General features: G+C 42.5%; 2 protein-coding genes across 2 annotated transcripts; one reads left to right on the top strand and one right to left on the bottom strand.

The window, feature by feature from the left end:
• The first annotated feature begins 5380 nt into the window (after positions 1-5380).
• Positions 5381-24637, top strand: PCYOX1 (prenylcysteine oxidase 1). The gene is made up of 6 exons (XM_043917514.1): positions 5381-5568; positions 6672-6878; positions 7931-8105; positions 20231-20442; positions 20772-20924; positions 21365-24637. Exons 1-6 carry the CDS (start codon positions 5448-5450, stop codon positions 22021-22023), a joined length of 1527 nt encoding a protein of 508 aa, XP_043773449.1. The 5' UTR covers positions 5381-5447; the 3' UTR covers positions 22024-24637.
• Positions 24638-25165: 528 nt separating this feature from the next.
• SNRPG (small nuclear ribonucleoprotein polypeptide G) lies at positions 25166-40843 on the bottom strand. Its single transcript, XM_043917515.1, has 4 exons — positions 40706-40843; positions 37846-37868; positions 37012-37136; positions 25166-25353 (listed from the first exon to the last, which is right to left on the bottom strand). Exons 1-4 carry the CDS (start codon positions 40735-40737, stop codon positions 25303-25305), a joined length of 231 nt encoding a protein of 76 aa, XP_043773450.1. The 5' UTR covers positions 40738-40843; the 3' UTR covers positions 25166-25302.
• Between the last annotated feature and the right edge of the window lie 20105 nt (positions 40844-60948).

Below are 60948 nucleotides of genomic sequence, written 5' to 3'. Positions count from 1 at the left end.
TTCAAGATGATCATATGATTTTTATTCTTCAATTTGTTAACATGGTGTGTCATATAGATTAATTTTTGAATACTGAGCCATCCTTGCATCCCTGGGATAAATTCTACTTGATCATGCTGTATGATATTTTTAATGTAATTGTTGAATTCAGTTTGGTCATAATTTCTTGAGCATTTTTGCCTCTGTGTTCCTAAGTGATATCACCTTATACTTTTTTTGGTGTGGTATCTTTGTCGGTGTTTTGTTTTCAGAGTGATACTGGCCTTGAAATGTATTTGTAGGCACTCCTTCCTCTGCAATTTTTAGAGTAGTTTTTTAAAAATTTAAAAATTTTTAAAAATTTAAGTGTTAACTGTTCTCTAAATGTTTGGTAGAATTCATCTGTGAAGTTACCTGGTCCTGGACTTTTATTTGTTGGGAATTTTTCTATTACTGTTTCAGTTTCATTACTGATAATTGGTTTGTGTGTATTTTCTTTTTTTCATATTTTCTATTTCCTCCTGATTCAGTCTTGGGATATTACACATTCCTAGGAATTTGTCAGTTTCTTCTAGGTTGCCATTTAACTGGCATATAATTGATCCTAGTACTTAGTCTCTTATGAGGGCTTCCCAGGTGGCACTAGGGGTAAAGAACCTGCCTGCCAGTGTAGGAGACATAAGAGATGTGGGTTCAATCCCTAGGTGGAGACTATCCCCTAGAGGAGGGCATGGCAACTGACTCCAGTATTCTTGCCTGGAGAGTCATACGGGCAGAGGAGCCTGGTGGCCTACAGTCCATGGTGTCACAAAGAGTTGGACACAACTGAAGCGATTTAGAACTTAGACATTCTCTTATGATCCTTTGTATTTGTATGGTATTAGTTGTATCTTCTTTTTTTTTCATTTCTGACTTTATTTATTTGGTCCCTCTCTCTTTTTTTTTCTTGATGAGTCTGGCTAAAGATTTGTCAATTTTGGTTTTTCTTTTCAATGAACCAGATGTTAGTTTCACTAGTATTTTCTTTTTTTTTTTTAGTTTCTACTTAGTTCTCCTCTGAGTTTATAATTCTTTCCTTCTACTAACCTTAGATTTATTTGTTCTTTTATTAGTTTTCTTAGGTGTAAGTATAGGTTGTTTATTAGAGATTTTTCTTGTTTCTTGCGGTAGGCTTCTATTGCTATGTAATTATCTCTTACAACTACTTTTTTGCATCCCATAGCGTTTGAGTCATTGCTTTTTTGTTTTTTCATGTGTCTTCAGGTATTTTTTGATTTCCTCTTTGATTTCTGTAGAGATCCATTGGTTGTTCAGTAGCGTATTATTTTGCTTCCATGTGTTTGTATTGTATTTTCTTCACATTTCCCCCTTGTAGTTGATTTCTATTCTCATAGTGTTGTAGTTGGTAAAGATGTTTGATATGATTTCAAAGTTATAAACTTTTATTTTATGGCCTATTATGTGATCTATCCTGGAGAGTGATGCAAGTGCACTGGAATGTGTATTCTGCTGTTCCGAATACAATTTTCTTTATATAATTATAAAATCCAATTGTTTACCATGTTGGTTAAGACCAGTATTTCCATACTGATTTTCTGACTGGAGATCTGTCCATTGATGTGAGTGTGGTGTTAAATTCCCCCCAATTTTTGGACATTCCCTGGTAGCTCAGTGGTAAAGAATCCACCTGCCAATGCAGAGACACTGGTTCTGTCCCTGGTCTGCGAGCATCCCACATGCTGCAGAGCAACTGGGCCTGTGCGCCACAACTGCTGAGCGCATGCTCTAGAGCCCAAGAGTCCCTCCACAGCAACGGAAGTGACCGCAGTGAGCAGCTCACACCGCCGCCAGAAAGTAGCTCTCACTCGCAGCAACTAGAGAAAAGCCCGTGCAGCAATGAAGACTCAACACAGCCAAAAATAGATAGAACAAATAAATAAAGTTATTTTTAAAAATTCCCCCTAATTTTTGTGTTCCAGTGAGTTTCTCCCTTATGTCTGCTAGTATTTATGCCTGTTCCTCCTCCCTACCCCCCAATCCTGGCCCTCAAGCAATGTTGCAGTAAGCATCCTGGTACATATATCCTTATGACTGATTCTTTAATTTCTTTTGAATAGATTTCCAAACATGGGCTTTATGAATTAAGTGTTATCTCTATGTGTATCTTAATAAATAATTGTTTTTTTTTAAATAATTGTTTTTAAAAAGTTTTGTCACTCACACTCCAACCAACATAGTTAGTACCTGACATCTATATCTATTCTGCCTTGTTTTTTTTTACATTTAGATGTTATTTTTATTAATTTTTCCTAATGTGGTTGATGAAAACTGGTTTCTCCTTATTTGCAGTTGCATTCTTCTAAACTACTACTGGAGTTGAACATCATGTCTTTTTTGACCAATGACACTTGCTTTCTCTTTTTTGATTTACTTAACTATGTACTTAGTCTGTATTTGTGATATAAACTACCATTTTGTCTGTCATTTTAGAGGCAAATATTAATTCTCATGTATTTTTTTTAATTTTTAAAATTCTATTTCTTGCCATCTGAAAATCTTTATGTTTTATGTAATCAAACATATTTATCTTTTCTCATATTGCCTCTGAATTTCCGTATCTTACCTAAGGCATTAACTATCATTTAGACTATTTAGAATAAGAAAGAAATGAGATGTGTGAAAGTAAAAACTTATGAAAATGAATTTCTTAGAGTTAATTTCAATGAAGAAAAAAGCCTGGAGATGTGGTAGTATTATCAATTTGAGTGTTGTCAAGGACAAACAAAGCCATACACTAGTTATATTTTTACTGTCATCAGTAATATACTATTTCACTGGGGAGAAGTGCAGTGTGAATACAAACTCAGACACTTATCAGTATTTAAATTTTAATCAATAGTATACTGTTGCAATAGGGGAAAGTCCAGTGTGAACTGTAGAAATCAACTTTGATTTGTACATAGGTGATCTCATGTTTTAAAAGGAGAATGAAGGAATGGAAGTTGGGGAATTAGCAGGGGCCTAGTGGAGTCAGGTGGAGAAGGAAATGGCAACCCACTCCAGTGTTCTTGCTGGGAGAATCCCAGGGACAGCGGAGCCTGGTGGGCTGCTGTCTATGGGGTCACATAGAGTCGGACACGACTGAAGTGACTTAGCAGCAGCAGCAGCAGTGGAGTTAGGGAAATGAAAGATTATAAAAATTGAGAAGCAGCCATTAGGCAAGTGAAATCACTCTGCTTTCGTTAACTGTTCCTTATCAAATTTAGTTTCCTGTCCTTCCGCTAAGATTAGAAAATAGGGGCTCTCTATCTTCATTTGTTACCTGGAACCAATACTAAATTTTTTTAGCAGCCTTGAATTTTTCTCAAATAGGCACTTTAAGGGAAGCCAGGCTCATTCCAAGGATGTGGCTTTGAGCTCCTATAAACTATGTTAGTCTTCATATGCTAAAGTTGAGGTGCTGTTGAGAAGAGGTCTCAGAGGAACCTGGCTAAAGAGAATTTGGTCAAGGAATCTTAGGCTCCAGCTTCCTAAGGTGGACTGTTTTCTTGAATACTTCTTTGAATAAAGATTTCTAGTATTACTTTATATTATACTTCATGTACATGGTAACATTTTCCATAAATGACATGAAAATATCTTTTTAAGTTTTAGTGACAGAATTCTTTTGAAAGGGTAAGTGGGCAGAATGAGAAAGCCTTCAATCGATCTCCACTGTCTCTTCACTAAGGGTTCTTTCAGCACAATCTTTCCTAGGACACCTGTGTCAAGGTCACTGACATGGTAAATTCTAATCAACCAGCTTATATTTATTGAAGGCCTTTTAGGCTAAAGGTACTTAGGTGTTGTGGGCATAATGTAGTTTGGAAAAAGTAGAAGACATAATTTAGCTCTTTCTTTATAATTTTTAGAAAAAGGAGACTTAATCTTATTTTTATGTTCTTACAAAGAAGTGTTTATTTCTTGTGTGACTTGCATCTTGTTCCATTAACACCTCCATTTCCCCTGTTTGTACTGTGTTCCACTGGCTGTTCCACAAACACACCAGAAACACACACAAAAAAACACTTGCCTAGAAAGGTCTTTCTTTCCCTAGCTCACTCTCACTTACTGCAAGTATTAGTCACTCAGTTGTTTCTGACATTTTGTGACCCCGTGGACTGTAGCCCGCCAGGCTCCTCTGTCCATAGAATTCTCCAGGCAAGAATACTGGAGTGGGTAGCCATTTACTTTTGCTCAAATGCCATTCTGCTCAATGAAGCCTGATCTGACCACTGTTTTTAAAATTACAAGCCATTCCCCATTTCTCTTTCCCCACACTACATTATTTGCATGTTTATTCTAGTTGTCATCGGCCTCCTTCCACTAGAATGTCTGTGTCATTATAATTAATATTTTTTAAAAACACTATTTTGTTCACTGGTTTTTCTCAAGTACCTGGAACACTGCCTGCCACTTGGAAGGAACTCAGTAAATGTCCAATAAATGAATCCTTTTTTTTTTTTGTAGTGGATTTTCTACTTCCTTTCTCCAAGTTTAACCTTTCTTTTTATCCAATTTGTTTTCCTTCCATCCATACTATTCTTCATGGTCATGTACTAGTTATTTTTTCTTTTCCTTTTTTTTTTTTGGCTGGGAGGGGTATTTTAATTACAGAAATGGAATCATATAATACCCATCACTCAGCAGCTTTTCTCACCTAGGACACTATAAATCCTACAGTCTTTTTAATGCTTGCATTAAATGTTAAATTAAATGTTCTATTATAATATGAGGTCAGTACATTATTTTTACTCATGTCTGTCACGCGATGTTTCCACTCCTTTCACTTTGAACTATCCTATCCCTGGCTCCCCCGTTTTTCCTTTTAAGATCCCCTGGAGAAGGGAATGGCAATACACTCCGGTATTCTTGCCTGCAGAATCCCATGGACAGAGGAGCCTGGCAGGCTACAGCCCACGCGGTCGCAGAGAGTCGGACACGACTGAGAGACTGTCACTCTCACTGGCAGTACCAGTTACGCATTCATCCCATACCCAGCAGTTCCGAACCTAGCAATCACTCAGTAAAGTATTTCTTGCACCCCTGGTCTGTTTTTGGCAGCGATTAGCTGTGACCATTGTTTGAGCGAGAGCGATTGTAGGGACAGAAGAGGGCACAGCTGAAGAAATTAAAAGCTGGGGTGAGCCTCCTCTGGGGCCTTTGGTATCTCCCTGAAGCAGGGTGAGTTTCCGGGGGTGGGGCAGGACCGGCTTGGGGTACCCAGACCATCCGGTTGGGAACTCCAGGAGGGAAGTGTATCCCTGGGGTGTCAGGGGCCTGCGCTGAAGAGTGGGGGTAGGGTGGGAGCGGACCTGGGCGGGGCTTGGAGGGGTGAGGCCAGCCAGGGGGCCGGGCGGACGGAGCGCGCAGACTCAAATGCGGGTGGCAGCCCGGCGCTCCAGTCCGACCGCAGCGGTTGGAGAGCCATGGAACCCGTAGCTTCTGGCCTCGAGTGTTCGACTCTGCGGCTGTGGCTGGGGCTGTTGCTGCTATGCAGCTGGTGGTACCCTGGGAGCGCCGAGCCGCGGGCCCCGCCGGAGAAGATCGGTAGGCGAGGAAGAGGCGGCGCGCTGCGGGCGTGGCGAGAGCGAGCCCCGCGCCGGGCGGTCGCTGCCAGCTGCTGCAGGCCGGGCGCCCGCGACGCCCGCTGGGTCGCGCGGAACCAGCCCGCTGCGAATGTGGCGCTCTTCCCGGTTCGCGCCTCCGAACCGCTTGTAGTGCCCCCAGGGAACGCCCTTTCTCGGGCGTGGAGACATGCCCACTTGAGGAATGGGCAGTGGAGGTGGGGGCGACCCGGACCAGTCCGCGGGCGGGCGCCCGGCGTCCCTGCAGCCCCTGTCTCAGGGGCCTGGGGCCGCGGCCTTCGTTTGCTGCACTTGTTCGGAGGCCGGTCCTCTGGCCGCTCGGAGCTACTGGCCAGTCCCGCTCTGCAGATGAGAGGCGCACGCCGGCGCAGCACGCCGAGCCGCGCGAACAGGCTGACGGCGCTGACCGCGTGTGCTTCCCGCGATGGGCTGGGGGCTACCCCTCCCCCTCCCCCGTCTGCTTTGTTGAAGTTGGCCGGCTTGCAGAGGCCCCTGGCTTGCACAAGTACTTTACCTAGGACGACTGCCCAGCGGAAACAGTCACTCTTTTAGTTTGATTCGTTTTGGTGGTTTGCTCCCTGTTTATTTTGTTTTGCTTTTTTTTGTTGTTTATTTTTATTTCTTTTTAACCCGTTTTCTTTGGGATCATTAAGCTATTTACATAAACGAGACAGAACAAATCTAGGCAAAAATGGCGGCCACTTTATTTAAAATGCGTGCTGGAAAGGCCCAACCTCCTCTCTTCCCTTGCATTGGCACAAAGGAGCTTGTGCGGGCCACTTGGGGCCTCCGCAACGAACTGAGAGGCTTGGGGCATCTGGCTGGGGGAAAAATAAAAAATAACAATCTGCTACTACTGTTGTCTGGGGGCAATGTCTGTCCAGATTTGGAGTTCTTTCTGTCTTCCCTGCAACTGTCCCATGCCTCCCCCTCCCCAGGCTTCCCTAAATTGTCGATAACTGCTTTAGGTAATGTCGGTTGTTGATTTACAGCCTTTCAAAAACGAAACATGCGAAGCTGGTAAGAGAAAAAACCCTGTTCCTTTTTTTTTTTCCCCCACCATAGCGGTTATTGGAGCTGGAATTGGTGGCACTTCAGCAGCCTATTATCTGCGGCAGAAATTTGGGAAGGATGTGAAGATTCACGTTTTTGAAAAAGGAAAGGTGGGAGGCCGTCTGGCCACCTTGAATGTGGAGGGGCAAGAATTTGAGTCAGGAGGTTCTGTCATCCATCCTTTAAATCTGCACATGAAACGTTTTGTCAAGGATCTGGGTATGTAATTTGGTCTGAAAGCAAAGTAGACTTCAAAGTGCATGGATATTGTTATCAGATAGGGAACTGAAACTTTTCTGCCTTATTAATTGTCTTTTACAGTGAAGCTGGTAAAACTGCTTTCCTCACTTTCCTGCTAGCAATTGGCACTGCCTTAGGAGCTGCTCTGCTGTAATGGGACACTACATTATCTGTATCTTCAGTTATCTGGAATTACAGCCATGGGGCGTGGGTTGGGGATGGTTGCTGTTGTTGATTCTTTTTTTTTTTTTTCTGTTGTTGATTCTTAAATGTTCTGGGTTTGTGTTAAAGAATCAAAGAATAGTTTGAGTTAGCAAAACCTAGCATGCTCATTTTACAGCCGGGGAAATGAGGCCCAGAGAGTTGAGGTGTCTGACTTAAGGACACTCACAGCTGTAGGGGCAAACATGTTCCTGGAACTTGGGACATCTGGCTGCTTCGCTACCAGCAGAGGCATTGGACAGGTTGTGGGGGAAGCCTGGGGGGCCTCTGCAGGCTCCCTCCTCAGGGAATGTTGTGTAATTTTGGCCTCCTTCCAGTTATGAGAAGTATTGAATTAACGCAGAATAGGATTTGCACAGGAATGGAAATCCTATTTTCCTTAGCTGCTTTCCACATTTCCTGTGGATGCTTCCAGGGCCTCTTCACTCCACAAGGGCAAGTGTGTGCCAGGAGCAATTTATGCTGCAAAAGTCATGTCTGACATTTCTGATTTTAAGATGAATTCAGCTGTCCTTTGGCTTTTTCTTTTGCCTTTTTTAGTCTTTTGAGACTAAATATAGCCAGTTTCTAATTTTGATATAGCTGCATGATCATCCAACCCATCTTTAAGGGAATCTGCTTTTGGACAGTGTGATGTCTAGAGTATCACACACTGTTCTAAAGATAGAGCTCTGTTAACATGCCTTCTGAGAACTGGGGGAAGCCCAGATGCACTCATTTCAGAGTGTCCCCCATAGCTTCAGATTACCTGCTCTCGTTTGATCAGTACAGAAACCATTGACTTAGTTCCCCTTTCTTTGTTTTTGCAGGTCTCTCTGCTGTTCAGAGCCCTAGTGGCCTAGTGGGGGTGTATAATGGAGAGACCCTGGTATATGAGGAGAGCAGCTGGTTTATAATTAACATGATTAAACTAATTTGGCACTATGGATTTCAGTCCCTCCGAATGCACATGTGGGTAGAGGATGTATTAGACAAGTTTATGAGGTAATTTTTTCTCTTCCATTTAACTTAAGACCTTTTATTAAATAACCTGTAGGAATTACAGTTTTGGGAACAGTTCTCTACCTAACCACAAAGCCTATTTGTAAGGTCGTTAGGAAAAATGTTTTGTATATTATATGCAGGGCTTTTATCCACTTGGAATGTGAAGGGGTCATTTATTTTTGCTTCTGAAAACATACTTTGCAAATGCTTGTTTAATGTTGTCAGACACTTTTACATGCTCTACACATACTAACTCCTTGAAGTCTTACGACAGCTCTCTGGGGTAGGTGCTGTTACTAGCTTTGTAGGTTACTGGAAGGTGGAGGCATAGAGAGGTTTTAGGGTATGCAAGTCCACCTGCCTAGTAACTGGTGGAGCTGGAGTTCTTACCCAGGCCGTCTGGCTCCAGAGTCCTCCCTTTTAATCTCTGAACTGTTTTAGTGTTGTGTGTAGATGGATGAGGTGATACGTACAAGAGCTTGTAGAAAACTTAAATGAGCTTTATTTAACTGTGACATGATGTTTCAGTGAGCCGGCAGCCTGAAATAGCATATCAGTTCTGTGCCCCAAGAACTTAAATTAAGGTATTATCTTCCCACACTGTCCTGCATAGTGAGAATATAGGTGCCTCTTTTCCTTCTCTTTGTTTTTCTGTGTTTTCAAAAAGTTCTTTACATATGAATATGCATTGCTTTGGTAATTAAGAAAAATAACATAAAATAACCACCAGTCTAGAGCTTTCCCTGGTGGACTAGTGGTTAAGACTCCACACTTCCAATGCAGGGGGCGCACATTTGACCCCTGGTTGGGGAACTAGGATGCCACATGCTATACGGCTCAGCCAAGAGAACATTAAAAACCATTCTGACTTTGAAAACTATAACTTATTTGTTAAAAAATCTTTTTATTTTGTATTGGGGTATAGTCGTTTAACAATGTTGCGATAGTTTCAGGTAGACAGTGAAGGGACTCAACTGTACATTTATGATAGAACCTATTTTTTTTTTAAGGTTGTTGGCATGTGCTAATTTTTATGCTGGTTTACAGTTTTAGATCTTGGAGAAATTCATCTTGTAAGAGTTGAATAGGATAAATATATTCTAGTTTCTGCAACTTGTAGTGTTGGAGATTTCTTTCTTTTTAAGCATCATTCTGAGGTCAATTCCTTGAACATCTTTCCAGCTACTGGAAAGGTCAGCTATAGTGCAGGTTGTTCTAAAGTAGGCATTCATTCGTTTATTCATTCATGAAATATTGAGTGCTTAGTATGTGCCAGGCAGTATTCTGGGTCTTGAAGATGTAGAACCTAGAACATACCCCTGCCCTTAAAGAATATATATTCTAGTAGAGAGACAAGCAGTTCACTAGGAAAATGTATAGAATTTGTGTAGAGCCAGTCACTTTTTAAAGAAAGGTGGCATGTTGCTGCATCCTCAACAGGAAAATCAAGTTCACATGGCATGCGATACAGCCTCGCCTTTGTGAATCAGTTTTCTTGACATGTAGAGAATTGCCCTTTGAGAAATTAAGAAATCACTTTTGAAGTGAATTTAGTGTATTACAGAACTGTGAAAAAGGCCCAAGGAAGGGATACATAGATTATACTATTTTTTTAAAATGTGAGGGGTGGAATAAGGGGGTGGGAGGGAGGTTCAAAAGGGAGGGGATATATGTGTATATACTTACAGCTGATTTACATTGTTGTACAGCAGAAACCAACACAACATTGTAAACCAGCTATCCTCTGAATTACAAAAAAGTTATTTTATTGAAGTATAGTGATTAACAATATTGTGTTAATTTCTGCTGCAAAGTGGTTTATTAATACATATATACATTATTTTCTAATATTCTTTTTCACTATGATTTATCACAAGGTTTTGCATATAGTGGGCTTTCCTGGTGGCTTAAATAGTAGAGAATCTATCTTCCTGGGTTGGGAAGATCCCCTGGAGAAGGGAATGACAACCCACTCTAGTATTCTTGCTTGGAGAATCCCATGGACAGAGGAGCCTGGCAGGCTACAGTCCATGGGGTCACAAAGAGTCAGACACAACTGAGTGACTAAGCATATACACATACATTGCATATAGTTCTCTGTATATTATATTTTATATTATATTATATATATAATTATATATTTTTGATTTTAGAACACAATTCCCAAACATGGAATTATGCCCCCCGGCCCTGCCATGTATCTTTGATACTTGATTATAGAGTGCTGACCGTTATGTTGTTTAAAGGGCCACACATTACTGTTCCTTTCAATAAGAACATGCAGATCTTATTTTAATAATTTTATCATATCCATCATACCCTGTTGGATAAAGGGCAAGTATTGGGCCATCATGTTCCAGTTGCTAAATAGTGAAATACTGCTGGTCTTATGAAATAGCTTCTGCTTGCATGTTTTCTCTTCCCCAGGAATCTCTTTCCTTGCCCTCAGCAGGGAGTCTTGACTCAGTTCCAGGGCTATAATCAGTCTACTTTCTGTTTAATGCTGTTGTTGTTGTTCAGTCACTAAGTCATTTCCGACTACTTGCAACCCCATGAACTGCTGCATGCCAGGCTTCCCTGTCCTTCACTATTACCCAGAGTTTGCTCAGACTCATGTCTGTTGAGTCAGTGATGCCACTGAACCATCTCATCCTCTGTTGCCCCTTTTCCTGTTGACCTCAATCCAGTTGTTAAATACTTGTCGTATCACCTATGTCACAAAAACCAGGATTAGGAGCCACAGAGGTTGCCAAAGAGCAGTCAGGAACAGTGAATTCCCTTACATTTCACTAGGGGATTTTTAATTTTATCTACTGTTTTCAACTCCACAGTTTGTTTTTCTCTGTTATTTCTTTCTCTTTATTAGCAGTCTATGTTTGTTCTAATCTACATTTCTTTCTTTGTGGCCAAGATGTGTGGCATGCAGGACCCAACCAGGGCTCGAACTTCTGTCCCCTACATTGGGAACACGGAGTATTAACCACTGGACCACCAGGGAAGTCCCTAATCTATGTTGTTTTCATACATGCTTTAGTTCTTTAGATATGGCTTCCTTTACTTCTTTGAGCATATTTATAGTAGCTGATTTAAAGTCTTTGTCTGGCAGGTCCAATGTCTGGGTTTTCTTAGGGAGGATTTCTGTTGATTTTTGTTGTAAACTGGACATTTAAAATAATATTGACTAGTAACTCTGGACATCAGAAATCCGCTCACCCCGGGGTTTGTTACTGTTGCTGTTTGTTTGTTAGTGACTCTGGAACTAATTCTGTGAAGTCGGTATTCTTTGTCATGTTTGGCTACTCAAGTGTGTGTGTGTGAGGATTGCTTGCAGTACTCTGGCAGGTTTTGTAGCTCTAGCCTTTCCTTCTGGCTTGCTCAGAGCCTTAAGGTCAGCTGAAGGTGACAGATGAGGGCCTTCTCAGGTCTTTCCTGGGCATGTGACTGTCTTGTACATGGGCATGGCCTTCTAAGTCCCTAGAAACGAATTGGGGTTTTTCATTTCCCAGTATTTCTTTTTAAAATCTTCTGATAAGCCTCTTGCTAGCCCCACTTGGTGTCACAGCCTCAGGCAACAAAAGTTTTTTGACAGATGTGCTCAGGATGGGCTCTTTGTATACAGTGAGGTAAAAAAAGACAAGCCCTAATCTAAAAAGAAAAGGTTTCCCAGTGGTAAAGAATCCTCCTGCCAATGGAGGAGACACAGGTTCGATCCCTGGTTCAGAAAGATTCCCTGGAGAAGGAAATGGCAACCCATTCCAGTGTTCTTGCTGGAATAACCCCATGGACAGGAGAGCCTGACGGATTATAGTACATAGGGTCACAGAGAGTTGGACATGACTGAGCACACACACATAAACAGTCTAAAAAATAGAGCAAACTAGTGACTATGACAAAAAAGCAGCAGACTCACAGATACAGAGAACAAGTACAGATACAGAAAACAAACTAGTGGTTACCAGTGGTGAGGGGGGAAAGACGATGTTGGGGTGGGGGCATAGAAAGTATAAAGTATTGGGTGTGAGATAGGCTCCAGGATGTATTGTGCAACATGGGGAATGTAGCCAGTATTTCGTAATTGTACGTGGAGCTGTCCAGTTGCTCAGTCATGTGCAACTCTTTGCGACCCATGGACTGCAGCACGCTAGGCTTCCCTATCCTTCACTATCTCCTGGAGTTTGCTCAAACTCATGTCCATTGAGTCAATGATGCCACCCAGCCATCTCATCCTCTGTCGTCCGCTTCTCCTCCTGCCTTCAATCTTTCCAGCATCATGGTCTTTTCCATTGAATCAGCTCTTCGCATCAGGTGGCCAAAGTATTTGAGCTTCAGCCTCAGCATCAATCCTTCCATTGAATACTCTGGGTTGATTTCCTTTAGAATTGACTGGTTTGATCTCTTTGTAGTCCAAGGGACTCTCAGGAGTCTTCTCCAGCACCACAGTTCGAAAGCATCAGTTCTTCGACACTCAGTCTTCTCTATGGTCCAACCCTCACATAAGTACATGACTACCAGAAAAACCATAGCTTTGACTATGTGGACCTTTGTCCTCGAAGTGGTGTCTCTGCTTTTTAATATGCTAAGTTTGTCATAGCTTTTCTTCCAAGGAGTGAGTGTGTTGTAGTTTCATGGCTGCAGTCACCATCTGCAGTGATTTTGGAGCCCAAATAATAGTCTCTCACTGTTTCCATTGTTTCCCCATCGATTTGCCATGAAGTGATAGGACCGGATGCCATGATCTTAGTTTTTTGAATATTGAGTTTTAGGCCAGCTTTTTCACTCTCCTCTTTCACCTTCCTCTAGAGGCTCTTTAGTTCCTCTTCACTTTCTGCCATTAGGGTGGTGTCATCTGCATATCTGAGGTTACTGATATTTCTCCTGGCACTCTTGATTCCAGCTTTAACTTCATCAAGCCCAGCGTTTCACATGATGTACTGTGTATATAAGTTAAATAAACAGGGTGACAGTTACAGCCTTGATGTACTCCTTTCCCAAATTTGTAAATGGAGTATATCCTTTAAAATTTTTAATAAAAAAGAACAAACCCTGAGGATAGAGCTTTGAGTGGACTGCCAGATAAGGCAAATAGTGGCACTTCTCTGACAATGGGAATTTGGGGATGCTCTAAACATGTCTTATCACCTCTGTGGCTGCCAGCTTGCTGGTTTCACAGGTATTGTGGTTGGAAGGCTGCTGATTTTGAAGGCTACCTTGTTGCTAGCAAGATGGGAATGAGATTAGGGAAAGTTCAAATACCACAGGGCTCATTTGTTCTTATAGTCAGCCGTCTAATATTCCTGGGATTTTAGCAAGTCTTTGGTTTATTTCCAGAGTTCCAAAAAAGTTGATGTTGACAGTGGTTGCCAGTGTTCTCATTGCTTTTATGTAGGGGCAGATTTTTCTAAGGTCCTTACTCCAGTTTAAAAGTCCTTCATCCCATCTCCTCTACTTTTTTCTGTCTGGGCCTCCTCCTGCTCTGCTGGATCTCTCTGCTTCAGCTGTAGAGTTGCAACTCTGCCAGCTCCAGGTGTTTTCAATCTTTTGGTTTACTTTTCTCCTTGATAAAAGAACCTGTCTGACAGTGCAGGAGATGTAAGAGACACAGGTTCAATCCCTGGGCCAGGAAGATCCCCTGGAGTAGGGCAGAGGAACCCACTGCCTGGAGAATCCCACCAACAGAGGAACCTGAAAGATTACAGTCCATAGGATCCCAAAGAGTCAGATACAACTGAAGCAATTTAGCACAAACTGTTATGTAAGTTGCTTATGTTTATTTTGTTGCCTGTTGTCCCATCTAAAACAAAAGCTCTGTTATGGCAGCGATATTTTTTTTTCCTGTGTTGTATTGACCTCTGTATCTCAGCATCTAGAACAGTGTCTGGCTCAAACTGATGCTCCATAAATATTTGTTGCATGAATAAATGAATGAATGAGTGAATAAATGGTTAAGGGTTATACAGATTTTTAAAGAGAAAAAAATAGTTTCTGCTAATCAGATTGCTTTTATAAACTACTAGTTACTTACACCTTGCTTTTTACTAAATATGTACTGTAATGCACTTACAGTGCTCATTGTTTAATTGGTATATAGTGTCTCCGTGAGGCCTTTGCTTAGGAGGCTTACTTGAGTGTGGTTGGCTCAGGCAGGAGGAGGCAAGGAGTAATTTTTTATAACATCATATATGTGTGTGTGCACTTAGTCACTCAGTTGTGTATGACTTTTTGTGGCCCTATGGACTGTAGCCTGCCAGGCTTCTCTGTCCATGGAACTTTCCAGGCAAGAATACTGAAGCGGGTTGCCATTTCTTAGTCCAGGGGATCTTTCCAACCCAGGGATTGAACCATTGTCTCTTGTGTTTCCTGCATTGGCAGGCGGGTTCTTTACCACTAGCGCCACCTGGGAATCCGTAACATCATATATAACTTACTTAATTGGCTACTGTTTTGTCATGCTGACCATTAGCAAAGATCACTCTTTGTTTTATGAGGTATTTAGTTTATTACTTTTCTGAAGAACTCAGTGTTTTCATCCTACTTTTTCCAACTTTCTAGGCACTACAGGCCAAATGATATGGTTGCAAGGAATTATTTTAATTTCTCAGTTTTGGCACTGAGAATTTTCCCACAAAAATTTATTCAGTATTTTATGTACTACACTGTTGTTGCTAGTGTTGACACTTTGCAACCCCATGGACTGTAGCCTGCCAGGCTCCTCTGTCCATAGGATTTCCCAGGCAGGAATACTGGAGTGGGTTGCCATTTCCTTCTCCAGGGGATCTACCTGACCCAGGGATAGAACCCAGCTCTCCTGCATTGGCAAGCAGATTCTTTACCTCTGAGCCACCAGGGAAGCCCATTAGTACTCTGTTAGAGAGTAGGTAATGTTGAAATGTGTATGACATTACCTCTGCTCTTTAAAAAAGTTTACAGTTTATTTTGAGAGAAGAAAGTTGATGTAAAAACTCTTCTCCTGTGGCCACTAATAGAGATCGTTCCTTGGCATTTATTTCTTCCTTTACTTCATAGACTTAGCTATGTGTATACCGGAGTTGCTGTCCCTAATTGTAAGTTCCTTGAGAGAAAGGAACCATGACTTCCTCATTTTTGTATCCTCACTTGCAGCCAAAATAATATATATTGAATTATTGCATGAACTGATTTATGTGGACATTCTTTCAAGTTCATAAAGTATAGAGAAATGTCAGGTGATATTTCCTAAGAATTAGTTATAGTTAATTTTAGTACAAAGTAGTATTTAATATACTACTATAAATAGTACAAAGTAGTATTTAAGTGCTAAACATGAGTGCTAAGTTTTACGGGACTTTTGGAGATGATGGTACCACTGTGGACTGGGATTCTGGGGAGGACTTTGCAAAGGGAGGACTCTGGTGGTCCAGTAGTTAAGAATCTGCCTGCCAGCGCAGGGGACACAAGTTCGATCCCTGGTCCGGGAAGATCCCACATGCAGCAGAGCAACGAAGCTTGTACGCTGCAACTGCTAAAGCCCGTGCACTCTATAGAGTCCATGCTCCATGACAGGAGAAGCCTGCGCACCACACTGAAGAGTAGCTCCTGCTCACCTCAACCAGAGAAAGCCCATGCGTAGCAATGAAGACCCAGTGCAGCCAAAAACAAATTTAAAATAAAGACTTTGTAAAGTGGGTGGGATTTAAGCTCTGAAGGATGTGTAGTTAACTGTTCTATGATTACGGATGGGAAGTGTATTCCAGGTGGAGGGAAGAGCTAGTGAAAATGTTTAGGAGCAATACCCAGAGCATATTTAGAGAGGACTGAATGGGTCAGCTGTGTTCAGGTGTGAGGTATGAGTGTGTGTGTGTGTGTGTGTGTGTGTGGTAGAGGGCAGAGGGGGAATAGTGATTCTTAGCCTTCTACTTGCCATGTCACTTTTAGACAAGTTCTTTAACCTCTCCTTTGTTTCTTTATTTGCAATTGGCTCAAAGGAGTTGATGAGTTTGGCTCTTAAAAATTTGTGATTTTTTAAAATGTCAGAACTTTAGTAAGTAGTAGTAATAGGTAAGATGTTTTTGAATACGTGGGTGGTTGACAAGAAGTGTATTTTAGTGCTTCTGGGAGATTCATAAATATTTCAAAGAAGAGAAACTAGACGGATTTCCCTGGCAGTCCAGTGGTTAAGACACTGCACCCCCAATGCAGGGGGGCATGGGTTTGATCCCTGGTCGGGGAACTAATACCTGCTGTGCAGTGGGACCAAAAACTAAAATGTCAAACAAGTAAAAAATAATAGTTTACCCAAGCGTATCCAACAGATTAACCTTCTAACACATAACAAATATAAAAAAATTATATAAAAAAGAGAAACTAGAGGCAGATAAATCAGTTATTCATGTTAGTAGTTTGAATATAAAGCTTCATTTAAGATCAGGGAGATGAGAAATAACAGGAGAGATGTTAGGAAGATTGATAAGCTTCCCTTCTTAAGTGGGTGAAGCAGAAAGGAGAAATGAAATGTTCTTTGTGTTTGATCTTTGTTAATTTGATTAATATGTGTCTTGGGGTGTTTCGCCTTGGGTTTATCCTGTTTGGGACTCTCTGGGTTTCTTGGACTTGGGTGGCTATTTCCTTCCCCATTTTAGGGAAGTTTTCAGCTATTATCTCCTCGAGTATCTTCTCATGGCCTTTCTTTTTGTCTTCTTCTTCTGGGACTCCTATGACTCGAATGTTGGGGCGTTTCACATTGTCCCAGAGGTCCCTGAGGTTGTCCTCATTTCTTTTGATTCTTTTTTCTTTTTTCCTCTCTGCTTCATTTACTTCCACCATTTTATCTTCTACCTCACTTATCCTATCTTCTGTCTCCGTTATTCTACTGTTGGTTCCCTCCAGAGTGTTTTTGATCTCATTTATTGCATTATTCATTTTTAATTGACTCTTTATTTCTTCTAGGTCCTTATTAAACATTTGTCTTTGTCTCCAGGCTATTTATCTGTAACTCCATTTTGTTTTCAAGATTTTGGATCATTTTTATTATCATTATTCTAAATTCTTTCTCAGGTAGATTCCCTATCTCTTCCTCTTTTGTTTGACTTGGTGGGCATTTTTCATGTTCCTTTACCTGTTGGGTATTTCTCTGCCTTTTCATCCTGTTTAGATTGCTGTGTCTGGAGTGGGCTTCTGTATTCTGGTGGTCTGTGGTTCCTTTTTAATGTGGAGGTTTCACCCAGTGGGTGGGGTTGGACGATTGGCTTGTCAAGGTTTCCTGGTTAGCGAAGCTTGCGTCAGTGTTCTGGTGCGTGGAACTGGATTTCTTCTCTCTGGAGTGCAATGGGGTGTCCAGTAATGAGCTTTGAGATGGGTCTATGTGTTAGGTGTGACTTTGGGCAGCCTGTATGTTGACACTCAGGGCTGTGTTCCTGCGTTGCTGGAGAATTTGCATGGTATGTCTTGCTCTGGAACTTAATGGCTCTTGGGTGGTGGTTGGTTTCAGTGTAGGTATGGAGGCTTTTGGATGGTCTCTTATTACTTAATGTTCCGTGTAGTCAGGAGTTTTCTGGTGTTCTCAGGTTTTGGGCTTGTCTCCTGCCTCTGGGTTTCAGTCTTATTCTTCCAGTAGTCTCAAGACTTCTCCAACTATACAGCACTGATAATAGAACTTCTAGGTTAATGGTGAAAAGATTCTCCACTGTGAGGGACACCCAGGGAGGTTCACAGAGTTACATGAAGAAGAGGAGAGGGAGGAGGGAGATAGAGATGAGCAGGAGGAGAAAAGGGGGACTCAAGAGGAGAGAGACAGATCTATGCAGTTCTCTGTTCCCAAAGTGTTCTCTGTAGCCCAGACACCCACAGAGATTCACAGAATTGGATTGGGAAGAGAAGAGGAAAGGAGGAAATAGAGGTGTTCTGAGGTAGAAAACAGAGAGTCAAGATTGGGAGAGAATAATCAACACACTCCTGAATAAAAATGGGAACTGAATATTGGATTCTTAAATGTTCACAATTTATATCATATACTGAAAAACAAAGATTAAAAATCTAGAGTAGAGATTAGACTCTTAAAAATACAATATTAAAAAAAAAACAAAATTTTAGAAATATATATGAAGTTTGGTTTAAAAATATGGCTTCTCCTTTTTTTTTTTTTTTTGCAAGGTTATAGTGAAATGAAAATGAAAATTAAGGAGTAATAGAGGACTTTAGAAGAAAATAAGAGAAAAAAGATAAAACAGGAAAAAAAATTTTTTTCCTAATTAAAAAAATAGTAAAAATATATGAAAATAAAAGTTAAGGAGTAGTGGGGGAGTAATAGGGAATTTTAATAGAAAATAAGTGAGAATAAATAAAAAAAAATTTTTAATTTAAAAAAAAAAGTAAAAATATATCTAGGAATTTCTCTGGAGCTGTTGTGGTCAGTGTGGGTTCGGTTCAGTTTCAGATAGCTCCTTGTTCCAGCTTACACTTCTCAGTATCTGTAGGTCCCTTCTGGTGTAGTTGGTGTTACCTACAGGGATTTTAATCTGTTGCACCGGTCCCTTCTGAAGCGGTTCCCTTTGTTTATTTGGCTTCTGTTTGCCGGTCTCTTCAGTGTCTAATTTCCGCCCTGACACCGGCGGGCGGAGGTGTCTCTTGTTTAGGTTCGCTAGTTCAGTCGTGCTGCGGGGAGGGAGGGGCGCTGCAGACAGAGATCCGCTGTGTGTGGGGAGCACTCACAGTGTTCCGGCCACACTGGGTTGCCCCCGCTCACGGGTGTGTGCTCTCCCCGTCTACACTGCTCAGGCTCCCGGCTGCTCTATATGGAGCGCGCCCTGCGTTGCGTGCGGTTCCAGTTTTCCAGTACTCCACAAAAGCGCAGATTCGGTTGGGCCTGCGTTTTGTGCCTTCCCCGCCAGAGCAGCTCAGGCAGCCAGGAGCTTGACGGGCACACTCTCCCTGGGTGTGGTGTGCCTTCTCCCCTCCGCGGCCCCAGCCTCAGTTTCCGCGCGTGCCAGTCAGATGCGTGTGCCTTGTGTCTATTCTTGGGAGCTGGCCCTAGCTGCAACCCTCCCAGAGGATGTCAACCATCCAGAATCTCAAGAAGTCTTTGGTTAGAAACTGGAGGCCTGTTTGCAGTTGGTAGGGGTACTGTCTTTGGGGCTGAGTTTGCCCCTTTCCCCTCGCCCCTGCCTCCTGCCTCCGGGGATGGGCCAGTCCGCAGCTGGCTAGCTCTTCTCTGAAATTGCTCAGTCTCTTTGTTCTGAAAACGGCCGGCAGTGTGTTCTGGCCGGTTAATTCTCTCTGTCTCTTGCTATCCTACAGTTTAAGTTGCTCTCACGTTAGCTCCCTCCGATTGCCCTCAGGGCATTCAGGCCCGGTTCTTACCCTAAGCAATGCCACCTGCTCCTCTCTGTTCCGCCCCCACTTGCTGGTGGCAGATGCGGGCGTCTGGGGTACTTTTCTGTTGGGAGTTGCTTTTAGGCATGTAATCTGTGAGTTTTATTTATTTTTCCTCCCAGTTAGGTCCCTAGCTCTTTTGTCTCTTTTTATCTTATATACTTTGTCCTACCTCCTTTCAAAGACGACAGGCTGCTTTTCTGGGCGCCTGATGTCTTCTGCTAGTGGTCAGAAGTTTTGTGAAGTTTGCTCAGCGTTCAGATGTTCTTTCGATGAATTTGTAGGGGAGAAAGTGGTCTCCCCGTCCTATTCCTCTGTCATCTTGGCTCCTTCCCCAGAAATGAAATGTTTAAATTTAAAACTAAATGAACTGAGGATGATGTGTAGGATATTAGGAGTAACCCATTGTTTTGGTTGAAATTCGGGTTAGGAGGAGAGGATCAAGCTTAGTGGAAAGGTAAAGTTTAATTTTAGACAAGTCTAGGTGTGCTGGAAGATGAATGAGAACAAGACATACCCACTTCCTGAAAGGTGATCCCAGTGACCATATTCATGCAGAAGAGTGAATTCAAAGGACAGTGGACTTCCTCCAGAGGAGAAAGAGGGAAAGGGAGGCCAGGAGCCTCTGGGATACATGGGGAAGACGCATCTCACAGGATTGGTAGGGACTCGTCCAAAGGAAACAGGAAAGCCACTTGGAGTCTTAGGATGCTGTTTTCCTTCTTTGTTTGTACCCTCCCCACTATCTGGTGTTTAATGGCCATTTCTCTTCTATTCAAAAGGATCTACCGCTACCAGTCTCATGACTATGCCTTCAGTAGCGTAGAAAAGTTACTGCATTCCCTAGGAGGGGACGACTATCTTGGATTATTTAACCGGTCACTTCTTGAAACCTTGCAGAAAGCAGGCTTCTCTGAGAAGTTCCTTGATGAAATTATTACTCCTGTCATGAGGGTAAATTATGGCCAAACTACAAACATCAATGGCTTTGTAGGTAAGTCAGGGCTTGGAATAGTTAACGGACATTAGTTGACAGCGTGGTTTACCTGATGCTTTGGTGGCTCCTTACTTTAGGCCATGATTTGGAGATGACTACCTTCCTTTGTGAAACCTCAGACACAATGAAAATCTTGGCAACATTGTGCATGTGTAGATGAGCATTTTTATGGGAACAGAGTCTGGTTTTTATTAGTTGAATGGTCCTCAACTGGGTCATTTGGCAGTGTCTAGATTTGGAGCCAGATGCAGCTGTGTGGGAAGGGGGAGAGGGTAGAGGGCCTCTTACAGAGTCAGAATTAACACATTTCATCCTACTGCTGACAGGGGCAGTGTCAATGTCCTGTACTGATCCTGGCCTTTGGGCAGTAAAAGGTGGCAATAAACTTGTTTGCTCAAGGCTCCTTCAGGCTTCCAGAAGCAATCTTGTCTCGGGCTTAGTAATGTCCATAGAGGAGAAAACAAGGACCAAGCAGACGGGTAAGCTTGAACTTCTGTTTTATTGTTCCTGATTTCCCCTGCAGAAAATAACTGCTCAGGGAGAAAAGCCTGTTTCTCCAGCTCTCGCTCAGTTCCAGATGATGAAATTTTAAATTGGAGGTTAAGTGTTGTGTGTCATGTGGAAATAGATGCACATGTGCTCAAGTACAGTGGCATGACTCTTTGGATTTAAAAAAGAATTTCATCCTCAAAAGTAAACATTTTGTATTTTGTACCTGTTGACAGGTTTTATTTCCATTCCAAGTAGAAAACTGGCCTCAGTGTAATACAAATGCAGGGGCCAGTTATCTTAAGGGATAAAACTTGTTTCAAGTCCTTAGAATTATGGAGAAACTATTAAGATATAGAATTATTTTTAGAAGGTATAAAATATAGTATGTTAGAAACACTTAAAAAAATATGCTTTTTTATTCCTCTAGGAAATTCCTCAAAGGTATATGAAGTGGTCTACCAAACTGGATCTGAGACCCATTCAGACTTCTATGATATTGTCCTGGTGGCCACTCCATTGAATCGGAAAATGTCCAACATCAATTTTCTCAACTTCGATCCTCCAATTGAGGAATTCCATCAACACTACGAACCTTTAGTGACAACTTTAATTAAAGGGGAGTTGAATTCAACTGTCTTTAGCTCTAGAGCCTTAAATGAGTTTCATCTTGGTACAGTCTTAACCACTGATAATCCAGATTTATTCATTAACAGCATTGGGCTTGTGTCCCCTGTAGAAGAAGACAGTAATCCTCAGCCAAAAGCAGATATAGCACATGTCTGGAAGATCTTTTCTGCAGCACCACTTAGTAAAGAACAAATTTTAAAGCTCTTTGTGTCCTACGATTATGCTGTGAAGCAGTCATGGCTTGCATGCCCTCATTATACACCTCCAGAGAAATGCCCCTCCATCATACTTCACGATCGACTTTATTACCTCAACGGCATAGAGTTTGCAGCAAGTGCCATGGAAATGAGTGCCATTGCAGGCTACAATGCTGCTCTCCTTGCCTATCACCGCTGGAATGGGAACACACACATGATTGACCAAGAGGACTTATATGAGAGACTTAAAACGGAACTATGAAGTACCACTCTCTCTTTTATCCCCCTCCTGGTTCCAAATGGAATATCACTGGCAAAAAAAAAAAAAAACATAGTCTGAACAGAGATGATTTTGAATCATATTTTGCCATTATCATCATTTAACAAAAGTAATCCCAGTGAGTCATGAGAAATGCAAGGTTCTAATTAAGCATGAAGGTAAAACTATTGCATCTCCAAAATCAAACTCTTTCTTGAATATCCATCAGCAGCATTTCCCAAACTTGTCTGATCATAAGAATCATCTGGAGTTTGTTAGACATATGAATTCTCTAGCTCCTCTGGAGGTTCTGATTTAATAGGTCTGGGATGGGGCCCTGGATTTTGAACGAAACTTTAAAGCATTTTAAGCTGAGCCCTTGAGGAAGACTTCCTTTTAGTTCAGGACTAGTTCATTTGCGCTTCACGGTTGGATGTGATCTTCAGTCAGGTAAAATAACCATGGGAACTGGTATCTTATGCCTGGCTTTAGTAACTTATATTTTGCAAATGACATACGCCCATGCTTAAAGCCTTGACTTTCAGAATGTTCTTTTGATTGCTTGTCTCTATTTCATTAGGGGTGAAGTTCAGAAGTCTTAGTGTAGTATAAAGATGTCACACAAAAATCTCAAGTAAAATGAAAAGCAAGTATAGGCTACTGATTTAATAAATTTCTTAAATTTGTCTTCTATTATCAAACCCTCACCTGAGGAGCTTTGAAAAATGGTGACAGAGCCCCACAACAGAGATTGGTTTAATGGACTGAGGATAGGACCTCAGCTTTTTGTAGCTTTTTATTTAGAGTTCCTAATGGACAACTGGGGTTTAGAGTCACTGATATGGGGGTTTATGATGTTTTCAAAGGGTTTTTAGTGCCTTAAAAGTCCTAAGAAGAAACCCAATCCATTATCAAAGCAAATCCATGTTGCAAAGGATTTCTCTCAGTGAGAACTCTAGTAGTCTTGGTAGTAAGAAGCATTGACAGTTTTGCAGCAGAGGCAACTTAGATGATTCTAGAGCCTCTGGCACTAGAATATATTCAGTGACCCCACACTTGATAAGATCCAGTTTATGTTCAAACTGTTAAATGCCTCTGAAGGTACTGCAGCATTTTGATTGAGAAATTGGTTGTTGAAATCTTGTTTTGAGGCGGTGGTTTGGCTGTGCATTATAATCACCTGTAGGACTGCTTCCAGAATGATTCCAGGATGTAGCCAAACTTGAGACCCGGTTCTCCACCTGTACAAAGATCATGAGTGTCCTTATAGTCACTGGAAGGACAAAACAAGTAGAAACTTGTGAATTCTAAAAGTAACTGAACTGCAACCAAGTTAACATACATTGTCTTTTTAAAAAAGTCCTCCTCCAGATTATAGCATTTGTTCCTTTTAGCAAAAAGGAGAACATTGATTCTTAAAGCAATTTATTCTCTACAATTGTGAATATTAATATGCTGATAAAACTGCCAAGATATTTGATGTAGAGGCAGGAATTAAATTGATAGTTTGTCAGAGTTAGCTTTTTACTATTTTTATTCTTAACAAGTATGTTAAGAGGCATTCGTAGTTTTTTCCTCTTGTGGTTTTAAAGAAGATAATATGTAGAGTATAGCACTGTTGTGTATATGCTAAAAGTGGGTGAATTCTAGTGGAATAATTTCTTCTAATGTCTGCAGACTTGTTTTGCAATGGCAAATTATTTCTAGAACACCAGTTTTAAAAATTGCTGTTATCAAACCCAACTCTGTTTTCCAACGAGGCATCTGAAGTTGTTAAAGGAGCAAAAAGGTTATCCATATAGTAAGCGTATTAATTTTAATGCAACTGAACAGAATTCAAAAAGATTTAATTGGAAGAAAGACCTGTCAGGGCCCATTATTCCAGGAGGCTACTCAAGTGAAATTTTTACAGAAGAGATTGGTAAAGAGTATGCACAGGCTGAAGGAAGGCCAAGTTCTGCTCCAGTGTTACTGGAAGGCTTGTTAAAACATGGCTGGCCTCACCCCTAGAAATGTTGCAGTAGGTGTGGAGTAGCATACAAAAGACTGCATTTCTGTTATGTTCTTACATGATGCTGCCGGGTAGGAGCCTCACTTAGAAATTCTACCAGTTCTAAAATTCAACTTTAAACCTTCCCTAACATTACAACCACATAAAGAGGAGAATGGAAAAATAAAAATGTATGGCCTTCACATCAACTCTAGTTTGATCCCTCTAGCTGTATTTTTTCTGTAAACATTTCCTGTAAATAGGGAATACCATTTTACATACTTGTTTACAAGTACCTCACATACTGTGTATATCCCACTCTAGTTTTAAAGTGACTCATGATTTGTAGGCTTTCTACGGATTCACAAAAATAAACTTAAGCATTTGCTTGATAGACTTTTTTAAAGTTAGGTTTATGATACATGTCTGTAATATTATCTCTTATTGGAGTTTGTGCACCATAAAATTTACAAACTAGGTGAGTATATTACAGGCAGCATTATCACCATCTCCTACTCCACAAAGAACCACAATGCACTGGAATGTTTTCCTCTGGAATTGTATTTCTACTCTTGTATTCAACATGTTTTCCCACTTATGTTCAAAATAAAAACAATGACATCATTACTTGCTGTGTTTTACTTCTGTTGTACTATATGGTTGACTCTTAAAACATTGTGGGGGTTATGGATGTTGACCCTTTGAGCAATCAGGTCTCTGCATATGCAGTTCCTGTATTCAGTTTGGAATCCACAGATTCAACCATGGATGGTGTAGTACTATAGTATTTACTATTGGAAAAAACCCGTATATAAGTGGACCTGCACAGTTTAACCCATGTTGTTTGAGTGAAACTGTACTTGGAATGTAGATGTATGTGAAAAAGTCAGAGTCTGTCCAAGTTACTGCAAGAACTTTGAAAATTCCAGTTATGTTTTAGAAGAAACCCACTCAGGTTTGCAGCTTCTTTAACTTTGTTCAGTAGTAAAAGATAGGGAAAAAGGGCATCTTGCCAATGTTTCATATTTACTAAGATTTTTCTATTTTAATGCATTAAAAACCTCTGAACTAATCAGTCTCAACCAATAACAGGTCATGACAGAAAAAAATCAGAATAAGAGCAAATATTATAAGTTGAGAACAGCTAAGAAAGCATTTTTTGGCTATTACAAAAGTTTATTTAACAAAAAAGTTCAGTAAGAAAATGTACACAACCCAATTTTTCTGGTAGTAAAATGTGGAGAAGGGGACGCATGGAAGCAGCTGATTTCTCTGGTGAACACGGCCATTGTTCATACTCGTTCCAAGGCTTCTAACATGATGATGCTATTTCCTCGTATTACCTAAGAAGAGAAAATGAATTTGAAAAGAATACAATTCGTTCAATAGATCTATCAATGATGATTAAAGAATTTTCATCAACTCATTAATGGTTTTTTCAGGTATTAAATGTCTTAGTCAATGTGTGTGAGTGCTCAGATGCTCCGTTGTGACCGACTCTCTGTGACCCTATGGATTATAGCCCACTAGGTTCCTCTGTCCATGGGATTTTCCAGGCAAGAATACTGGAGCGAGTTGCCATTTCCTACTCCTGGGGATCTTCTATAAAAGAAGGTAAGTCAGGATACTCATGAAGCATAGGTGAAATGGCTGGTAAAATAGGATAGAAAAGTCAAACTGGAAGGGGACTGTGAAAATAAGGAGCCCCTAGTGGATTATAGGTAATGCAACCAGAAATCAGTTCAATAGAGCCAGACAGGTGAAAGGACAGGAGTGGGATGAAGGGATGCAGAACCATTTATTAGAAATGGAGGCATCCTGAGTGAGATTCGGGGCTTTGCCAGTAGCTCAGTTGGTAAAGAATCCACCTGCAATGCAGAAGACCCTGGTTCCATTCCTGGGTCAGGAAGATCTGCAGGAGAAGGGATAGGCTACCCACTCCAGTATTCATGGGCTTCCTTGGTGGCTCAGCTGGTAAAGAATCCGCCTACAATGTTGGAGATGTGGGTTCAACCCCTGGGTTGGGAAGATCCCCTGGAGAAGAGAATGTCTACCCGCTCCAGTATTCTGGCCTGGAGAATTCCATGGACTGTATAGTTCATGGGGTCGCAAAGAGTCGGACACGACTGAGTGACTTTCACCGAGTAGTAAGAGTCAAAGTGGAGCTATGCTGGGAGGCAGCTGGCATAAAAACAGCTACAACTTGTTCCTTGTTCGTCTCATTCTACTTGCTTTATTTATTACATACACTATTATGTACTGTCTTCCTCACTCAAGTGTCATTTCTATGAGGGCAAGGACTTGCTTGGTGCACCTACTCAGAGCCTAAAGCAGTGGCAGGCTCACAAAGGCTCAAGTAAACAGATGACCTGCATCTGATTACCACAGGTGACAGACTGGGAAGGACCATGACAGGTGGGAAAGTGTTGGGGAGCCTGGCAGAGACAAACAGCAATGACTATGGTGAGAAAGTGGCAAAGAACTAAAGAGCTGTGCTGAAAACCACAATGGAGACTGAAAGAAGCGACAGACTCACACTGCTTACAAATTAGAAAAAGATGAAGACACCTGAACAACACGATTCCTAGTGTTCAAGTTTTAAACTGTTGGCTTATTTGCAATAGAAGATGAACATGACTTCTCACCAATCGAAACTTAAAAACCAAGTAGCCTTCTTCCTAGTTCCTTCCTAAACCTGTCCATTTGTGACACTTTCCTCAGAAGTGGAGGGTGCTGAAGAGAAGTTATTTTAGATAACTAAGATTTTCAGATCTGTGGGTTTTTTCTTTTTGGCATCATTAAAAAAAATAAAACTGCCACCTTCCTCAACGTTTTCTAAAATGGTATCACACACTTTGCCTTCTCACATAAGACACAGGAACTAAGGCTTGTCCTGAACACCTCTGCTTCACAGGGCTCTTCCTCTTTTCCCATTGTGTTGGACGCCCCATATTCCAGATCAAACTGGAACCATCAGGTCCAGAATCCCATACTGCTCCTTGGATTGGGCTTTAATACTAAGTTTTGGCAAAGTGTTGCCCAGGCCTTTTCATGAAGGGGCATAACTGTCTAATAAAGAATACAAACCTAAATTGGAGCTACAGAAGCACAAAGCCAGTAAGAACTCCTGAAACACATAGCATCAAAAACTACACAATTGAGGAGGAGCCAAGATGGCGGAGGAATAGGACGGGGAGACCACTTTCTCCCCTACAAATTCATTGAAAGAACATTTGAACGCTGAGCAAACTTCACAAAACAACTTCTGACTGCTAGCAGAAGACATCAGGCACCCAGAAAAGCAGCCCATCGTCTTCGAAAGGAGCTAGGACAAAAATAAAAAGCGAGACAAAAGAGCTAGGGATGGAGACTGTCCCAGGAAGGGAGTCATAATAGAGGAAGTTTCCAGACACCAGGAAACCCTCTCATGGGCGGGTCTGGAGGAAGTTTTCGAATCTCGGAGGGCAACCTAACTGGGAGGAAAAATAAATAAAACTCACAGATTACATGCCTAAAAGCAACTCCCAGCAGAAAAGTACCCCAGACGCCCGCATCTGCCACCAGCAAGTGGGGGCAGAATGGAGAGGAGCAGGCGGCATTGCTTAGGTTAAGGACCAGGCCCGAATGCCCTGAGGGCAATCGGAGGGAGCTAACGTGAGAGCAACTTAAACTGTAGGATAGCAAGAGACAGAGAGAGAGAATTAACTGGCCAGAACACACTGCTGGCCGTTTTCAGAACAAAGGGACTGAGCAATTCCAGAGAAGAGCTAGCCAGCTGCGGACTGGCCCATCCCCGGAGGCAGGAGGCAGGGGCGAGGGGAAAGGGGCAAACTCAGCCCCAAAGACAGTACCCCTACCAACTGCAAACAGGCCTCCAGTTTCTAACCAAAGACTTCTTGAGATTCTGGATGGTTGACATCCTCTGGGAGGGTCGCGGCTGGAGGCCAGCTCCCAAGAATAGACACAAGGCACACGCATCTGACTGGTGCGTGCGCGGAAACTGAGGCTGGGGCCGCGGAGGGGAGAAGGCACACCACACCCAGGGAGAGTGTGCCCGTCAAGCTCCTGGCTGCCTGAGCTGCTCTGGCGGGGAAGGCACAAAACGCAGGCCCAACCGAATCTGCGCTTTTGTGGAGTACTGGAAAACTGGAACCGCACGCAACGCAGGGCGCGCTCCATATAGAGCAGCCGGGAGCCTGAGCAGTGTAGACGGGGAGAGCACACACCCGTGAGCGGGGGCAACCCAGTGTGGCCGGAACACTGTGAGTGCTCCCCACACACAGCGGATCTCTGTCTGCAGCGCCCCTCCCTCCCCGCAGCACGACTGAACTAGCGAACCTAAACAAGAGACACCTCCGCCCGCCGGTGTCAGGGCGGAAATTAGACACTGAAGAGACCGGCAAACAGAAGCCAAATAAACAAAGGGAACCGCTTCAGAAGGGACCGGTGCAACAGATTAAAATCCCTGTAGGTAACACCAACTACACCAGAAGGGACCTACAGATACTGAGAAGTGTAAGCTGGAACAAGGAGCTATCTGAAACTGAACCGAACCCACACTGACCACAACAGCTCCAGAGAAATTCCTAGATATATTTTTACTTTTTTTTTTAAATTAAAAAATTTTTTTCTTTTTTTATTTATTCTCACTTATTTTCTATTAAAATTCCCTATTACTCCCCCACTACTCCTTAACTTTTATTTTCATATATTTTTACTATTTTTTTAATTAGGAAAAAAATTTTTTTTCCTGTTTTATCTTTTTTCTCTTTTTTTCTTTTAAAATCCTCTATTCCTCCTCTATTACTCCTTAATTTTCATTTCACTATAACCTTGCAAAAAAAAAAAAAAAAGGAGAAGCCGTATTTTTAAACCGAACTTCATATATATTTTTAAAACTTTTTGTGGTTTTGTTTTTAATATTGTATTTTTAAGAGTCTAATCTCTACTCTAGATTTTTAATCTTTGTTTTTCAGTATGTGATATAAGTTTTGGACATTTAAGAATCCAATATTCAGTACCCATTTTTACTCAGGAGTGTGTTGATTACTCTCTCCCACTTTTGACTCTCCGTTTTCTACCTCAGAACACCTCCTTTCCTCTTCTCTTCCCAATCCAATTCTGTGAATCTCTGTGGGTGTCTGGGCTATGGAGAACACTTTGGGAACAGAGAACTGCATAGATCTGTCTCTCTCCTCTTGAGTCCCCCCTTTTCTCCTCCTGCTCATCTCTATCTCCCTCCTCCCTCTCCTCTTCTTCATGTAACTCTGTGAACCTCTCTGGGTGCCCCTCACGGTGGAGAATCTTTTCACCATTAACCTAGAAGTTCTATTATCAGTGCTGTATAGTTGGAGAAGTCTTGAGACTACTGGAAGAACAAAACTGAAATCCAGAGGCAGGAGACTTAAGCCCAAAACCTGAGAACACCAGAAAACTGACTACACAGAACATTAAGTAATAAGAGACCATCCAAAAGCCTCCATACCTACACTGAAACCAACCACCACCCAAGAGCCATTAAGTTCCAGAGCAAGACATACCATGCAAATTCTCCAGCAACGCAGGAACACAGCCCTGAGTGTCAACATACAGGCTGCCCAAAGTCACACCTAACACATAGACCCATCTCAAAGCTCATTACTGGACACCCCATTGCACTCCAGAGAGAAGAAATCCAGTTCCACGCACCAGAACACTGACGCAAGCTTCGCTAACCAGGAAACCTTGACAAGCCAATCGTCCAACCCCACCCACTGGGTGAAACCTCCACATTAAAAAGGAACCACAGACCACCAGAATACAGAAAGCCCACTCCAGACACAGCAATCTAAACAGGATGAAAAGGCAGAGAAATACCCAACAGGTAAAGGAACATGAAAAATGCCCACCAAGTCAAACAAAAGAGGAAGAGATAGGGAATCTACCTGAGAAAGAATTTAGAATAATGATAATAAAAATGATCCAAAATCTTGAAAACAAAATGGAGTTACAGATAAATAGCCTGGAGACAAAGATTGAGAAGATGCAAGAAATGTTTAATAAGGACCTAGAAGAAATAAAGAGTCAATTAAAAATGAATAATGCAATAAATGAGATCAAAAACACTCTGGAGGGAACCAACAGTAGAATAACGGAGACAGAAGATAGGATAAGTGAGGTAGAAGATAAAATGGTGGAAGTAAATGAAGCAGAGAGGAAAAAAGAAAAAAAGAATCAAAAGAAATGAGGACAACCTCAGGGACCTCTGGGACAATGTGAAACGCCCCAACATTTGAGTCATAGGAGTCCCAGAAGAAGAAGACAAAAAGAAAGGCCATGAGAAGATACTCGAGGAGATAATAGCTGAAAACTTCCCTAAAATGGGGAAGGAAATAGTCACCCAAGTCCAAGAAACCCAGAGAGTCCCAAACAGGATAAACCCAAGGCGAAACACCCCAAGACACATATTAATCAAATTAACAAAGATCAAACACAAAGAACAAATATTAAAAGCAGCAAGGGAGAAACAACAGATAACACCCAAAGGGATTCCCATAAGGATAACAGCTGATCTACCAACAGAAACCCTTCAGGCCAGAAGGGAATGGCAGGACATATTTCAAGTAATGAAAGAGAATAACCTACAGGCTAGATTACTGTACCCAGCAAGGATCTCATTCAGATATGAAGGAGAATTCAAAAGCTTTACAGACAAGCAAAAGCTGAGAGAATTCAGCACCACCAAACCAGCTCTTCAACAAATGCTAAAGGATCTTCTCTAGACAGGAAACACAGAAAGGTTGTATAAACATGAACCCTTAACAACAAAGTAAATGGCAATGGACCATACCCATCAATAATTACCTGAAATGTAAATGGGTTGAATGCCCCAACCAAAAGACAAAGACTGGCTGAATGGATACAAAAACAAGAACCCTATATATGCTGTCTACAAGAGACCCACCTCAAAACAAGGGACACATAAAGACTAAAAGTGAAGGGCTGGAAAAAAATATTTCATGCAAACGGAGACCAAGAGAAAGCAGGAGACGCAATACTCATATCAGATAAAATAGACTTTCAAATAAAGGCTGTGAAAAGAGACAAAGAAAGACACTACATAATGATCAAAGGATCAATCCAAGAAGATATAACAATTATAAATATATATGCACCCAACATAGGAGGACCACAATATGTAAGGCAAACGCTAACAAGTATGAAAGAGGAAATTAATAGTAACACAATAATAGTGGGAGACTTTAATACCCCACTCACAACTATGGATAGATCAACTAAACAGAAAATTAACAAGGAAACACAAACTTTAAATGACACAATGGACCAGCTAGACCTAATTGATATCTATAGGACATTTCACCCCAAAACAATCAACTTCACCTTTTTCTCAAGGGCACACGGAACCTTCTCCAGAATAGATCACATCCTGGGCCATAAATCTGGTCTTGGAAAATTCAAAAAAATTGAAATCATTCCAATCATCTTTTCTGACCACAGTGCAGTAAGATTAGATCTCAATTACAGGAAAAAAATTGTTAAAACTTCAAACATATGGAGGCTAAATAACACGCTTCTGAATAACCAACAAATCATAGAAGAAATCAAAAAAGAAATCAAAATATGTATAGAAATGAATGAAAATGAAAACACAACAACCCAAAACCTATGGGACACTGTAAAAGCAGTGCTAAGGGGAAGGTTCATAGCATTACAGGCTTACATCAAGAAACAAGAAAAAAGCCAAATAAATAACCTAACTCTACACCTAAAGCAATTAGAGAAGGAAGAAATGAAGAACCCCAGGGTTAGCAGAAGGAAAGAAATCTTAAAAATCAGGGCAGAAATAAATGCAAAAGAAACTAAAGAGACCATAGCAAAAATCAAAAAAGCTAAAAGCTGGTTTTTTGAAAAAATAAGCAAAATTGACAAACCGTTAGCAAGACTCATTAAGAAACAAAGGGAGAAGAACCAAATTAACAAAATTAGAAATGAAAATGGAGAGATCACAAGAGACAACACGGAAATACAAAGCATCATAAGAGACAACTACCAGCAGCTCTATGCCAATAAAATGGACAACTTGGAAGAAATGGACAAATTCTTAGAAAAGTATAACTTTCCAAAACTGAACCAGGAAGAAATAGAAGATCTTAACAGAGCCATCACAAGCAAGGAAATCGAAACTGTAATCAGAAATCTTCCAGGAAATAAAAGCCCAGGACCAGACGGCTTCACAGCCGAATTCTACCAAAAATTTAGAGAAGAGCTAACACCTATCATACTCAAATTCTTCCAGAAAATTGCAGAAGAAGGTAAACTTCCAAACTCATTCTATGAGGCCACCATCACCCTACTTCCAAAACCAGACAAAGATGCCACAAAAAAAGAAAACTACAGACCAATATCACTGATGAACATAGATGCAAAAATCCTTAACAAAATTCTAGCAAACAGAATCCAACAACATATTAAAAAAATCATACATCATGACCAAGTGGGCTTTATCCCAGGAATGCAAGGATTCTTTAATATCTGCAAATCAATCAATGTAATACACCACATTAACAAACTGAAAGATAAAAACCATATGATTACCTCAATAGATGCAGAAAAAGCCTTTGACAAAATTCAACACTCATTTATGATTAAAACTCTCCAGAAAGCAGGAATAGAAGGAACATACCTCAACACAATAAAAGCTATATATGACAAACCCACAAGAAGCATTACCCTCAATGGTGAAAAATTGAAAGCATTTCCCCTGAAATCAGGAACAAGACAAGGGTGCCCACTCTCACCACTACTATTCAACATAGTTTTGGAAGTTTTGGCCATAGCAATCAGAGCAGAAAAAGAAGTAAAAGGAATCCAGAGAGGAAAAGAAGAAGTGAAACTCTCGCTGTTTGCAGATGACATGATCCTCTACATAGAAAACCCTAAAGACTCTACCAGAAAATTACTAGAGCTAATCAACAAATATAGTAAAGTTGCAGGATATAAAATTAACACACAGAAATCCCTTGCATTCCTATACACTAACAATGAAAAAACAGAAAGAGAAATTAAGGAAACAATACCATTCACCATTGCAACAAAAAGAGTAAAATACTTAGGAGTATATCTACCTAAAGAAACAAAAGACCTATACATAGAAAACTATAAAACACTGATGAAAGAAATCAAAGAGGACACAAACAGATGGAGAAACATACCGTGTTCATGGATTGGAAGAATCAATATTGTCAAAATGGCTCTTCTACCCAAAGCAATCTATAGATTCAACGCAATCCCTATCAAGGTACCAATGGTATTTTTCACAGAACTAGAACAAATAATTTCACAATTTGTATGGAAATACAAAAACCCTCAAATACCCAAAGTAATCTTGAGAAAGAAGAATGGAACTGGAGGAATCAACCTGCCTGACTTCAGGCTCTACTACAAAGCCACAGTCATCAAGACAGTATGGTACTGGCACAAAGACAGAAATATAGACCAATGGAACAGAATAGAAAGCCCAGAGATAAATCCACGAACCTATGGACACCTTATCTTCGACAAAGGAGGCAAGGATATACAATGGAAAAAAGACAACCTCTTTAACAAGTGGTGCTGGGAAAACTGGTCAACCACTTGCAAAAGAATGAAATTAGAACACTTTCTAACACCATACACAAAAATAAACTCAAAATGGATTAAAGATCTAAATGTAAGACCAGAAACTATAAAACTCCTAGAGGAGAACATAGGCAAAACACTCTCTGACATAAATCACAGCAGGATCCTCTATGACCCACCTCCCAGAATATTGGAAATAAAAGCAAAAATAAACAAATGGGACCTAATGAAACTTAAAAGCTTTTGCACAACAAAGCAAACTATAAGCAAGGTGAAAAGACTCAGATTGGGAGAAAATAATAGCAAATGAAGAAACAGACAAAGGATTAATCTCAAAAATATACAAGCAACTCCTGCAGCTCAATTCCAGAAAAATAAATGACCCAATCAAAAAATGGGCCAAAGAACTAAACAGACATTTCTCCAAAGACGACATACAGATGGCTAACAAACACATGAAAAGATGCTCAACATCACTCATTATCAGAGAAATGCAAATCAAAACCACTATGAGGTACCATTACACGCCAGTCAGGATGGCTGCTATCCAAAAGTCTACAAGCAATAAATGCTGGAGAGGGTGTGGAGAAAAGGGAACCCTCTTACACTGTTGGCGGGAATACAAACTAGTACAGTCGCTATGGAGAACAGTGTGGAGATTTCTTTAAAAACTGGAAATAGAACTGCCATATGACCCAGCAATCCCACTTCTGGGCATACACACTGAGGAAACCAGATCTGAAAGAGACACGTGCACCCCAATGTTCATCACAGCACTCTTTATAATAGCCAGGACATGGGAAGCAACCTAGATGCCCATCAGCAGATGAATGGATAAGGAAGCTGTGGTACATATACACATGGACTATTACTCAGCCATTAAAAAGAATTCATTTGAATCAGTTCTAATAAGATGGATGAAACTGGAGCCCATTATACAGAATGAAGTAAGCCAGAAAGATAAAGACCAATACAGTATACTAACGCATATATATGGAATTTAGAAAGATGGTAACGATAATCCTATATGCAAAACAGAAAAAGAGACACAGATGTACAGAACAGAATTTTGGACTCTGTGGGAGAAGGCGAGGGTGGGATGTTTCGAGAGAACAGCATCGAAACATGTATATTATCTAGGGTGAAACAGATCACCAGCCCAGGCTGGATGCATGAGACAAGTGCTCGGGCCTGGTGCACTAGGAAGACCCAGAGGAATTGGGTGGAGAGGGAGGTGAGAGGGGGGATCGGGATGGGGAATACATGTAAATCCATGGCTGATTCATGTCAATGTATGACAAAAACCACTACAATATTGTAAAGTAATTAGCCTCCAACTAATAACAATAAATGAAAAAAAAAAAAAAAAACTACACAATTTTTACTACATTCTTAGGGGAACCTTGGAGTAGAGTGGAATGTTAAGGAAATAAAACAGAGGTGAGGCTACTGACTACTCTGGTCATATTTCAGAAGAGGCTAATTGAGACATCACTAGGTAATTATCCACCTGACAGATCCTGTATTAAGTAATTTCTTTAAAAAAAAGAAAAAAAAAACAAACTTATTTTTATTTATTTGGTTGCACCAGGTCTTAGTTGTGACTTTTGGGAATCTAGTTCCCTGACCAGGGATTGAGCCTGGGCCCCACGCATTGGGAGCAGAGTCTGAGCCAGTGGATTGCCAGGGAAGTCTTGTAATAAGTAGTTTCAATGGTCTCAATGGGTCACTGATTGGACAAGGGAACAAGAAGCCAACGAAACTGTCTCTTTAGCCAAACAGCTTGTGACAAAATAGTAATGAGTTTCCCTTCTTTCCCTTAGAAAAACCATTCTTGCATTTTCTTTAGACTTTTTAATTAAAGAAAACTGATATATTATCATTATTTCATTTTCAAAGTGTTAACTCAGCCATAAGAATTAGCACCTACTAATAGACTTTAAGTTTTAGTCACAGAACATGCATCAGAGATGGAAGAACAGACTGCCTATCACAATAAGTTGGAGCTCACTATTTGAATGACTTGTGATGGAACTGCTTTTAACCAATTTCCATGTAAGGAAAATTAACCCCATCAAAATAAGGGGGAAAATTACAAAAAACATCAATACCTTCACTAATAAAAATTCTGAAAAGTGCCACACATTCTTAAAAGTTATTTCCTCAAATTAGAACTTTTTTTTTTTTTCAAATTAGAACTTTAAATGTCAATTCCCTTTTAAATTCTTTTTTCTTGCTAATCTGTTGATATATGAACCAAAACACTAATCTACCCTCTATCAGAATGAAGATTTCCTAATCTGTAAAAGGAAGGGTTAGAGGGAAATCTTGGGGTATTTTTAAAACTCTCTTTTCTAAGAAAATGCTAATGATTTGCCAGACTTGTATTCATTTTCAACAGAATCTAAAGGGGAATGTACCTGAAAAGAAGGTCCATCTACATGAAATGTGTGCAAGAGGCCAGGGAGACTCATATCTAGGGACTCCCAAGTTGTTTTTCCAACCCTGACTGATTTGCTTTTCAAAATGCAATAATGGAAATATACTTGAAACAAGCAATAACACAAGCCCTGGAAAGGGTAATTAACCTTCTGGGAATGCATAGCACATTGAAGTTTGATAAGTAGTAATCCTCAGCACACATTAAAATTATATAAGATCTTGTAACAGCACACACAAACACAAACAGCACCCTTAGTTTCAATTGCTTTGAGGTGGACTCAGAATAATTTTTATTTGCTTGCTTAAAACAAAAACTCTTCATTGACTAATTGATTGTAAAAGCTCTAGATCAGCAGTTAATCTTTGGCTTACATTAGAATAACCTGGGGAACTTGGAAACCCTCTACACCACTGCTCTAATGAAGGGGCTTCTCTGGTGGCTCAGATGATAAAGCATCTGCCTGCAATGCAGGAGACCTGGGGATTCAATCCCTGGGTCAGGAAGATTCCCTGGAGAAGGAAATGGCAACCTACTCCAGTAATCTTGCCTGGAAAATCCCATGGATGGAAAAGCCTAGCAGGCTACAGTCTGTGGGGTCGCAAAGAGTTGGACATGACTGAGTGACTTCACTATGGCTCTAACGAAGGAACAAGTATGGGCCTCATTATAGAATAAAGCACAAAAATAATTCCAACAGCTATCTCAAGTCCAAGGACCTCAGTGGGTTCTGTGTAAGATTCAGATCTAACCTACAGGTAACTGGGGTTATTACCACAGCTGAATAACCTCCATAAGTTAAACTAAAAGGGGGTTGAAGTGTCTAATCTTGCCTGTAATTCTCCTAACTTCAGTTTAATCCAAGAGCTGGATAGAAAGGATGCTAATGTTTAATCCAAAAGAAAAATGAAATCTCTAAGAAAGATCTTGTATTTGTACTTACCACCATTCCAATATTGTTCTGTTGCCCACTAGTTGCCATCTCCACACATTCATCTATCACAAGATTCATAAAGGGATCAAATCCCCGCAATATTCCTTGGACATGTCTGCCACCATTTAATTTCACTATGTAAAAGGAAAAAGGAATTTAATAAAGCTGACCATTAACTATCAACTAAACCATTCATTAAAAATAAAGTGAAAAAAAAAAAAAATAAAGTGAGAGAAAACCCTGATATGTCTTTACTATATGCCAAGCACTGGGCTAAACATTTTACATTTACCTACACATTTAAACTTACAGGAATCCTATAAAGTAGAATCATCCTGACTTTTTATGAAGCAACTGAATTATAGTATTTTTAAGTAACTGATTCAAGATTACACAGTTACTGTAGGGTAAAACTGGAATTCAAACTGAAGGTTGCTTGTTTCTAAAGCCATGGTCTTAACCCCTACATACTTCGAGTTCTGTGCCAGTCAGATTTTTACTCCTATCCGTTCTTTGTTTAAAGGAAAAAAGGTTAAGTTTTCAAATATAAAATAGAAAATTCTGTTAATTTTCATCAAAGTGAGAGAAGGCTTATATGAAATAAAAGTCTGAAATACTGTGAAACTTACTAAATATCAGAAATTAAGTAAATAAAGCTGTCTAGTTAGAGTTTTGATAAACCTGCTTGCTTAATGGATGTGAATTAGAGATCTGTGTGCTTTGAATTTTTATAAAGTTTCTCCAAACATTATTAATAATAATAAAATATAATATACTACCAAAGGAGATATAAAAACTAATATTTAAAAAACACCCTGAAAATAAAAAACCAAAAAGACTTACATGATAACTTCTTGTCCATAAATCTGAAAAAGCAAAAGGGGTAAAGATTATATAACTAATTTTAGATATTGTCAATATAATCTGCTAAATTTACATAACAGGAATAATTAAATTTAAAAAATTAAAAGCTTTGCACTGCTATACAGGATGAGAATGATGGGTTACCTCAGTTAGTACTTATACTAACTGAGCAATGTAACTTGTGAAGGGGAAAATAATAAAAACGGAATGAGTTTAGAACATATTAATGAACATGAAATTAAGTCTCTATATTGACGTAAACTACAATAACATTCTTGTTGTTCAATACTGACCTAATTTTCAACAACAGGATTTACAGGCTTAACAGAGAAACAAAGATTTGGTTATATTTTTGGTTATTTCCAAAACCAAACAAAGTTGTGAAGAAACCAGAAGGTAATCGAACCATACCCAATCCAACAGGTATTTTATTCTATATTTGAGACAATAAGTAGTGTTGTTTAGTGTTAAACATCAATCTTAATTGTTCAGGATATTCTTCAACACATAAGTTCACTTTGGCAAAATACATATTTTGAAGTTAAATAATTTGAATTAAACGAGAAAATTCCGTATCAGCAGCATAGAAGATGAAGACATGTAGTCAAACCAGTTTTTACCTCTTCCAGTTACAAGCTAAAAAATATGAATCTTCATTCAATTTTAATGTATGTCATGGGAGAATTCAAAGATAAATAAGATAAAGGGCCAGACAGAAGCTGTAAGAAGACAGACTTTTTTGCAATTACATGGACTGTAGCCTGCCAGCATCCTCTGTCCATAGGATTTTCCAGGCAAGAATACTGGAGTGGGTTGCCATGCTCTCCTCCAGGCGATCTTTCCAACTCAGGTATCGAACTCAACTCTCTTATGTCTCCTGCACTGGCAAGCAGGTTCTTTACCACTAGCGCCACCTGGCAAGCCCATAAATTATATACATATAAATTAATAATTACCACCATTTAATAGATGGGCAACTGAAGCTCAGAAAGTTTAAATGAAATATTTTAAGTCACACAGCAGTGAAAAAGTCTGATAAAATCAAATGGTCAGTTTGGTTGGAGAACACAGTATTCAACTATTAATGTGTGTAGAATCTGGTGCCTGGATTTCAGATGGAAGACCCTGAATGCTAGGTTAAGAAGTCTGCACTCTGTTATGTATACAGCAATAAGTTACTGCAGCAGAACCAGCTGCGGGCAAGACAACTGTGGCATGTGTAAGTTAAATCATCATGCTATAACCTTAAACCTACACAGTGCTATATGTCAATTATATCGCAAGAAAACTGGAATGAAAAAAACAAGAGACTACTCTGTCATCCATTTTTAAGAGCACTAGGAACAATCTGGTTAGGCCAGGGTATCTCCACCTCAGCATACTGACACTTGGGGCCAGATAATTCTGTTGTTGAGTGATGTCCAGTGCACTGTAGAATGTTTGGCAGCAACCCTGGCTTCTACCTACTAGATTCCGGCAGAAGCAGACTCCCATTCCTGCAGTTAAGAACCACTAAGTCATGCTAAACTAGAAGGGTATACACTTGTTAAAGATGGTATTTGCGAGAAATGTGAAGGAAGAAAAAGACTAAAAGCCATTCTGGAGGTCGACCTGACAGGATCTCACAACTCGTAAAACCTAGATAAGCAGAGAAAGGTGTTAAAACCAGTTTCATCCTCTGAAATTTTCAAATAATGTCTTAATCAAAAGGAAGTCTTACAAGTAGAGAATGTTCCTTCGTTAAAAAATAATTTCACCAGTTCATGATGAATTCAGAAGACATTTAAGATTTTACCAGCTCACTAATTGCAATTTTTCTTTTTCTTAATGTCAGGCTTATGACTTCATAATTGTCCTAATTAACAGACTAAAATATACACGGAGATTCTGCACAAAATATGGCTTCAATACAAATGTGCATTTAAATGCAAAATCATTAAATATGAACTTTCCCTTAAGTCTGACTTCTTTATGGGGCAAGCATAAATTAACTGTACACAAGGCAGACCAGGTGGCTGCCTCACAAACTGACCCCTGGATCAATTTTCCATTCTTGCTGCTAGCCAAGTAATAAATGCAGAATTCTGGCATTACATAGTACAAAGAAGACAGAGAAGTTACTCAGGAAACATGGAACATGCTAAGTTCAGCCAAGAGTGTTTCAGGACGCTAAAACTTTAAATTGGGTGTTACCTATAGTAGGAATAACCTACTTGGGAGTTGATTTTACTGGATTCAACCGCACCACCCCCCTAACAACCTAGCCTTCTCTAATTAGGAACATGAATATTCTCGCACAGCTTTGTTAACAGAGTAGATACCACACGACATTCAAGTTTAACCTACGAACAAGAAATCAAGAAAAAAGGAATGCAATTTCTAAGTTAAGCTCAAAGAAACAGCTACAAACACAGTCCAAGATTAAGGAGGCTTTTGATTCCTCAGATACTATCAAACACCCATCTCCCTGGTTCCTTTATAGAATCACTCTCCAGCCACCTTATCGAAAACATGCTGCTACTCAAGATGTTCAACAAAGTGTGGCATTCGAGACCTTCAAGTAACGAGAGGGTCCAGGAGACAGAGCAGGGAGCTCGGGCACGGGAAGTAAGTCAGCAGATGGTGGCGCCTTGTTGGCTTTGGTAACCGTATCCACCCTGCCGAAATATTACTTTTGCGCGGGTCTCAGGCCCCGAAGCGCGCGACACTGGCCCGGATCTCGGCGTCCGAGGACTAGAATACGCACGCCAGGCACACTCCTGGGAAATGGCGGAGGATCTAAGGAACTCGAGGCACACAAGGAAGCGGCCATCTGGGCGCGGGCCCCCCGCATACTTACTTCTTCAACTCGGGAGGGTGGGCTTTGCTCATGATGTCTACTCTGCGAGCTCAAAGAAGCCTCCAAACGGAATTCGAGCGGTCCCTCACGCTCCAGCGGCAGGCCCGGGGCTTTGCGTCTGACGTCACTGATCCCGTTAACCAATTAATGATCGGTCGCTTTCCCGCTTTACCTCGCGATACTTACGGAAAGCCTGCGTTTGTCGATCAGTCCCAAGCTTCCGGTTGTGTAGCTAGTGATTGGCTAGGACAGAGAGGCCTTCAGAATTTCCCCTTCATTCCCTTATTCTGTGAGCTTTCCAGGTGGCGCTGCTGCTGCTGCTGCTAAGTCGCTTCAGTCGTGTCCGACTCTATGCGACCCTATAGACGGCAGCCCCCAGGTGGCGCTAGTGGTAAAGAATTTGCCTGTGCCGCCTGTAGAACACGAAAGAGACGCCGGTTCAATCCCTGGGTCGGGAAGATCCCCTGGAGAAAGGCATGGCAACCCACTCCAGTATTCTTGCCTGGATGTGAAGAACTGACTCATTTGAAAAGACCCTTAGGCTGGGCAAGATTGAAGGCAGCAGGAGAAGGGGAGGACAGAGGATGAGATGGTTGGATGGCATCACCTACTTGATGGACATGAGTTTGAGCAAGCTCCGGGAGTTGGTGATGAACAGGGAAGCCTGGCGTGCTGCAGCCTGGCATGCTGCAGCCTGGCGTGCAAAGAGTCAGACACGACTGAGCGACTGAACTGAATTGTGTTGTGCTTTGCAGATACCGCATTTTGTTTTCTTTAAATGAAAGTTTTGTGGCAACCCTGAGTCTGGCAAATCTCTTGGTGCCATTTTTTTTTTTTTTTCCTAAGAGCGTTTGCTCATTTGGTGTCTCTGTCATTTTGGTTATTATTATAGTATCACACTAAAAGACTCATGTGACATGCTTTATTGAGATATCTGTTTCACTTTGGTGGTCTCCAACCGAACTTCCGTGTCTCTGAGGTTTGCTTTTACTCCCACAGGATAATGTCATGCTAAGCCAAGTGTTCTGGAAACAGCTCAATTAGTGACCTCTGCACTGTTAAGAGAACAGAGTGACCAGGCCTCGGTTTAGAGCTAGAAGTGTATTTCCTATGATCAGTCCTGCAATGCTTAATAATGCCTCCAAGACCCCATTTAAGGTACATTGCTCCTCTATATACAACATGAAGTACAGCATGCAAATGAGCTCTAATTTGAGGCACTGATTTTGAAGACAAGAGTGTAGGTGTAACAAGCGGTCTCCAACTTGTTCCTTGTTTAGTTACTAGAGATAGATATATCCACATTTATGAATCAAATACAATTGGGATTATAGAAGACTTAGGCCAAAATCGAAAAGCATTGGTGGTTTTAAGTAGCGGATGGTTCTACAAGATTCATTTCTAATGTTCAGAAATAACTCTATTTAAATTCCAGTAATAATAAGGACTTAAACTCATCATATATTTTGTGTTCTCTTGGTACTCAAAATCCTAGTCCTTGCGTTTTCTCTAGAGGGGTAATAATTGTATGTCTTTTCTACTTCTCGCTGTTAGTGTTTAAGTGAAATTGCTATTGTAGCATTTCTACACTTACTGTCTATGCTTTGTTCCTTCATATTTAACAGTATAAAGCTGTATATCTTTAATAAATAAAATTAATATTCCATAGTCCCTGGGTTGGGAAGATCCCCTGGAGGAGGGCATGGCAACCCAATCCAGTATTCTTGCCTGGAGCATCCCCATGGACAGAGGGGCCTGGCCACAGTCCCTGTGGTTGCAAAGAGTCGGACATGATTGCTCAACTAAGCCCAGCACACAGCACAGTCATTGCACAAAGTACTGAGAAATCAGCAGAAGAATGTGATCATCACCCGTATCATCCTAACACTCAGAACACTGTTAACACTGTTTGTGAGATGCCTTTAAATCTTAGCAATATACCCCGTCAGCTTCTATGTCTATTAATATTCTTCCTCGATGTTATTTTTAGTGGGTGTGTAGTTTCCTACTGTATGGATGGCACCATGGTTTATTTAATGAATCCCCCAATGTTGACATTTGGCTTGCTCCCAAGAGGTTTTACCATCATAAACAGGGCTGAGATGAGCATAACAAGGGTTGTTTTTGCAGACATGTTGGACAGGATGTGCTCAGACTCCCAGCAGGAATGTAGAGAGGAGTCTGGGTGCAGTCATAACTGTTGGGATGAACGGCTTCTTGCCTATGCTTTCAGTGGGACTTCTTGGCTGTTCAGTGGGACCTCTTGGCTGTTCCCACATATGTCTTGTTTTGTGATTAACTTGATCCAGCTGTACCCAGGGCTCCAGTTAGGACTTTTGTGCTGCAGCATGAGGTGCGGGCATTGGAGCAGCAATTGAGCGTTGCTGTGGATAGTGGGTGCTCAGGGGGTGTGAGCCCAGGGTGTTGCGGGCAGCAGAACAGGGGGGCAGGCTGTGAGCCCTGGGAAGATAGGCCACCAGAGACATGTGCTGGAGCTTCCCAAGAGCCTCTCTCGAGGCTGTTTCCTTTGGAAAGAAAAGGAAAACAGCATAAGACACATTGCTCCAAAGGGATGAAGGGAGAATGAACCTTTGCCAAGGGCTTCAGCCAGGACAGTGACGATATCTGAGAGTCCTTCACTGGCTCCACCTCCTGCTTTGCTTCTCTGCTTTTCCCCCAGCTGGCCTTCCCCTATTTCTTTTTCTTTGTTTGTTGATTAATCATTATTTATTAATACTTATCATTTATTTATATGTTACAGAAAGTAATTAAGTATAACTTTATGTTATACTAAAAAAGAAATCCAAAAAGAAACCTAACGACAAGTAACAGCCATTGTGTTTTTTCCCATAGTAAAAAAATTGTTCAGAATTAAAGTGTATGCCTGCAGGAACAAACCAGGAGATCTTAAAACTTAGTGCATTCCTCCGTACTCTCCTCTGGAGGGTGGGGACTGGCTGGGAAAGAGCACAAGGGGTCTTTCTGGGGCAGTGAGAACATTGTTTGTTGAATGGGCTGTGGACCAGACGTCTGTCAAACTCACAGGATGGGACGGTGCTCTCAAGAGCTCTGCACTTCACTATACATAAATGCATGTGTGCCTGCTGAGTCGCTTCAGCTGTGTCAGCAACCCTATGGACTGCAGCCCGCCAGGCTGGTTCTTTACCACTATCGCCACCTGGGGAGCCTGTACGTAAATGATGCTCAATAATTAAAAAAAAAAAATTAAATGTGTCCTGCAACTACAAACCAGCAGGATCTTGCTGTTTCTGTGCAAGTTAACAGAGATGTGATAAGGTGGAGGAAAAATAGAAAGAAAGGCATGGGAGGGGCTGTCCAGGGAATGATGTCCCGTGAGGGATTGTGGGGAGGGGTCCCTCTGGGAGGCTCAGTTGAGTCAGCTCCCACCCTCTGCTCTCTCACCTGCATGAAGGACCCAAGAGTCAACCCCGTGTGCAAGTTGGTGCCGTGGTGAGAGTCTAAGGTCCCCTGTGTGACAGCCCAGGCTGGTGCCTGACACAGGACTGGGAACAACATGCAGGAAGCAATCCTGAACCTACAGCTTTTCCAGGGAGATCTTTTAGATGGCTTGGGCTGCTGCTATGCACCACGATTTCTTGCATAGGATGGGGAAGAATCAAGAAGATAGGGGCTGGGAATGCTCCTGACTGTTATTTCTGAGCATCAGAGAAACCCCCACCTGGGACTGCCGGTTGTGCTTTTCCAGCCTGGGCCCTGGGTAAAGTGGTAAGTGGAGAAATTCTGTACTTGGAGAAAGCAGGTATCTGAGGACTGGGTGGTTCTGACTGAAGGAGGCAAAGCCAGTGGGAAGGACTGATGATAGCTGTGTGCAGTGTAGAGCTGGCTAAATGCCTCTGCCTCCAGCTGGCCAGCTCTGCCCTTTATACTGTCACATGTAAAACCAACCTGATTACGATATTGTAAAGCAAATTTTAGAGGGATTATGTGTATATATTATATCACAAGGGAAGCCCAAGAGTACTGGAGTGGGTAGCCTATCCCTTCTCCAGTGGATCTTTCCAACCCAGGAATTGAACTGGGGTCTCCTGCTTTGCAGGTGGATTCTTTACCAACTGAGCTATCAGGGAAGCCCTATATATACATATGTGTGTGTGTGTGTGTGTGTGTGTGTACATATTTATATAGGGTTTCCCAGGTGGCTCAGCAGTAAAGAAATCTTCTGCCAATGTAGCAGCTACAGGAAATGTGGCTTTGATTCCTGGGTTGGGAAGATCCCCTGGAGAAGTAAATGGCAACTCACTCCAGTATTCTTGCCTGGAGAATCCCATGGACAGAGGAGCCAGGTGGACTACAGTTCATGGGGTTGCAAAGAGTCAGATGTGACTGAGCAACTGAGCTTACATGAGTATATATATACTCACACACACGTGCACACACACACACATATGTATATATATAGTACTTCACTTAATAACTCACTTGGTAGGTATTTGATAAATAATCTTTTGATATAAAAATAAAATTGTGTACAAATTAAAGGGAGGATCAGTGAGTGACTTATAGAAGAAACTTCCCAGTGCTTGATATTATACACTGAGAAGACTTAATCTAGAGCAATAGACTCACCTGAGCTAGCTATTGAAAATGCAGCTTCCAGTTCAGTTCAGTTCAGTCACTCAGTCGTGTCCAACTCTTTGCAACCCCATGAACCACAGCACGCCAGGCCTCCCTGTCCATCACCAACTCCTGGAGTCCACCCAAACCCATGTCCATTGAGTCAGTGATGCCATCCAACCATCTTATCCTCTGTCATCCCCTTCTCCTTCTGCCCTCAATCTTTCCCAGCATCAAGGTCTTTTCAAATGAGTCAGCTCTTCGCATCAGGTGGCCAAAGTATTGTAGTTTCAGCTTCAACATCAGTCCTTCCAATGAACACCCAGGACTGATCTCCTTTAGGATGGACTGGCCCCCCTCAAAAGAGATTTGATTAAATGGGTCAGGAGTGGGGGCCCAGGAATCTGTATTTTAAACAATCAGGTGCTACTGATGTAGGTGGTTCATAGATACAAATTGACCAAGAACACCTAGTACTAGAGTGGACCCACTCCAGGACATATGCTTGTGTACCTGCTATTCTGAGAGCATTTCCAGCCTGGTGTGTGCCTTTATGAGTCCAGGGTGTGCTGAAGGTCAGACTGGTTTTTACAACCAGAGACAGGGAGGGCAGTGAAGAAGGGCCTGAGTGAGGTGGGCTCTCTTTGTTGAAGTCTTTTGGTTTGATCCTTTGAGTTGTGGCAGCTTAAAGAGAGCTAAAGTTTGCTTAGAGAGAACGGGACCAAGGAATGAGAAACTTAGAGGTCAAGGCCAGACATGCAGTGTGAGAGGGGAGAAGACCCCAGAGAGGGCCGGAAGGACCCAGGGGAAGTGATAAAAAAGAAGGAACATACATCCACACAGCTCTTGACTCTGGGCCAAGGCTTTCATCTAGCCCACTCTGTGCTCATGTCAATGCTCTGAGATGGGCAACAGCATTCCCTCCTACGTGTGGACAGAGGGTGGCTTGGAAAGGTTAACTGACAGGCTATAATAAGGATGAAAGGCAGTATTTCATTCCCGGACCATGTGGTTCCTAAGCTCTGGCTCTTTACCTAGTGCTTTTTCTTTCTTTTTTTGATGTGGACCATTTTTAAAGTCTTTACTGAATTTGTTGCAACATTGCTTCTGCTTTATGCTTTGGTTTTTTGGCTGCAAGGCTTGTGGGATCTTAGCTCTCTGACCAGGGATCAGATCTGCACCCTGCCCATTGGAAGGCAAAGTCTCAAGCACTGGACCACCAGGGAAGTCCCCCTGGCGCTTTGAAAGATGAGTAGTCATATGCAGCCACTCTATCCATCTGTACGTTTATTCATTATTTCATTCATCCACCCAACATGAATGAGCTGCTACTAAGTCTCAGGTGCTGAGGTAGGGCCCAAGGATTGACTGGAAAACCAGCAAGATATTATTCTAGATTTTAATAGACACATACATTAAACAACCACACAGGTCACTACAACTTTGCAAACAGTTGTAAGGAAAGTTAGGAAAGTTGTAAGGAAAGTAAAAAGGAAAGTTGCAGGCTCTATACAAAAGAAAGCAGGGACTCTTAATTTTGACTGGAGGATTAGAAAAGGCCTCTCTGAGAATGTGGCATTTCAGCTGAGACTTGAAAGGTGAGTAGGAATTAGCCAAGCTCCAGTGTAGGGAAGAAGGTCCCAGAACTTCTGTGATGATAGGAATGTTCCGTATCTGTGTTTTCCAGTGTGGTACCAGTGAACCACATGTGATTACTGAGCCCTTGAAATGTGTCTCGTGGGACTGAGGAACTGAATTTTCAATTTTATTTAATTTCAATTATTTAAGTGTATGTATAAAAAAGTCACATATAGGGACTTCCCTAGTGGTCCTGTGGTTAAGACTCTATGCTCAGGGAACTGGATCCCACATGCTGCAAATAAGAGTTCACCTACTGCAACTAAGTTCCTATGTACTGCAACTAAGACCTGGCTCAGACAAATAAATAAATGTTATAAAAAAAAAAATAGTCACATATGGCTACAGCCATTGTATGGGACAGCCCAACTCTAGAACAAAGGAAAAGTTTGTGCAAAGGACCTGAGCTGGAAAAGGTGGCTTCCTGGAGCCTAGTGTTGGGCCACAAGGGGGAGCAGGGTGTCCAAACCTCATGGGGGATTTTCAATTTTACTGCAATAGGGAAGTTGTTGAATGGTTTTGAGTGGAGGAGTATCTTGATAAATGTTGTGTTTTAAGAAGCTCACCCTTCACTGTACCAAAAGAATCATTGAGGGTGAAAGTAGGAAAAAAAGAAACCAGGGAGGAGGGGATGGTGATGTTTAAGCATAGGGTGGAAACCTGAAAGGAGAAGAAGGGGACACATTTATGATACCATTTTTAAGTAGAATTGACAGACTGTGTAGTTTAAAAGAAACAGAATCCAGGTTGCTGGACCTGTGTTGACTAATATGGTAGCCACCAGCCCATTATGGCTACTTAAATTTAAAGTAATTAAAATTAAATGCAATAAAAAATGTTGTTTGCCCACAAGAGGAACATCTCAAACGTTCAGTGGCCACACAGGGCTATTGGCTGCCACTACTGGACTGTGTAGCTTTAGTGAACATGTCCATCATGGCAATAACTTCTACTGGCTGGTGCTAAGGTCATTTGCAAAAGTATTAAAAAATGGGTCTAAGAAGAGATCAAGAAGTCGTCGCATTTGACACCCTCATTTTGAAGGTGATGTATTGGATGTGCTCAGGTGATATCACTAGAGTGGTACCCACACTAGGCTTGCTCTCATATGGCAGCCTCCTGCACTGACTTGCTTTATATAAGCATTATTGGCTAAAACTCCAGTTTTCTAGCTCCTAGAAGGCTCAGGCCCAGTTCTGACTCAGATTACTTATTCATTCCATAGCAGTTCAGAGAAGGAAGCCCAGACAAAGCATAATCACCGTTGTTGTTTCCAGATAGCATAACCCAGGGCTGGAAGCTTGGAGAACATCTTTAGTCCTTTCTACAGTAAAGTATATGTTGCTTTTTGAAAACCACACACCATACATGGAGCCTCATTTTGTCATTCAATCCCATCCCCTCACTCAGTCTCTCCACAGAAATACCAAAGATGTGTCTTCTAAAGAAGTACTATTGGCTCAAGTCTAGACCCCAAGTAGACCTTGTGGTCTGAAAAGCAAAAAGAAAAGAAAAAGACTGCACTAGTGAAATTTCCTGGTAATTGTGACCTGGTAAATTCTGGGAACAATGAAGCGAGTACACAGGAAGTAGGTGAAAAGGGAAAACAAAAAGGTCCTTGTGTTCATCACGTCTGACCTTCTGGCTATGGGCAGGGCTTCGCTTTGGATGAGTCAGGTGGAGGCACGGGTGAGGGAAGCTGTCTGAAGAGGGAACTTGGGAAGGAGACAGTGGAGGACAGCAGACCTCTAAGGTTGTGTGATCCCCCCAACACCTCGATTTACTAAACCTGGACAGACTTCCCTGTAGGACAGAAGGTTTATCTCCTCCCTTCCCACAGTGCAGGAGACCGCCACATTCCTCTTCAGGGGAGGTAGTCCTTAGTCCAATAGGCTTCCGGCATTTTGTGTTGCTCTATGCCTTCTTGGACTCCAGAGAGATGATCCATGACAATGATGTACCCATATGTCATCTCGCTCAGACAGTGCTTGGACTCACATCCAAGCATTAGTGTTTTCACTGACAATTGAGTGGAATAACAAACAAAGCTCCCACTAGTTGAGCACTGCCTATGTGCTGGATGCTGTGCAAACTGTTTCATGTGCAGTAGCCCAATCAAACATCATGAAGATGAGGCTCAGAAAAGTTATAGCAACCATTTGATCCACAGTTGTGCTTTTTGGTATTTACCCAGATGAATTGGAAACGTATTTCCGTACAAAAACCTGCACATGGAGGTTGATAGCAGCTTTATTCATAATTGCCCAAACTTGGAAGCAATCAAGATGTCCTTCAGTAGGTGGGTGGATAAATAAAGCGTGGTACATCTTGACGTGGCTTCCCCGGTGGCTCAGTTGTAAAGAATCCACCTGCCAATGCAGCAGACACAGGAGATATGACTTTTGTTTTTTTTTTTTTTTAATTAGTTGGAGGCTAATTACTTCAAACATTTCAGTGGGTTTTGTCATACCTTGACATGAATCAGCCATGGAGTTACATGTATTCCCCATCCCGATGCCCCCTCCACCTCCCTCTCCACCCGATTCCTCTGGGTCTTCCCAGTGCACCAGGCCTGAGCACTTGTCTCATGCATCCCACCTGGGCTGGTGATCTGTTTCATCATAGATAATATACATGCTGTTCTTTCAAAACATCCCACCCTCACCTTCTCCCACAGAGTTCAAAAGTCTATTCTGTACTTCTGTGTCTCTTTTTCTGTTTTGCATATAGGGTTATCATTACCATCTTTCTAAATTCCATATATATGTGTTAGTATGCTGTAATGTTCTTTATCTTTCTGGCTTACTTCATTCTGTATAATGGGCTCCAGTTTCATCCATCTCATTAGGACTGATTCAAATGAATTCTTTTTAATGGCTGAGTAATATTCCATGGTGTATATGTACCACAGCTTCCTTATCCATTCATCTGCTGATGGGCATCTAGGTTGCTTCCATGTCCTGGCTATTATAAAGAGTGCTGTGATGAACATTGGGGTGCACGTGTCTCTTTCAGATCTGGTTTCCTCAGTGTGTATGCCCAGGAGTGGGATTGCTGGGTCATATGGCAGTTCTATTTCCAGTTTTTAAAGAAATCTCCACACTGTTCTCCATAGTGGCTGTACTAGTTTGCATTCCCACCAACAGTGTAAGAGGGTTCCCTTTTCTCCACATCCTCTCCAGCATTTATTGCTTGTAGACTTTTGGATAGCAGCCATCCTGACTGGCGTGTAATGGTACCTCATAGTGGTTTTGATTTGCATTTCTCTGATAATGAGTGATGTTGAGCATCTTTTCATGTGTTTGTTAGCCAGGAGATATGACTTTGATCCCTGGGTTGGGAAGATCCCCTGGAGAATGAAATGGCAACCCACTCCAGTATTCTTGCCTGGAACATTCCATGGACAGAAGAGCCTGGTGGGCTACAGTCCTTGGGGTCACAAAGAGTCAGACACAACTGATCACATGCACACATACACACACACACACATCCAGACAATGGATTACTATTCAGTGCTAAATAGAAGTGAGCTATCAGGCCATGAAAAGATATGGAGGAAACTTAAAAGCACATTACTAAGAAGTCTACCTGAAAAGATTCCATGGGATATGAATCCAACTACATGACATTCTGGAAAAGGCAAAACTATGGAGACAGTAAAAAGACCCCTGGTTTCCAGGGCTGGAAGGAGGGAGGCATGAAGAGTCAGAGCGCAGAGATTTTGAGGGCAGTGAAACCATTCTGTGTGGTACAGTACTGGTGCATGTGTCATTAAACAGTGGTTGAAGGCATACCACCCAGAGTGAAACTTGATGTAAACTTTAGACTTTGAGTGATAATGACTTTGGGTGACAATGTAGGCTCATCATTTCTAACAGGTGTATCACCGTTGGGAATGATGGTGATGATGGCAAGGCTCTGGAGTGGGGAGATGGGAGACATGAAGTCTCTATCGTTCCTGCTCAGCTCTGCTGTGAACCGAAGACAACTCTGAAAAATAAAGTCTACATAAAAAAAAAAAAAAAAATTCAGTGCCTGCCCAAGGTCCAGCCTGAGTGAACAGTGAAACTGGGATCCAGCACAGAGCTCTTTAACCCCAAATATCATGTTCTTCACCTTCACCCCTTCCTGCCTCAGTGCAGCCTTTTGTACGTCACAAATACTTTTGTTTTTAATTCACAGTGACTCTATGACGTGAGCATTAATCCCATTTTCTAGATAAGAAAATAGACTTCAAGAGGTTAGCTTACTTAAGTCACGAGTAGGATGGGTGAGTAGCTGAGTCAGAACTTGATTTAGGTAAGCTGATTTGAAACTCTGTGTTCTCAGATAACACCTTGACCCACCCCCCTGCTGATCCAGAAACTCATTCTGACCTAGAAACACACAGGGTGGCATCCCTGCTGATCACTGTCATCTACAAATTACTACGTGACATTCACCAGTTGTCGAGTTATTCCATCTGAGGCTGGCAGTGGATGGAACCCCGTGTCACAGGTCTTGCTTAGGTCATTCCCTGCCAAGGCAGGATGTTGTTGGTCCACACCCAGAACGAAGGGGTGTGTGATACGTGGAGAGAGAAACGGCAAGGGAAGCCACTGGGCTTGTATGCTGGGAAGTTCTGAAGCAAACCTGGCACCTCCCGTCTCATCCCAGAGATTTGGCTCCTCTTCCCACTGGCGTAATGGGCTTCTAGGCTGCCCTGTGGGTGGCCAGACCTCCTGGCTGTGGGGGAAAGTTCACAACAGGAATGGAGATGCCCTTTGAAAATGCAGGGAACATTCAAAACTCCCTTGTCCCTATGTTCCCTCCCTAACGGAAGTTTGACAATGCCCTGTTGGCGTCCGTAAGCTGAGAACTTCCCACGATGAAGTCCCGACCACCTGCTGGGCTCTCCTTTCCCCTCCTCACCTCCCTCTGCTTCCAGGCCGCCCTCCTTTCCCTTGTTCTCTCCTAGGAAAGGCAGGGATGAAGGGTGACACCGTGTCTGTGAGGCTGGCGTGTTTCTCTCTTGGCTCACTTATTTCACTGCTCTGCGAGGGGACAGCCTTCGAAATAGGGAGAGGTTGAGCACACAGCCACTGTGGTGAAACAGCTCAAAACTTCAGGTGGTAACCACGGGGGCTGCCAACGCTGTGCCCTGCCCAGGGGTACCTGCAGCACGGGTGAGTGGTGAGCGGGGTCTGAAATAGGACCTTGGTACTCCCACTAGGCTGTGCTCCCTCAGCTCAGGGGGGCCATCTAATGAACACAGATGTGCCAAGTGGCCTGAGGTTATTTTAAAGTCAGTGGTGATCACAGTGGTAATTGCCGTTCCTATTGTTATTTTTAGTCCTAAGATCTGACCCAGTGTGGAAAGAGGTTGAACTTGGGAGCCAAGGCCCTGGATTCAATTTAACTTCTCCACTTATAAGAGGTAAGAGGCCTCTTTTGGCCTCAATTTATCCCAAACGCTTCCAAACACATATTTTCACTGACTTTCCAAAAAAGAAAAAAGTAAAATTAAAACTCTGTAAGGACGGTAAAGCTTGGGCCATCACATGGCAACCCCCTCCAGTATTCTTGCCTGGAGAATCCCCATGGACAGAGGGGCCTGGTAGGCTACAGTCCACAGGCCTCTGTAAACTGTCCAAAGAGTTGAACCGACTGAAGCGACTGACCACACAAGGACAATAAAGCTTGGGCCGCCAGTCCCGTATCATGGAGGCAAACTTAGGTGATTTGCCCAAAGCCACCAAGTCAGTTGGGGGCTTCCCTGGTGGCTCAGATGGTAAAAAATATCTGCCTGCAATGCAGAAGACCCTGGTTCAATCTCTGGGTTTGGAAGATCTGCTGGAGAAGGGAACGGCAACCTACTCCAGTATTCTTGCCTGGAGAAATCCATGGACAGTGGAGCCTGATGGTCTACAGTCCATGGGATCACAAAGAGTTGGACACAACTGAGTGACTAACACTTTCACTTTCCATGTTAGTAAGTAGTGGAGAAGGTGTGGAACTCAGTGTCTTCCCTTCTGCTTCCAACCCACCCTTCACAGCAGCCCTCCAACCCACCCACAGTTCAGCAAACCTATACACACTAGGATGATATTCAATGCACTCACATTTGTTATTTTATTTGAGTCTTAAAACCAGATGAAGAAGATGGTGGATGTATTGGGAGCAGGTCATATTGATGTCTTGTTTAATCCAGCACTAGGGGATGAGTGTCCAGAATCAACTGTGCACACAGTGAGTGAACACAGTTCATGGGCCATCTGCTAAATGATATTCTCTTATTTTTGCATAGCCCTTTGCAGTTTAAAATGTCCTTCCAAATACAATATTTGAAGATCTCACTTGCGCTTTTACACCACCTGGGGAGGAGGCGGGGTGGTTCACATGGATGAGGGTGGGGCAGTGAGAGGAGCAGGCCGACGCCTCAGCTCACCGAACAAAACAGAAGCGAGGGCAGATGCAGACATGATGGCATTGAGCCAGTATCCCCATGGGATTCCCTTCTGCCTTGAGTGAGGACCTAAACTCTTGGTTTTCAGAACCCCCAAGGGCTTCTTGGAGGTGACTCCAGGCCTTCCCCCAGAGGCTGGTGTGTACAGAGGAGGGGATCATTTCAATCTGCTCTAATAATATTATTTAAGTTTTTAGTATCAGTCGGTAATGCATACGGAGTGAACAAACTTCAGGGGGTGTATTTATTTTACCAGACATGTGTTGGAGTGCTTGGCTGTATGCCAGTATACCAGACAGAGGTGGGACCAGCGTGCAGAGTGGAAGGTTGATTGAAGGTGCTCTTGGGATGGACGTCTGTGGAAGGAAGGGTTAGGACTGGGCTGAGGGGAAAGTGGGGGCGGGTGCAGCAGTAACAAAACCCTCACCAACTGCACCAACCCCGTGGGGAGCTCGGACCTTCAGAGTCATCCCGAGTGGCGGTGACGGTACAGGCTTTTATCCTCCAGAGTCAAGTCAAGTTGGGTGCAAGTTGTCCCAGGGAGAGGGTGTGATCTGGGGCGAGGCAACCCTCTACCACCAAGGTGATGCTGAAGAGGGTTCTCAGCTGGTAGCACTTGTAGCAGCTGAGGTAATAAGCCCTTTAGCCCTGAAGGGGCATCTGGGCTGCTCATCACAGCAGCTTCAATGGTCCAGCTTTGTACCACTCAGACCCACTTGTAAGTTCTGGAAGCAGATCCTCTGGAATCCTGGTTGTCTCTTTCCCTGGGACACTTCCATGAGGAAATGAGACAAACCCTAGCTGATCTCATGGCCGCATCTAATGCCCACATCTCCCTCTTAGTTGCTCATGTCCTCAGTCAGCTCTTCGGCTGGTCTCAGCAGCCTCCCTGGTGGTGTGACCCAGAGAGACCCTTATCCCTGAGATGTCTGAGTCTCATCCGTGCTCGTCAAAGACCATGACTACTTCATTTTTCATTTACTGTCAAGATTGGGGCACAGAGTACCAAGGGGCACCTGAGGGAATGGCCTGGTGCCCTTACCTCTTCCTCCTGGCTCCCACTAGGTCACAGCTGCCTGACCCCCTCCTGTGACCATGTCAGTCAACCCTGCCGGGGCAGTGAGTCCACTCCTTGCTTCCCAGCCTTGTGACACAAAAACTCAATGTGCCTAGGTGGCAGCTGCAGCTGATCGTGCGATGGAACCCCTTCCATGGTCCCAGGTAGACGTTCCCCTTTAGAAACCCCCCCTTGATGATAATGACAGGGTTTCTGCTTTTTATTTCATTACAATTTTGAGCTACAGGGAAAACCATGACGGACCTTAGTTGGACTTCTTTCTAACTGAGAATCAGCTGGCCTCTTCTGTCATTTTCTTCTAGGCCTTTCTGAGCTCCAGAGATGCTTCTGCTCCCAGCTTTCCTCCCCAGAGGCCCCCAGACCAGAGACTCCCAGGCCCCCATGGGAGGTGACCATTGCCTCTACTTCCCCTTTTAGGTGCTGTTCTTGCCTGTCTCAGAGCCTGTGGCCTCACCCTTGGGCCCTGTGCAGAAGGCATCCTTTCCAGGGCCCCAAGTATTTTTGATAATTTGTGTTTATGGGACCTGGAATGGGGCAGAGCTCAGTGGGCCATCTGTTTTTTTTTTTTTTTTCCTTCCTTTTACCTGGACTACTAGCTGGGATTGTCCGAAATTCCAGGTTGTGTGTTGTCTACTACAAATTGGCATTTGCCAAGAGCATTGCCAGTGACTGAACAACAAGGGCATTTGCCATCTGCCTCTATGCAGGAAAAAGACATAATTTAAGGAACTGTCTCCAACCTGGATGGAAGGACCTTTTATTCAGATACTCTTCACTAGCTCATGCACAGTGAAATTGAAGGGAAATTGACTCTTGGATTAATTCCCATTTCCAAAGGCCCCTACACCAGTCTGGTCTATAGAGAGGAGTGCTGACCTCAATCTCACCTTGAAATGATGCTCAAACAGAGGAAACTGAACTACACTAGGATGAGAAGATGACATCAAGAGTAGACCACTTGCCTAAGATGCTGGACCTGATTCATATGATCATTTATAATGCTTTCTTAATTTCTTGGACATCTGCATAGCAATCAAACATTTTCTATCATGGACCCAATTCCATGCTAGTTTAAAACTCAATCCAATTGTTGCATTGTGACCAATTACTTGTGTCTAGTACTTCTGGGTTACCTTGGTGGACTTCTCCCCTCCAGGACTCTGATTGGATACCCCCCCTAGGAAATTTATTTTAGAAGAGAGTTTAGTTCTGTTCTGTCTATTCAAGACATTACTAGATGGGATTCTCTCACCTGGCCAGTTAATAATACCTGCTCTGACCCTGGCCATAGATTTAAGTTTTCTCTTAGGGACATTCGAACTCAATCAGAGCGACAAGCTGAGTCTCAATCAAAAAAACCTGTAACCTCCCATCTACTGAAAGGAAAACTCCCACAATTTTGGGATGGATCTATATGGTTAACACTAGGCCTATGGTCATTTAAATTTAAAAGTTCGATCTATATGGTTAACACTAGGCCTATGGTCATTTAAATTTAAAAGTTCCTCTGTGCTTAATGTTCCCTGTGTCAATGTATGGCAAAAACCACTACAATATTGTAAAGTAATTAGCTTCCAACTAATAAAAATAAAGGAAAAACCAAAAAACAAAACAACAAAAAATATTTCCTCTGTGTTGGGAGCAATTAAATCATTATCAAGAATGATCACCCTAGTAATATTATGAAACTAGGCTGAGTGCCTTATGAACTATGCCTACTATAACCCTTAGAGAGCGTGAGTGGTAAGGAACTCAGTGGATTTGTGGTACTCATTTATGGTTTGGCTTCTAACAGGATGGATAGGAAGGTATAGCCTGGTATTCCCATGTACTCAAGGTCGTAGACCTAACAAGTTAGAGGTAACTTGAGACAATCTTAACATTGATGTGAGCTTGATGAGCTAAGACATCTGTATTCTACCAGTAAGACCATTTAGCAGCTATTTTTTTTTTTTGTATTGTTGTTGTTCCTTCAATGCGATTGGAGGATGTAATTGGCCATATCAAAGCCTTAACAACTTTCATAAGTTTTAGATGGTAGTAACCAGGCTATTAGCCTATCGAATTCTGAGACCTCTATGATGAGAAAGGCGGTGCTACAAAACTGCAAGACCCTTAACACATTACAGCATCTCAGGGAGGTACTTGTACTATAATTCAAACTGAATGCTGTTTTCACACCTGATGAATCTTGGCTCAGACAATAAAGAATCCGCCTGTAATTTGGGAGACATGGTTCAATCCCTGGGTTGGGAAGATCCCCTGAAGAAGGTAATGGCAACCCACTCCAGTATTCTGGCCTGGAGAATTCTTTGGACAGAGGAGCCTGGCGGGCCAAAGTCCATGGGGTGGCAAAGAGTAGGACACAACTGAGTGACTTTTACTTAATGTAACACATTTGATGAGCCATATGAAAAAAATCAGATTTCTGCCTTAAGTGACCCATTCCCTAGTCTCGACAACCTTTTAAAAAACTGGTTTGAAAAAAAAAAAAAACTGGTTTGGCGTGAGAGGCTCATGGCTGAAATATTTACTTATAATTCCACAAATGTTATTAGCGATATTGTATGTATTTTGCCTATTTTACAAGATTATTGTTTCTTGTGTTACCAAGTGTATGACTGAGCCTTCAATGAAAATAATCATGACTAGGCTTGACACAGTTGATCAAATATATAGCTCAGTATGTGCCTGGACTGCTGTTGTCCATGGGGGTCGCAAAGCTGGACACGACTGAGCAACTGAACTGAACTGATGTGATCAATGATTCTAACTGTCTAACTCTAGATATGGGAAGATGCAACGAGAGGGAATACTTTCCTGGACCATAACTAGAAGATAGGTGTCCAGAGAGATCTTTGACAATTAAGACCTAGTCCAGTAATAGCACATTGAGTGGCCCATCTGTTAAAATCTTCTTCGGAGCTGGGAATGAGCCTTCCTGGCAACTTGGGACAAAATGTAAATTCCTCCCCAAGTATGGTCTAATTTATGACCACAAGGGGGCACTGTCAACCACAATTTGGCTCTTGCTAAGCACGCTGCCAATGACTGAAAAGGGCATTTGCCCTCTGCCTCTGTGGAAACCGAACTCTGAGCTGCTGCAGCTGTTGACTTCAGCACCCCGTGAGGGAGTTCAGCGTGGAGTGAGGCACTCTGTGCTCCAGGGAAGCTGGTGGGACAGGTCTTTAGATAGGTGGATATTTTCAGGAACTGATTTTATGATCCGGATCCTTGCATGTCCTCATATCTAGAAAACCACTAAATCCTTTCATGATGACATCAGATTCTCGTGACTAGGAGAAAACCTCTTGTAAAGTGAGTGCTTGATTGCACTGAACTCCCCCTTCACCAAAATCTTATATACTGATCTTCCCCCACTGCCTCTTTGGAGCAGTCTCAGAGCTATCTGAAGTGCTGCCTCCTGGGCTGCAGTCCTCATTTTGCCCCAAATAGAACAACTCACCCACTTTCAAGTTGTGCATCTTTTTTCAGTTGACAGTGTTCTTTACAGAAGGCCATGGGGTCCTGAGAGAGGAAAACGATAAGCTGACCCCCAATTCCATAGTCCCTGGGAGCTCAGAGGCTTCTTCTGGCTCACCACCCCTCCCCCCTCCCCTGGAGCCTGTTGCCCCAAACCCAGGACACTGTCCAGGCTGGGTCACTGAGCTGTGCAAGGAAGGGAGGGGAACTCAGCAGCAGAGCCTCTAACCTGGGCTGTAACCCATTTCCGCCCCTGCCCAGTTGGCAGGTATTTCCGGAATGTCTCTTGTGGGCACACACCGTGCTTTCGTCAGCCTGTAGACACTGCTGAAGTCTGGGCCACTTGAGGAGGAAACCGAGAGACAGAGAAGCCGGTGCAGCCCTGGCACTCAGGAGAACCCAGTAAATATTCAAGAAGGGAGCAATATTCCCGGCCCATATGCATAACCTACTGCTATTCTCTTCCTTCATTCCAACCCCACCTGCAGCTCCCCTGGGCCACAGGGCAGCCCCCCAGAAATGTCAGTGAGTTGCTCTGTGGGTCTTAGAAGCTGGCCCGCACATGGCCACCGCCTCCTTCCCCACTGGCCCCAGGCTTTCTGGATATTTTTGTCGGATGCTCACCAGTCCGGGCCCAGCCAAGACTTTCTTTTAGCCAGTAATCCCGCTGACAGACAGGTGTGAAAGGAACCCAAAGCAGACGTCACAGTCTGCTGATTTAATTATTGCTCTTCGGAGCAGCTGAGCTCTGGTCTGGAATGCTCCTAATGGCAGGTCTGTCTGTGGAACAAGAGAGACATTGTGAGATTTAAAGAGGGGCTTGACAGGCCCCAGCTGTCAGAGCGGCCAGTGGGGGCAGACTCCTCTGGCTTTGGTGCGAGTTCCTCCAGCCTCAGGTGTGGGGCCTTGTGCTCAGAAGAGCTCCCAGGCCGGCCAGGAGGAGCTGCAGCCAGGATGGAGAGGATCAGGCAGAAACACCCCCTGAGGGGACGCTGAGCCGCACACTGCACCATCCAAGATGGTGTCCTTTTCTTGATTCACTCAGCACACATTTGTTAAGCATCTGTATCATTTGTCAAATGCCCTCTTCCCTGGGGACCCAGTGGTGTGTGGTCAAATGCCCCGCCTTCCTGGAACTTTGCCTGCTGCCTATGTCTGGCTGTGAGTTTGTGCGTGAGCCGAAGGCTTCTCAGGCACAGAGTCTCCATGAGTGAGTGAGCATTTTGTAGAACGTGGCCGGCCCTGAGGTGATGTCAGGGTTGGCTCTGGAAACTCCCGTGAAGTGTGGCTTAGTTAGCTTCCCCTCAGGCAAATCTTGGGCTTCCCTGGTGGCTCAGAGAGTAAACAATCTGCCTGCAGTGGAGGAGACCCAGGTTCGATCCCTGAGTCACGAAGATCCCCTGGAGGAGGAAATGGCTACCCACTCCAATATCTTGCCTGGAGAATTCCATGGACAGAGGAGCCTGGTGGGCTACAGTTCTTGGGGTCGCAAAGAGTCAGACACGACTGAGTGACTAACACTTTCCCTTTTAGACAAATCTTGGTGCCTCAGGGGCCAGGTGAAGGGCCAGCTGGCTGTGTTGCCCCAGGTGGCCACTTCTGATGGCCTGTGTTTGGTGGGGGAAGGGCAAGCTGCTTATCAGTGAGGACTGACCATTATTTCAGATAGGCTCAGGGGTACTGGAGGAAAACCATGGGTGATCAAGGCCACTTCCAGGATGTTTGTGAAGAATGAACTGACAGGAGAAGTGACTGATCCATTTGTCTTTGAGCCTGCTCAGAGACTGCAGGTCAAGGTCTTTGCTGGAGCTGCTATGCTTCAGTCCAGGCCACCGTAACTCCCACCTTTCACCTGAGCCCATGTAAAACAGTCACACCATCTCTATGTGGCTGGTTCTGGATATGCTTGACTTCATGAGGCCCCCGTGACATTGCTCTTGCCATCTCAAACCCTCAGTCTAGTGCGGCTGAGTGGTGAAGGACTGTGAAACGAGGGTGTTTTTAGCAGCAAAACGATTCAGGTGGGGCACTTGCATAATGAATGATCAGAGAATCCATGCCTTTCCTCTTGGGTTATCTCAGTTTATGATCCTATTTTCTTCTATTTCAGGTTGTATTTAAAGCCAATATTGAGGACCCACTCAGTGTCAGGCATTCTGTTTCCATGAATCATTTCGTTTAATCTTCCAAACAGTCTTGTGAAGAAGCATCCCGAAATCTTATCATACAAAAGAGGGAACTGACACTGAACAAGGAAGGAAGTTTGCCCAGCATCCCCCAGCTAGTTACAGGGCTTGACCCCCATGAGCTGAACTCAGACCTCCTGCTCTTAACCTGTGCTCTGAGGACCCTCCTGGCCAGGTGAGGCTCATGCCTTGCTTGTCTCAGTTATGGTCAAGGCTGGGGTTTAGTTGGTTCAGTAAGGTGGTTGATTTCCTCTTGTCTTTTGCTTTTAAGACCTGAGGCTCTGCCTCTTCAGACCTGTGGGTGAAATCTGCCCAGGCCCATAGCCTGGGACCCATGGGAATCATTTGCTTCTGCTAGGTCCAGCATCCTACTCACCCCCAGAGGGGACTACAGACAAGGGGAACAGGTGGTGGTGCCTTTAACTACTCATGGAGCTCTCCTCCCAGGCTAACTCTCTGTGTGATTTTTGGGCATGTTGCTAACCTCTTTAAGCTTCAGTTTCCTCATCTGTGAAATGGAAGTAAAATGAGAACCTACCTCTTAGTGCTGTTGGTGGATTATATGAAGTAACTCATAGTAGGCATTTAGCAGGATGTCTGTCATATAATAAACACTGAACAATTATTATCTATGAGAGGTCTGCATATGATTCTGAAGTTGAAGAGCTCTGAAAATTGTGTGGTTGGTGTCAAAACTCAATTGGAAGCAAAACCTCTCCTGACGTGGGATGCAGCTTTATTTAGAAATACTAACGAGGTGCTGGGCTTCCCTGGTGGCTCAGCTGGTAAAGAATCTTCCTGCAATGCTAGAAGACCC

Source organism: Cervus elaphus, chromosome 11, assembly GCF_910594005.1.
Source record: "Cervus elaphus chromosome 11, mCerEla1.1, whole genome shotgun sequence".
In the NCBI taxonomy this organism is placed as follows: Eukaryota; Metazoa; Chordata; class Mammalia; order Artiodactyla; family Cervidae; genus Cervus; species Cervus elaphus.
Note: the sequence above shows the minus strand (reverse complement) of the source record. Positions and strands in the feature narration are given on the sequence as shown.

What these genes read in the sequence shown, in the direction of transcription:
- SNRPG (XM_043917515.1), bottom strand. Translation starts at nt 40,737, where the DNA reads ATGAGCAAAGCCCACCCTCCCGAGTTGAAGAA. An exon ending in CACCCTCCCGAGTTGAAGAA is followed by an intron (nt 37,869 to 40,705) that starts GTAAGTATGCGG and finishes TTGCTTTTTCAG; the next exon opens with ATTTATGGACAAGAAGTTAT. An exon ending in TATGGACAAGAAGTTATCAT is followed by an intron (nt 37,137 to 37,845) that starts GTAAGTCTTTTT and finishes CCTTTTACATAG; the next exon opens with TGAAATTAAATGGTGGCAGA.
- PCYOX1 (XM_043917514.1), top strand. Translation starts at nt 5,448, where the DNA reads ATGGAACCCGTAGCTTCTGGCCTCGAGTGTTCGACTCTGCGGCTGTGG. An exon ending in ACGTTTTGTCAAGGATCTGG is followed by an intron (nt 6,879 to 7,930) that starts GTATGTAATTTG and finishes TTGTTTTTGCAG; the next exon opens with GTCTCTCTGCTGTTCAGAGC. An exon ending in AAACATCAATGGCTTTGTAG is followed by an intron (nt 20,443 to 20,771) that starts GTAAGTCAGGGC and finishes TACTGCTGACAG; the next exon opens with GGGCAGTGTCAATGTCCTGT.